The following is a 71,524-nucleotide window of genomic DNA, read 5'->3' as shown; positions in this document are numbered from 1 at the left end:
TTGATGCTAGTACAACCTATAACGACTCCATGAACTCCGAAAGCTTTACGTTGACGCCGTCTTTAAAATTTAGTATAGGATTGCGGTAGACATCTCCAATCTTGATTTCCGCCCACCTGTAAATAAGTAGACAGGAAAGAAGCTCATCAGACAACTGCCATGAGATCTCGGCCACATTTTCTTGCCAGAGAGAACCGATAGATTCTGCAAAGGATTGAGAATTTGTCTACCTAAACTTTGTGACCAACACATGAAGAAATGCACATAAGAAAGCTCGAGTGTATTCTGCACCAACACATTGTCTCATTCCTCCACCAAAAGGCATAAAGTTCTTTGATATCGTGCCCGAATCAAGATCCTGGTATGCAATGGACATCAAGTTATGCCAAGAACACGGAAAAGAATTCAGCCATGAAGACGTATTGAAGAGAAAGATCAGGAAACATCTGCTAGCTTAGTTTCACGTTGCGCACCTTCCAGCGCCAAGGGTTAAATTCAAGAGGGTTCTTAAACACATCATGATTCGTATGAAGAGCAGTCGTGACTACAATGATCGGCCACCCTTTTGGGATCATAAATCCTGCAAGTTCATAGTTTGTGAGATCATTTTGCTGACTAGTGTTTCAAAAGTGCGAACGTCCATCGAGACCACTCACCGTTCACTGGGATATCTCGCACTGCTCTTCGGAGTTGCCCTGGAGCAGCATTTGCCAGCCTGAGTGTTTCATTTACTACCTGAAGTTATTTTCCAAAGAGTACTTTTACATGTTGGAACATGATTCTTCTTTGAAGCATATAAGGCATAGATATGAGAACCCCTGTGAAGGGATTCGGCGTCACCTGCATCGTGAAAGTCATCGACTTGTATTCATCCCAACAAAGTGCAGTACTTTGCCCCTCTCTCCTTTCAAGGATCCGTGCGTGCTCGGCCTATAATGCAATCATTGCCATTATTGAACAATTTTTGAGATATTGTAAGTTCAAACATGTTAAGTAAACCTTCATACTCTTAATTCATCTAGGACGGCTGGGGTCTCAGAAAGTAACTTGATGATCATAGCCAGCATTGACGAAATAGACTCAGCGCTGGCAAAGATGGCTGCAAACATCATCTGAACTATGAAATCCTCTGTCAGGAACTCCTGATTGTGCATGCTGTCGATTGCCTGACTGAGAAAATCCACATTGCTTGTTTTCCTTGAATTGAGTCGCTTCCTCAGAATATCTTTGAGCATATCAATCAATTTCCTGTGGTCCTAGAGGGAAAGATGAATTGTCCAAAAGATCATGATCCATGTGTTTAGCTCAATTTTTTTTTTTTTTTTGTTTCCCAGGTTTGCCTTAAACTAATTTACCAATTCACAGTCCATGTTTTTCAACTCCCTGAAGCCTATTCTCTCATTTCTCTAAAGCTGAAGGAAAAACTCAAACATTCTATTTGAACCATTTAGCTTATAAAGTTGGCACTAAATGGACCTTCTAATTTCAGGAGAAAATGAAATGAGCGATTGAGATTTTCTTCTGACGAAAACATCTAAGAAAACAGAAGAGGTGTTGCAATTGTCAAGTACCTTCAGGCACCTACGGTATGCAGTACCCGGGACATCCAAAGGAAAGGCCATGAAACCTCTTGAGAACCTGGTGAACCTCTCATGGGTAGTGTCTGAAGTCTTGCCAGAATCATAACTGAAAAGTTGCTTCCCCACGAAATCGAACATCATCTGAAAGATGGTCACATAAACAAAATGCACTTTTAAGCTCAATGGGAAAATTTCAATGTTGTGAACTCTGAAGAAGACATATCCCAAATGGATAAACTAGAATTTTACAGCAGAAGCAGCTTGTTTCACTTCAATGCACGGTTGGCTCGACCACTTTCTTAAGCATCTCTCAACCATTTCCTCTATTTGCTGAAGCAGCTTTTCTCTAAGGATGTCGGAGCCAAAGTGATTCAGAAAGATCCTTCTTATGTACTTGTGAACAAGACCAACTCTGGTCATCCGTGATTCACCCTCCATTGCAAATAGCTTAGCAAAGATGTCAAAGTACCACATTTCAACTAGCCTTCCTTCTTGCTGAAGGATGTGGTTATTAAAGTCAGGGTCTACTGAAACAATGAGAGGCCGACCTGCTAAATGTGTTCGGAATATTGGCCCATACCTGAAAACAGAACACAGTGGTTATCCTATTAATTCTTTCACGAAGCGGGAGAATTGTTTCCTTTTTGGCAGTATGTAAATTTTTCATCAATGATCTAAAGGCTAAAGGTCAAACTCCCTTAAGCAAACATCGTTGAAAGAGTTTAAGAGTGGATACCTGCGCTTTTTCATCATTCAACCTTCCCAAAATCCATCTTTTTGTTTCCTTATATTCAACTTAAAATGATATCGAATGGTCGTTATGATTTTGGCCTCAACATGGAAAAATTTCTGTAGTTCATGAACCAAAGAATGTTACCAGTGGAAAACCTGACTGAACCTGACAGATCAAAAACATGGAGCACTCCGTTTCGCAAGTTTTTTATGTAGGTGAACAGATAATCGTTTACTGCAACACCATACCGTCACAACTCGACACCCGCATGATATGCAGAATGAGGTTGAATCCCGAGCCAAGCCAATCGGATTTTCAAGTGTCAACCCATACAAGACCAAATTAATAAGGACCATATTTCATCCATCCGTGTTTGAAATGCTACAAAACATTAACGAGGTTACCTCTGAGCTCTTTTTCTGATGAAAGGATGAAGATCAAGAGAGTAACTGGGAATCAAGAGCTCAAGAGTCTCCCCAATGAGAGGCAAACCCATCGAACCTGGAGGCAAAACTCCATTGTATTTGGGGTTCCTCCACTTGTAGACCCAGCGAACATAATACAATAAAGCCACTGTCGCAACACACAGAGAAAGAACCCACATTTTTTTTTCTCTTCAAGTTTGCGACTCTTCTAATCGTGCATAGAGACCATATTTATAGATGCCCAACATGTGCATGATCAATGAAACAGACCCCTACTCTTGAAGCGGATTCCTTGTCTTGACTATTTGAATTATTGCGCACCATCGTAAGTGTTCATTCATGTCTGAGGAAGATGTCATCCATACGTAATGGGTTTAGTAAAGTTCCCCCCAATGGAGTTCTCTTGGTTCAGCAGAAGTGATTCCTTGTACGCCTAACAACTTCCAATGAGCATGTGGACTTTCCTCTGTTCGCCCTTTTCACAATGAAATAATTTATTGATTCAGCAGAAGAAATGCCTTGTACGTCTAAAACTTCCAATGAGCATACAGACTTTTCTGTGTTCGCCATTTTCCTCACTGAAACAGCAAGATTTACACCAAAAAAAGAAAAATTTTGCATTTGATCATCGCCAGATGGGCATGAAATGTAGCACTGTACATTCGAGTCCTCTTTTTCTTACTTGCATTCCGGACCTTCCATGAACCAAGCCAAAAATAAAAACTAGTTTCGGTTTTTCTCCCCTGTTTCAAAGAGGGAATATCCTTGCAGCAGTATACTATGAACATATATTCGTAACAATTTTCCAAACTGAGGTTATGAAAATTCACGGTCGGACTCAAAATATAACGTGGAAACTTCCAAATTCGTGAATGAGTCATAGGCACAAGAAACATGCCTAGTCACACCTTGATTTCATTAAGTGTTCGATTCTGTCTCTGTCTTAATTCAACCACCACAACTAGCACTCGCTTAGTGAGACGGTTAAGTGCTTGTGCGATGGCCGACAAGACGCTCAGAGTGTTACACCCTTTTAGGAAGACATGTCTTTTGAAGGCAAACATTTGCCACATTCAGCGAATAATGAAGTTGTCAGATCATTTTGCTGTAGTGTTTCAAAAGTGCGAACGTCCATGGAGACCACTCACCGTTCACTGGGATATCTCGCACTGCTCTTCGGAGTAGCCCTGGAGCAGCATTTCCCAGCCTGAGTGTTTCATTTACTACCTGAAGTTATTTTCCAAAGTGTACTTTTACATGTTGGAACATGATTCTTCTTTGAAGCATAGAAGGCATAGATATGATAATTTTGGCTTCACACGCCATCAAAAACTTCCAATGAGCACGTAGACTTTTCTGTGTTCGCCATTTTCCTCACTGAAACAGCAAGATTTACACCAAAAAACAAACGAATTTTGCATTTGATCATCGCCAGATGGGCATGAAATGTAGCACTGTGCATTCGAATCCTCCTTTTCTTAGTTGCATTCCGGACCTTCCATGAACCAAGCCAAAAATAAAAACTAGTTTCAGTTTTTCTACCCTGTTTCAAAAGAGGGAATATCCTTGTAGCAGCATACTGTGAGCATACATTTATAACTATTTTCCAAACTGAGGTTATGAAAATTCAACGTCAGACTCGAAATAAGAGGTGGAAACTTCCAAATTCGTGAATGAGTCATAGGCACAAGAAACATGCCTAGTCTCACCTTGATTTCATTAAGTGTTCGATTCTGTTTCTGTCTTAATTCAACCACCACAACTGGCACTCGCTTAGTGAGACGGTTAAGTGCTTGTGCTATGGCCGACAAGTAAAACATGTCTTTTGGAGGCAAACATTTGACACATTCAACGGATAATGAAGGTGTAAATCCCCCTCAGGTGCCAAAACTGGAGAAACATGTAGAAACTGAGGTGAGCAGGAAAAAGGCAAAAGTATGTAATGACGCCAGGACCTTTTCCCTTATCAACCTGTTTATCATTTTCCTTAACCGTTTTTTTTTTCTTATTTTTTGCCAACCTTTATTTTTAACGGTGAGCGTATTTAACTAGCCGACATAACAACCTTTATATATAAACGCACATAACTTTATACATGCATCAATATATCTTACATCATTATATAGCCTCCCATTTACTTTTTATAAATGAAATACGAAGGCGATTAAATACTCGTTCTCATACTCCACCTCTCTCAGTTACTATCACCCATATCTTCAAGACTTCACATCGACAACATTGCTCGGGTAATATGCATATAAGTGGACTTGCTGAACAGAGGAGCTCAAGGTGGTTCCATCAATTTCCTGAAAAATAAAGGAATGAGCGAGCAACCCAAGAAATGAAATTACTAGGCCTAAAGCGGGAATGCCAGCTTTATACTCAACAAAGCTATCCTGTGATCTATTGCAAACATGAGCATGAACCCTCATTTGTAAATCATCAAATGCGTGGAATTCACCACATAACTTTTGTTCAAATGCCATGAACACATCAATCCATGAAAGTCACATCAAACAGTCATTTCTAGCTCGCCAATGTGTGCCTATTCGAACCATAAGTATTTGCCTATCTGGGCTATAATTAGTAAGACATATCCCGGGAACACTCACTTGTGGGTTCAACGTCACCAAATGGTAACAAGAACGACGGCTCAATATATCCACAATACGAACCCTTGAGACTTTAAGGGAACATTACCTATCCGAGCCATGGTAATTGCCTATCCGGGCCATACGTCGTTCCTCGAATGATCCGCACAAACACATTCTTGCAGGCGCATGCATCAAATCATTTTAATGCAAGAAAACATCCTCGTGGCTTGATGCAATAACACTCATGTCCCATACGAAATGCATACAATTCATGTCAATATAATGCAATACTTCATTTAAGTAACAAACAGACGTTACCACGTTAGATCTAGTAATCTTATTTACCTATACCTGGACTATTTTATTCTACGATGAATAAAACAAGACGGGAGGGAAGAGGCGGCGGCGTGAGGTAGTGCGGCGACAGCTTGAGGCTGCATTGGTGACGTGAGATGTGGGAAAGATAAAGAGACGGCGGTAAGGAGAGAAAAGGGAGAGAAAGAGGAGATGGTTGGAACTTTGAGAAGACCCCTCTCCTACTTATAGTAGTTTTCCGACTTATTCCCCAAGTTTCTATATTTTATTTTATTTTTAACTTTTTCCCCAAGTTTTGACTTTTTCAACTTGTTCTCCAAGTTTCGACTTTTTCTAACTTGTTCCCCAAGTTTCTAATGTGAACTACATTTACTACACCTAGATTTTTTAAATTCTACAGTGTGAATTCATTTGACTTTGTAATTGAAGGTGACATTAATCTTGCCCTAGCATTAATTACTTGAAAGTGACATCGATCCTTATCCGTTAGCGAACCGACTTGCAATTAACTTATATGTTCTTAATTGACTCATATATTACTTCAACAAATATTATCGTGTTATGTTTTCGAAATTTTCCTGGAAACTTCTTAAATAAATCAAGTAATAGTTTTCTCAAGAAGCTTCGAGATAGCTTCCTTGAGAAGTTACTGGATATCTTTCTCGAGAAGCTTTGAAATAGCTTCCCCGAGAAGTTACCGGATAGCTTCCTCGAGAAGCTTCAGAATTACTTTCTCGAGAAGCTACAAGATAGCTTCATTGGCAAGCCAAAAATTAGCTTCTTCAAGAAGTTTTTAAGATTCCTTCTTTATTAATAATTATTTAGCTTCCTCTAGAAGTTTATAAATATCTTAAGGAACAAATCAAGAGGTATTCTTACATTTTCTAATTTTTCTAACGTGGAAAAAATTCAGGATGTCACAACAGGAGTGCCAATATTTGTGTACGGCGCTCACTTGAGTGCCAATATTTTTTTTGGATCACTTAAGTGTCAATTTTTTTGAAAAACGGTTATTTCAATGTCAACTCTGGCGAGCTTCTTCGGAAATCCCACATGGCGTCCACCTAGCTCGCCGGAGCTTCCAAGTCAACAATAAAAAAAAAGCTTAAACATTAAAAAAAAGTTAAAAAAAAAAAAGAACAAGAAGTCCGGTGCCCCCACCATCGGCAAGGGCTAGGGATGGCCGAGGGGGGTCGCCGAGGCCGAGGCCTTGCCGGGGTTGGCGAGGCCCGGCCGTTGTCGGCCTCGTAAACCCACGGCAAGGCTGGCTGCAAGGGGTCACCATCGCCGGGCGAGGCTCGACCTCGCCGTGGGTTTGCGAGGCCAGCCATGACCTGATGCGGCCGAGCCTCACCGACCCCGACGAGGCCCGGGCGAGGGTTGCTAGGGCTCGGCGACCATCCTCGGCCATCCTCTACCCTCGCTGGCCATTGCTAGCGATGGCGGGGGCGGGGGCAACGAGGGTTCGCAGCCCTCGCCGCCGCAAACTTACGGTTCCCTTTTTTTTTTATTTTTTTTTGGGGCTATTTTTCTGTTTAATTTTAATTTTTTTAAAAATAACTATTTTTAAGTTGAACAATCCACGTGGACACCACGTGGGTTGATTTTTTTAAAAAAAATTGACACGTAACATTAAGAATTTAATAAAAAAAATGCCATGTGTATTGTTTGGCCGGAATTAGCACCTAAATAATCATTTTTTATCAGAATTGGCACTTCGGTGATTGTTTTATCTCCGATTTGGCACTTAAGTGATCAAAAAAAAAAAAAATATTGGCACTAAAGTGAGCGCTGTACACAAATATTGGCACTCCCGCTATATTTGTACTGCTGGAACAGTGATTTTAGACTAAGGGTACATTTGGTAACATTTTTATTTTCGAAAATAATTTTTGTTCAAAAATAGCTTCTTTTTTTTTTTTTTTTGTATTTCTATTCATTGGACGAGTTTCTAAGTAGAAGAACGCATTTGGTAACTGCATAAAATTTATATTTTTGGAAAAGAAAAAGAATAGAAATGCGTCTGGTATGACCCTAAAAATTTCTATTCTCAAATTTTTTTATTTAGTAAGAAAAAAGTCGGTAGCGATAGTGCGCACGGTAACACTTTTAGAAGTAGATTTCTACTCCATAAGTTTTTCTAGAGCAGAAATCTATTTGGTAATTTAACTTCTAAAACAGAAATTCATCCGGTAAAAATTTTATTTCAGAAAGAAATTTCTATTTCTAAAGTGAATTTTCACTTCTGGAGTTATTTTTTTCCCCAATTTGATAAGTTAAAAAAAGATTGTTTCTCAACTTTAGAAGTACTTCTGGCTTCACTATCTTCTCATTACATTTTTACCCTCTTTTCGACCACGCTCGCTTCCGTTGACTTCTATTGCTGCCCACCACCCGCTCCGCCACCCGCCTACCACCGTCGACCATCGCCCATCCTCCACCGGCCGCTGCCCGCAGCCACCGCAAACCATCGCCCGCCACCACCCACAATAGACCTCTGCCGGCCACCACCGCCACCTGTCTCCAACCACCGCCCATCGTTGGCCATCGCCCGCTACCACCACCAACCGTCGCCCACCACCGACCACCGCGACCGCCTCCCCTCGCCGTCATCCGCCAACCACCGAGCTGCGTGCCAACCTTCGCCAACCGCCGCTGCCAAGTCACCGTCTCTTGTCGCCGGAGTAAATAATAAATAATTATTAATTATTTTAAAAAGTAAATAAATTTTTTAAAAGTAAAAATTATTTTTTAAAGAAATTTTAAAAGTTTAAAAATGAAGTAGAAATTTTTCGCCACTTGATAATATCTTTTTATAGAAGATTTTGTGTTAATAATATTTCAGAAGTATAAATTTTCAACAATTACTAAATGAATTCTTCTTATCAGAAATCAACTTCCGGAGCAGAAGTAAAAAAATCAACTTCTCCTTCCGAGTAGAAGTAGAAAAATTAATTCTGACAAGAAGTTGATTTCCGAAGCAGAAATGTTACCATACGCACCCTTAAAATTCATGTTTGGATAAAATTGGATTTTTGTAGGGATTTAATCGATAAAGATATTCTAAGATGGCCTCAGAAAATCCAATGTATATTTAGAAGGGGTGTCAAAAATACCGTAGTTGTCCCTATCCGATCGGAAATTTCCAAGGTTTTTCGTTTTGAGTTGGGTCGGGTCCGGTATTGAGTGAATGATTTTGGGTAGTTTGACGGTTCGGGTCGGGTTTTGGATTTTTTTTTAGCACTTCTTCTTCTTCTTCTCTTCTCACCTGCATTCCCAAGAATTCTAAAAAACCACTATAATTAATCAAAAGATAATGTTTAAAGATTCAATCCAAAAATTGATAATATATGACTCCGCCCTCCTCGTGGACTCCCATCACACCTACCTCCAATAAACAAAAAATAGGATTTGATAAAACTCATATGTTAACACTATTCATATGTAAATATAAAGCATTCAAATACAAATTTAGATGTTCTTCCGTTGTTGTCAAGTCTTTCATGTTGCATACGAATTTTTTGTGTGTTTTCTATAAAATGTACCCGAGAGTGCTGAAAGAAAAATCTTAACGTAGAAATTAAAAAGGTCAAATCAACTGTTTGATTTATCTTGACATTATATTAATGACAAGTGTACTAAGGAAGCCAAAAGTATAAATGGTCTTCTGTAAAAAAAAAAAAACCCGACCTGAAACCGGCCCGGCCTGAGATTTAAGTATATGCAAGTTGGGTCGGGTTATGCTGAGCTTGTTTCCCTAAAATGCCCTTGGTTTTCTTTTTTGTTTCCGAGAAAAAAAGTAGATTTTTTTTACTTATTGATTCTATTCCAAATCTATTCATTGGCCACTGATCCGTTCCGGTGAATAGAAAAATGTATTGACATACACAAACATATGTCTATTCTTTTTCTATTTTGGGGAACAAAAGAAGAGAAAAACAGAAAAACAGAGAAATAGAAAAATTACCAAATAGGCCCGTATTTGAAAATTTCACAAAACAGAGATACCTGATTCCTCACTTGTTTATGCAGTTGGAAAAATTATTTGGAAATTTGTTAAGTTATAGTTCAGCGTTTCGATCTGAAATTAAGTTACTAATTTTTTTAAAATATACATGCCACATTGTCTCCGGTATGATAGGTATTGGAATTAGCTCGGAATCTCGGCTTCAGACTTTGTCATGCTAGAGTAAGACGGTTCGATTCACTTTCAACAACCAACAGATCGGAGTCATTCTTGTGTTGTAATACTGAACGACCCGAAAATTGTCATTGATAGAAATCATCGATTTTCCCTGAAGCTTACTTACAGAGAAGCAATTTTATGTGGATTTTATTTAACCTTTCTCATGTTTTGATCTCTTCGTACACCGCAAAATGGAAACAAAGAAAAGTTTAGATGTGCATAGGATCTGAAAGCCGGGAATCTTGAATTAAGATCGACACTCAAATCAAGTTGATGCTAGAACAACCTATGGCGGCTTCTTGTTCCATGACTCCGAAAGCTTAACGTTAACGCCGTCTTTAAAATTTAGTATAGGATTGCGGTAGACATCTCCAATCTTGATTTCCGCCCACCTGTAAATAAGTAGACAGGAAAGAAGCTCATCAGACAACTGCCATGAGATCTCGGCCACCTTTTCGTGCCAGAGACACCGGATAGATTCTGCAAAGGATTGAGAATTTGTCTACCTAAACTTTGTGACCAACACATGAAGAAATGCACATAAGAAAGTGTTGACGCCTAAATTTTGATTAATCTATTTTTTGCATAAAAATTATAAAAAAATCATCTCACATATTTATTTTTAGCGTACATTGCATTGGCATATAATGGGCAAGTAGAACACTTAATTTAGCATGCGTCTAGACTAGGCACGGGATGGAAAAATACAGAGAAGATTTGAAACTTCAAGGACTGTATGCAAATACTTAAAATTTCAGGGAATGCAAATACTTGGAACTCGGGATATTGCAAATACCAAAAGAAGATGAAGAAGGGAAGATGATGAAGGAAGATAATGAAAAGAAGATGAAGAAGGGAAGATGATGAAGGGAAGATAATGAAGGGAAGATGAAAATGGAAGGTGAAGAAATGAAGATGAAGAAGGAAGATGAAAATGGAAGGTGAAGAAATGAAGATGAAGAAGAGAAGATGAAGATGGAAGGTGAAGAAATGAAGGTGAAGAATGAAGGATGAAGAACTTTGCCTATAAAAGAGAGAGCTCTTGAGAAGAGTTTTAGAAGGGGAAGTGGAAGAGAATTGAGAGAGAGAGTAGAAGAGAATTGAGAGAGTTTTTTAGGAAGAGTGGAAGAGAATTGAGAGAGTTTTGAGAGAGTTTTTGAGAGGAATTTTTAGAGAGGAAAAAGAGAGTTCTTGAAAAAATCAGAAGAGAAAATTCGAGAGTGAAGAAAAGTGTTTTAGTCGAGCATCATCTTGACGAGTCCCGACACATATTTCGCCCTCGCAACCCAACAAGGCCATTGCTTGCCATTTTCGACGACAGCGCGTTCTTCCAGCTCCGAGATCTTGAAGGGAACTATAACGTGTATGTGAGTAAGATTTTGTGTAATAGAAGGTAATCCTTTCCATCTCGATCTACAAAAATGTAATCGTTTGGTTTGAATATTTGTTTGTTTATTTTAGACATGCCACGTGTTTCAAATTTTAGCATTATTACATGTTAATTTATTTTTATAAATACTGTATTGTGCATTTTCTTTCTTTCTAAATCACCCATGGTGTATATCGTACAAAGTTCAATGTTTTACATCCCCATAAAAAAGAAAAAAACCAAAAAATTGCATCTTTGAATTTCGAGTAAAATCCATCAAAATTGCCAAATCAAATATTTTTCATGAAAATGGTACCGAAAGGGCGTTAGAGAAATGCGTAACCAAATCCCAATTCAAAATCTCAGTTCGCGGAAATAAGATAGTTTTCTCCCGCTATTTTATTTAGGTTTCTAATCAACCTACCGAAAATGATTAGTGGCGACTCAAATTCAAATCACATTGCATGTTAATTATTTGAACCTTAAGTTGCGATTTGGTATGGACTTGGGAGAGTCCGAGTTAGGTTAGTTAATTAATTAACGATAATCCATTAGCCGAAATTTAACCCGTTTATTTTTTTTAGGTCGCGACAGCTTGGCGACTCACCGGGACTCAAAGAGGACTTAGGCCGGATAATTTCATGAAAAAGAAATCACTTGATTTGGTAAACTTTGGTTGAATTCTCATTCTTAGGTGTTAAATGTTTTGCATTGGGAGTTATAAGGGAGGAGTGATCGGCTAACCCTTTGTTTTACGAGGCTTGGTGAATTGGAATTGTGATTTAACTTTTGAATCATGGAAGCGGTGTTTGCCTTTAATTGTTGTGCATGATTTATCGTATTTGCACTACACTACACACAACCGTGACCGGACCCGGGTCACACTAATAGTTTTAAGATGGTATTTAGATGGTGCTTTAACCTTGGCGGTAAGGTTTCGCTAAAGGTTATCCCATCGGATCCAAAATTTTTCAAAAAATGGCTCAAGGGTCGTTCTCATACACGTGAGGCTACGATGCATGAGAATTGCCCTTGTCGACCGAACCAAGCCGAAGTGATTGGACCCGACTAGTCATGACTATTGTACGCGAGGTTGCGACTAGTCATGATGATTGCCGCGAGGCTGCGACATGTCATTTCGTTCATCATTTCACTTTGCAAAAGCCTTTTGGATAGATAGAATAAGATTTAAATTCACAATTCATGCGCATGTCTTTGTGATTGGCATTTTCTTCGTATGAGAGGTAATTTTTTGTCTCTTGTACCTGTTATCTCATTTTTATTTTGGGCCGGTCCATGGTTTAGGTTGATTGTTTAGAAGTTTCATTGTCTTATTTTCAATTTCGCACTTTGCTTCGTAGCTTTTACAATTTCATCAGTTGTCCTCAATTTTGATTTGGCTTATTCTGTTGTGCGATTTTTACTAAATTCTACGATCGAGCTTTGAGTAAGTGCCAAACACGAAAGTTGTAGACCTATGTTTCAACTAATATTTTGCAAAATTTCAGAATTAAATTCATAATTTAAGATGGCCCTTCGTTTTTCAACAACATGCGGTTATAACAGTTTTCTGAACGTGATTGTTTTGGAGAGACACATTAAACTGATTTGATCCGTGCATTTCTAATCTGATTGGCCAACATAAAAGTTGTTCATCACCTTCTCAACTATAAGCTCGTAAAATTTGGACATGTTTTGATCAACGTACGGATTAATACGAATTTTTCGTAAACGGACAAACTGAAAATTACATGTTTCAATCCTTTGGCCATAATCACTTTGTTCGTTTGAGTCTAGAGGGATGTCATGGGCCGGCTCGCTATTCTTGCTCCCTATACTCATTTTGGGTTTGTTACTGCGTACAGGTAATTTGTCACGGATCATCTACACATTACTCGATCGATCGCAAAGAGGATGTCCGACATCAACGCTATCGTCAGTCTTTGCCCTAGACGAGAAACTTGGCTCCTTGATCGAGCGCTTTGAAGGGATGATGTCCCGAAAGATGGAAGAAATTATGGCCACCTTCACCGCCAAACTTCAATCATCCGCCGCCATCCCGCCGCTTCGCTCTAGTTCCTCCTACGAGACAATTTCGGTAAAGCCCCGGAAGCTACTCCCTATCCGACAATGCCGGTAGAGGATGTGATCATCACGGGCGTGAGCTCGAGCACGCCGCCCGTAGTCCCAATCCCTCAAGCCAGCCCGTGGCCCCGGTTGAATGGTGATACGGCCAAGCTATTGGCCCAAATGGAACAGAGGATCCGAGAGGTCGAGGGACTCACAACATACCCGGTCGACTGTCTGTCTTTTCAAAGATCATTGTGCGAAAAGTTCAAGATGCCGACTTGAAAAGTATGATGGAACTTCCAACCCGGTTCAACATGTCCGGAGTTGTCACAAATGTCGATTCATGGTGACAAGATTAATGTCTCTCGAACGAGTTGCATCGATTATCGAACCATGGCCGTTTTCTATGTGGGACATTGATGTTATCAGCCCTATCAATCCTAAAGCATCCAATGGGCATCGATTCATCTTGGTAGCAATTGACTATTTCTCTAAATGAATCGAAGCCGCATCTTATTTAGCGGTCACAAACGAAATATCGTGAAATTTATCCGTCGAGATATCATCGCTCGATATGGTTCACTGAAGCCATAATCACGACAATGGCTCAAATTTGAACAACAAGCTAATGGACGAATTGTTCAAGGAATTCAAGATCAAGCATCCGAACTCTTCCCCATATCGTCCTCGGATGAATGGAGCGAAAAAAGCCGCCAATAAGAATATTAAGAAAATCTTAGCGAAGACGGTGAGAATTATCGCGATTGGCATGAGAGGTTGCCATTTGCACTTATGGCGTATCGGACCTCGATCCGGACATCTACGGGGGCAACCCCGTATTCTCTTGTATATGGAATGGAGGCTGTTCTACCAGTTGAAGTGGAAATTCCTTCCTTACGTATACTTGTCTCAAGCTATGGAACTGAATGGATCCAGAGAGGGCAAGCCAATTGAATCGATCGATGAAAAGAGAATTAAGGCTATATGTCATGGCCGATGTTATCACAGAAGGTTGCTAATTCATTTAACAAAAAAGTTCGGCCTCGATATTTTCAGATCAATGACCTGGTCTTGCGAAAATTGTTGCCAATAGTCCCACTCCCGGAAGGGAAGTTTGCTCCAAACTATGATAGTCCATATATAGTAAAGAAGGTGCTCCCTAGTGGTACTTTGATTCGCCGAGATGGATGGTCGTGTATTTACCAACCCAGTGAATTCGACTACGTAAAGAAATATTATACTTGATTTACTACGATGTTTTCATAATCGAGTTATAATATTAATACTGATTCACAAGTTGTTCACATTTGGGCATTCGTTTGTTTCATCGCTACCAATTTTTTTGAGAGATCGTTTCGAATGGGGGTCTCTCTGGCCCAATTGAATCAGCCATCGATAGCGTGAGATTTACATATTCACAGAGTAAAAGGGGTTATCTTGCGAAAAAATATGACGACCAAGATGAAATCGGTAAAAACTTGCATTCGTTTCATCCATCAGAAAGCCTTACAAATAGATCATCGGGGTGGGAACGTAAAGCCAAACCGAGCCCTAATGAGCATCACAAAGGAGCTTAACTGGTCCTCCATACAATTGATGCTCCGCCTACACCGATCGCTTCGAGAATCAAGATCCGCCAGCTTAAAGAGGAGGAGCTCACATTTCTCTTTAAGCTCGGCTACCTTGTCCTCGTGATACTCGACAGCAAATTCCAAGTCATGGATCAGCATTCTCCCGCGGGCTATATCCAGGGTCAGATCGTCCATCCTTTCTTCCAGCCATGTGCATTGGAATTTCAAAACAATATTGAGCGGATCACGCTCAAAGATGGTCCGAGACATGGCCAAACGTTCCACCAAGTTCCCCCTCTCACGAATCAGCAGTGAGACTTGATCATTACCGTAGTCAAGGGCCTTCTTATAATTGTCGGCTACAAGATCGGCCAACATCAAGTTATCCGACCGATCCCGATAGCGTGCCCTCACAAGATAGGCCAAAGTAACATCTTGATAAGCATGATTGTAAGCCTCCGGGGAAGTTAGTGAAGAGGGTAGGGAAGATCCTATATTCCTCTTCTAACTTGGTACCTTGAATAGAAACAGTGTCCATATCCGTAAACATGAGACGGATTTCGGTTTCGACCTCCGGATGGTTGGCTATATAAGAGTAGCCCTGGCCTAAGAGATTATAAAGTTTCTCCCATTTGGCCAAAACTTCAGCCGAGAAGATGCGTGCGGGGAGGGAGGCCATTGTTGCTGAAGTTGCTGAAAAAGAGTGGATGCGAAAGAGTGCTTAGAAGGTTGGAGATGAGGATATGGAAGCGATAATCGTCTCGGCGTTAAATCCTAATTTAAAGGGCAGAAAAAGTCATAGCAATAATTATTGTGGGGGCCGAGTTAATTATCCGGGTAAAACTACGGACGTTTCGTCCGTGAATCACGGATCTACCATCTCGAGGCTCACGAAATTCGAAAAGTTGCGAAATGACTTAAAGGTTCCGCCATATTAAAAGAGGGACAAGCATACCGCAGAAAAGATTTGAGGGTCCCACCATGTTAGAAGGAAATGAAGAAGACAGAGCGGGAAACACGAAATCTTGGGAGAAGCAATCGGCTTAGTGGTTTTCATCCAAGTTAAAAGGGAGGCTCGGAACATGCATGTTTACTCGAGAAGAATTTGGAGAGAGTAAGCATACAACGGAGAGTAGAGTGAACAAAAGCAGTAAGAAGTATTTCAATCCAACATGTTTGGAGGCTACCAAGACTTACCGGAGGCAACCAACCTAGACATCCCCGAGAATGAACTGCTGAATTTCGAGGCCGGATCCAGCCGCGAAGCCGTAAAACCCAACTCCCTTGGCGGTGAAGTTCAAGATCTCGATAACAGCAACAACAATAGCAGCAGCAGCAGCCGTAGTCAACCCCAGAAAAGAAAACATCAAATCAAAGAGCTCGAAGCTGCCTTTAAGGAGTGCCCTTACGTGAACGGGAAACGAAAAAATGAGTTGAGCCGGAAGCTAGGAATGGAGCCCTTGAAGGTCAGGTTTTGGTTTCAAAACAAGCGAGCCCGAGTGAAGGTTCGAAGTGAAAGTCATGAACTTGCGTCTCTAAAGGAAGAAAATGAAGAGCTTCGAGCAGAGATCAAGAGGTATAGGGATGCTCTTAACATCGCTATTTGCCATGTCGCAGCAACCCCATCACCTTTGGTGGCATGTTCCTTGATGAGCCACATCCGAGCATTGAAAATGCTCATTTATCGATTCATCCTCCCGAGCAAGTTCTCGCACAATCGGATTTCGTTGGGGATACATCCCGAATGTCGGCCTTACGGAGGCGAGAACCGATGCCCTTCGAGGAAGTAACATGCATCACTACAATTGGAGTTTCCACGATGTCACAGATCGGCCAATTCAACACCGATGAAACTCCGAATCAGTAGCCTACATGAAGCTTGAGTTTTTATTATGGGCTTTCAAAATATCACTCTTTTGAGCATTACTAGCTAGCCCTTATGAATTCTCAAGAGAAGTAGAGACATGCGTGAATGAATGTACTTGTTTGTTACAAAGTCCCCATGTGAGACATTCTTCCTTTTACGCCTAGAGATAATCAAGGGGCAAAGAACAAGACTATCCGCAAATATCGTCATGCTTAAATGCGTGAATTCTTTGTCGATTTGACTGAAGCCGAAAGAAAAAGCATTAAAAGCCTTCACATAGGTAGATGCAAAAAGATTTGAGGAGGGAAATAACTGCCTCGCTCGTAGGAGGGAGCGAAAAGATTTGAGGAGGGAAGTAATCGCCTCGTTTGTAGAGAAAGTGAAAAGATTTGAGGGCTCCTCCATATCGGAAAAGGAAGAAGATGATAGATGGAGTGAGAGATGAGAGTTATTACGAAACGGATCCAAGGCACTAAGACCGAAAAGGAGAGAAAAAGCTGTCCTCTTTCGTAGAGAAAGTGAAAACACTGTCGCAAGACTAATAAAAAAAAGAGAGAGGAAGTTTATAAAGAACTTGAAGTCTCCATACACCTAGCGACCTTCGAAATCCGTCACGAAAGGCCATCATCGCTTTTGTGATTTTCGGGCAATTTGTTTTTGCAAGTCCAAGAACATCTAAAGCTCATTCTCTAGTCGAAACAGCCATTTTCGGTCTACATATGGAAGGTTTTAAAAGAAAAATACGTTCATTCCAAGCGGAAGTATGGGAACCTTCCTATCCCGAGGATCTGCGAGTCATGGCCATTGATGGCAACCCCGTTTCCCTCTCAATCCTCGTTGCTATCTTGAGAAGTTGCATGTACAGGGTTTTTGCTTATGCGAAGGCAACGGATGCCTTAGAAGTGCTGAGGCAGTACAAAGAAGAGTTTGACATCATCGTCACAGCCGTGGTAGGGATCAATATGGACGGTTTCGATCTCTTAAAGATCATTGATTCTGAGTTAGACATACAGGTCATCGTAGTATCAGCAAGTAATGATCAGCAGTTCATAACGAGGGCCACATTGCATGGTGCTCGAGGCGTCCTCGAAGCCGGGCCGCGTTCGAATGCTCCAAAACATTTGGCAGCATGCTGTAAGGAAGCAATTACTCGAACAAAAAACTACGACCAAGCCGATGACGACGATTTTGTCCAAAAGAAAAGGCCCCTTTGGTCCGCAAGCTTCATTCTATATTCATTGAGGCGGTTCGACAGCTAGGAATCAATTCAGACGACCAATGGCTGCACACGAATAATGAATATAGACGGACTCACCATGCAAAGTGTCACGAATCACCTTCAAAGGGTTAGAGATAAGCGAGGAAGCACGATGCGAGGTTGGGACCAACACGACAAGACCAAAGTTGATTGGAAGATCAATACCGGGAAAATCTACCGAGCAAAAGGTACTCGGCCACTTCCCAATCAAGAATACATGTCATACCAACCTTCCGCTGGTGGTTCTAGCAAAGACCGAATCATCCCTACAAGTTTCCGAGCAACGGCGGAAGTTCAAGCTCAAGGGGTCGATCGCTCACGGTGAAAACAAAGTGGGAAATCCGTCGCTAGTGTTAGCAAGTAACACTACCCAATTCGAGTATCAATCAGAAGATTACTTTGATGATGAGCTCACCACATTGATCGCCCGGTTGGAGTGAAGGACCTCGAGTTGTGATCCGAAGCAAGTGATTATGGATCCTTGAACAACGATCGTTGGTGTATAATCCAAGACAAAATCGACGATCATTGGAATGGCCAACAAGAGAGGTGGAACCAATCTCGCATGAATACTTCTTTGATTCCATGTATAGTTCCCCTGCGTGGGATATTTTTTTACTTTCTAGTGTCTAGAATTTGCCTAGAGTTAAAGGGCGAATTTTCTCATCCCTTATCAAATGCGTGAGTTCCTTGTTAAGCTAGGCCTGTAGCAAATCAATTTGTGGACGACGCCCGAACGCCGTAAAGAGAGATTCCGAATAGCCTTACTTGGGAGAATACGAGTAAAAGGCCAAGCGGGCTCAAAGATGGGTAACTCCGTATCGTCCCAATTGGCTCTCGATCATTTCAAACTCTAAATTATGCTTTTTTTATTCTCGACAGGGATTGCCAACCTGTTTTGAGAACAATATAGCAAAAAGCGAACCAACCGTGGAGCCGACATCACCACAGCCTAGTGGTTGGGGGAATGACAATGGTCAGGCGTCCCGGGTTCGATCCCGGGATTTGGCATCAATGTACAAAGACTAATAAAAACCTTTTTGCTTCGCAGTTCAATGCCGATTGAAGCTCAGCCCAGATGGTTACAAAACCGGAGGGATAACATCCCAGACATGCAATCCGATCCAGATGAGTTGATCTTTTCAATTCAAAGTTCACAAGAAATTCGTACAAGGGTAAAGCGGTATCGTTTCAACTCGTTTAGAACATGAGAACGTACATTGACGCTTTCCCTTTTGATTTTTACAGGGTCACCGCCTTTCCAGATAGGGAAGTATCCATTCTCCTGAAAAATTAATGAAATAAGAAATTCCCGGAGCCTTTGACAATCTCATGTCTCGAACCAGATAATGAAGTTTTGCAACTCATTTGCATGAGCAGGGGCAACTCCCAATCCATGCCCCTAAGAAGTTTCTTATGTGCTTGCGAATTCTGTCCACCAAGATAAAAAGTTGCTGCATTTTATATGCTCAAAAACACTCATACATTGCATAGTTTGCGCATGATTGTTCCTCATGTTTAATTTACCAACTCGAATAAGGAACATGAACTACATAAGATACATCGAATGTACGGAATGGGGCGCGGAAGATGATGAAAGGCAATTTTTTCCCAAACACGTCCCATTTTTTTCGGGAGAGTTGAACGGTGGCTAAGTTCCGCATTTCACAAGGTAAAAGGTTTTCTGCAAAAGGTACGATAGCCGAAATGACAGAGGCATTCAGTTCTTTATCCCAAACACTACAAGTGATCCATTGATTACCCCTTTTGAGCGGTGATTTCATTTCTTTACCCCTGTCAAGAACCACCCCACATCGGGGTCCGGAAGAGTTAATTCCAGCAACAACACGAGGTAAATGGTTAGAAATTTTCTTGCTCGGACTAACATTAATCTTCGGGTGTTTCTTTGCATTTATACTCGAATTTTAATTCAAGTGCCTTAGGATGATGAAGAGCATTCATTTCTCTATCCTATACACTTCATTCTTTGCATAGCCCACTTGGGCCTGCAAATTCATTTCTTAAACCCCATTGGTGATCATTTGCTCATTCCAAAGACGAAGATAGCATTTTCCCAAGGATTAGAATTGGAGATGGTCGGGTCAACGAGAGAATTCCCGAATAGACTCATTTCTTGTATGCTAGATTTTTATGTTTACATAATTTTTCTTTGTAAATGTTTATGTTTGTTGTAATTCCTGGTTCAAAATCATGGAATTGTAAAAAAAAAAAAGAGGCAAACTCAGCTTAAAGGAAAAGGGCCCGCTCTCAAAAAAAAAAAAAAAAAAGCAAAATAAAGAGATGTCGAAGAACTCTCAAAGAAAAAGGAAAAGAAATCTCTTCTCGAAAAAAAGAAGAAAAAAGAAAAATGAGAGTCGGGAGTAAGAAAAGCAAAGGCCGATCTCATATGAAAATTTCAAGCATAGGAAAAGCAAAGTGCACGCTAAAAGTAAGGCCAATGCACATTCATTTGTAAAGTACTTCTGAATTTTGAATGTACATTTTTGCATGTTAAGTTGTAAATTCCATGTACATGTTTGCATTGTGTCTCTTGCAAATCCTTGACGGACACTTGTTGTGAAGAAGACTCCCAATAAATCAGTTTGCAAAGTGCAATTTTCAGTAGAAAACTACCATCCCTCATTCAATGATGGTATTCTTTACAAGACATTTCCAAAGACCAAGATCGGTGACTAGTCGACGATGATCACCAACGTCAAGCCCCTTCTCATTTAATTTCTGAGCCAAAACGAGCCTTTTCGTTCCTCGGTCCCCAATCCTAGCCTACGTTATAACCCTCCAAAGTCTCTTCGATTAGGGCACTTGAGTTAACGTAGAGTTAAATGATTTTAAGCATCACTCGAAGAAGTTCGAGCAAGATTATTTCTCTCTCATTTTTGCAGGATTCTTGACTTGTAAATCCGGAGCAAATGATGAAGAAATTCATTTCAAAGACTTTGACTCAACTAGAGTCCCCTTTGTAAACCTTTGACCTAGCCCTCATTACGGTCCTAATCAAGACCTCCGGATCGGCTCGGTCGTATCAATTGCGAGATTACTTGGATCCTTATCGAATGCGATGATGGAAAGATTGAGTGATTTCTCTTGAATCCCGAGACAGGATAAATAGCTTTTCTCGAGAGTGAGAGAAAGCCCTTTGATCGAAGTCCCCCATTCAGCTCACATTCGAGGTATTCGTAATGTGAGAACCTCCCTGGACAAAATTGGTAATGCAAACTTGACAGAATGGTTATGCATGAACCATAGTATGAGTGATTGCATTATACTCATTGTTGAATATGTTTGTGTGTGTTACCTCTAACATTCTATGATAGGTAATACATTCCCGATGTTCGAGTTCCCTCCCAAGGTCTCGAAATTCATCCAAGGATTATTGAATGAGCAAGTTTTGTTGGCAAATGCCTACCGTGCAGATACGAACAATCTGTTTCGTTCCTTGATTAATCGTTTGGAGAACCCGGGTAAGTTTTACGAACCCCTTTTCAAATTAACAACTCTTCTCATGATAGTTGTTATGATTCAATTCGAGCAATATGCCCCTTTTGTACTTATCGATTCCATTCGATGGTGCTCCTATCAAATATTGTTCAATTCAGGCAATATGCCTCTTACATCAAGTCGTGTAGACATATGCATGGCGATCTTGACATCTTATCAAATCATAACGACGTAGCTCTTATGGTTTCAATCTCGGGACGTGAAGACATATGCACTTGGCGATCTTGACATCTTATCAAATCATAACGACGTAGCTCTTATGGTTTCAATCTCGGGACGTGAAGACATATGCATCGGCGATCTTGACATCTTATCAAATCATAACGACGTAGCTCTTATGGTTTCAATCTCCGTGAAGACATATGCACGGCGATCTTGACATCTCTTCAAATCATAACGACGTAGCTCTTATGATTTCTAAATCACGAAGACGTATGCACTGGTGATCTTGACCTTTAGTCGGCTCATAATGACATAGCTCTTATGATTTTCGGCTCCTTTATCAAATCATGAAGACATAAGCCAAACCATAACGACGTAGCTCTTATGATTTTGGTTCCCCTTTATCGAATCGTGAAGACATATGCACTGGCGATTTCGACATTTAATCAACTCACAACGACGTAGCTCTTGTGAACTTGATCCCACTTCTTTCGACTCACAACGACGTAGCTCTTGTGATCTCAAACGACAACATATCTTGTGTCTTGCATTAGGGAGAAGTCTCTGATAACAGATAGGCCAAATACCTTAAAATCCTTGCATCTGCAAAAAGAAACTTGGAAATTAAGAGAACCATTAGCTTACGAGAAATTTGGTAAAACAGGTATTCTTGTATGCGATCCATGTGCAGGTTTCTCTAACATGAAAAAGGGAAATTATGACACATGTTATTTACACTTGCATATCATGCATCACTTCATTACATTAAAAAAATGGGATTAAAACTCCCGCCAAAAAGTTCATCCATAATTTGCACTATCAAAATTTAGGATTCAATTTTGTCTTTGAGCGGAACCTCTACGAGCCTCCACTCAAAGAGGGGCAGTGTTGACGCCTAAATTTTGATTAATCTATTTTTTGCATAAAAATTATAAAAAATCATCTCACATATTTATTTTTAGCGTACATTGCATTGGCATATAATCGGGCAAGTAGAACACTTAATTTAGCATGCGTCTAGACTAGGCACGGGATGGAAAAATACACGAGAAGATTTGAAACTTCAAGGACTGTATTGCAAATACTTAAAATTTCAGACCGTATTGCAAATACTTGGAACTAGGGACTGTATTGCAAATACCAAAAGAAGATGAAGAAGGGAAGATGATGAAGGGAAGATAATGAAAAGAAGATGAAGAAGGGAAGATGATGAAGGGAAGATAATGAAGGGAAGATGAAAATGGAAGGTGAAGAAATGAAGATGAAGAAGGGAAGATGAAAATGGAAGGTGAAGAAATGAAGATGAAGAAGAGAAGATGAAGATGGAAGGTGAAGAAATGAAGGTGAAGAATGAAGGATGAAGAACTTTGCCTATAAAAGAGAGAGCTCTTGAGAAGAGTTTTAGAAGGGGAAGTGGAAGAGAATTGAGAGAGAGAGTAGAAGAGAATTGAGAGAGTTTTTTAGGAAGAGTGGAAGAGAATTGAGAGAGTTTTGAGAGAGTTTTTGAGAGGAATTTTTAGAGAGGAAAAAGAGAGTTCTTGAGAAAAATCAGAAGAGAAAATTCGAGAATGAAGAAAAAATGTTTTAGTCGAGCATCATCTTCGACAGTCCCGACACATATTTCGCCCCTCGCAACCCAACAAGGCCATTGCTTGCCATTTTCGACGACAGCCGCGTTCTTCCGGAGAGATCTTGAAAACTATAACGTGTATGTGAGTAAGATTTTGTGTAATAGAAGGTAATCCTTTCCATCTCGATCTACAAAAATGTAATCGTTTGGTTTGAATATTTGTTTGTTTATTTTAGACATGCCACGTGTTTCAAATTTTAGCATTATTACATGTTAATTTATTTTTATAAATACTCGTGATTAGCTGCATTTTCTTTCTTTCTAAATCACCCATGGTGTATATCGTACAAAGTTCAATGTTTTACATCCCCATAAAAAAGAAGAAAAAACCAAAAAATTGCATCTTTGAATTTCGAGTAAAATCCATCAAAATTGCCAAATCAAATATTTTTCATGAAAATGGTACCGAAAGGGCGTTAGAGAAATCACGTAACCAAATCCCCAATTCAAAATCTCGGTTCACGGAAATAAGATAGTTTTCTCCCGCTATTTTATTTAGGTTTCTAATCAACCTACCGAAAATGATTAGTGGCGACTCCAAATTCAAATCACATTGCATGTTAATTATTTGAACCTTAAGTTGCGATTTGGTATGGACTTGGGAGAGTCCGAGTTAGGTTAGTTAATTAATTAACCTGATAATCCATTAGCCCGAAATTTAACCCGTTTATTTTTTTTAGGTCGCGACAGAAAGCTCGAGCGTATTCTGCACCAACACATTGTCTCACTCCTCCACCAAAAGGCATAAAGTTCTTCGATATCTTGCCCGAATCAAGATCCTGGTATGCAATGGACATCAAGTTATGCCAAGAAGACGGAAAAGAATTCAGTCATGAAGACGTATTGAAGAGAAAGATCAAGAAATATCTGCTAGCTAATAGTTTCATGTCGCGCACCTTCCAGCGCCAAGGGTTAAATTCAAGAGGATTCTCAAACACATCGTGATTTGTATGAAGAGCAGTCGTGACTACCATGATTGGCCACCCTTTTGGGATCATAAATCCTACAAGTGCATTTTTTGTGAGATTATTTTGCTGACTCGTCTTTCGAAAGTGCGAACGTCCATCGAGACCACTCACCATTTACTGGGATATCTCGCACTGCTCTTCGGAGTTGCCCTGGCGCAGCATTGCCCAGCCTGAGTGTTTCATTTACTACCTGAAGTTATTTTCCAAAGAGTACTTTTACATGTTGGAACACGATTCTTCGTTGAAGCATGGAAGGCATAGATATGAAAACCCCTGTGAAGGGGTTCGGCGTCACCTGCATCGTGAAAGTCATCGACTTGTATTCATCCCAACAAAGTGCAGTAATTTGCCCCTCTCTCCTTTCAAGGATCCGTGAGTGCTCGGCCTACAGTATAATCATTGCCATTATTGAGCAATTTTTGAGATATTGTAAGCTCATACATGTTGAGTACATCCTCATACCCTTAATTCCTCTAGGACTGCTGGGTTCTCAGAAAGTAACTTGAAGATCATAGCCAGCATTGACGAAATAGACTCAGAGCTTGCAAAGATGCCAGCAAACATCATATGAACTATGAAATCCTCTGTCAGGAACTCCTGGTTGTCCATGCTGTCAATTGCCTGATCGAGAAAATCCACGCTGCTTGTTTTCCTTGAATTGAGTCTCTTCCTCAGAATATCTTTGAGCATATCAATCAATTTCCTGTGTTCCTAGAGGGAAAGATGAATTGTCAAAAAGATCATGATCCGCATGTTTAGCTCAAAAGTTTTTCTGTTTCCAAGGTTTGCCTTAAACTAGTTTACCAATTCATAATCCATGTTTTTCAACTCCCTGAAACCTATTCTGTCATTCCTCCATAGCTGAAGGAAAAACATTCTATTTTCTTAACCATTTAGCTTGTAAAGTTGGCACTAAATGCACTTTCTAATTTCAGGAGAAAATGAAATGAGAGATCGAGATTTTCTTCTAACGAAAACATCTAAGAAAACAGAAGAGGTGTCGCAATTGTCAAGTACCTTTAGGCACCTACGGTATGCAGTACCCGGGACATTCAAAGGAAAGGCCATGAAACCTCTTAAGAACCTGGTGAACCTCTCATCGGTAGTGTCTGCTGAAGTCTTGTCAGAATCATAACTAAAAAGTTGCTTCCCCGCGAAATCGAACATCATCTGAAAGATGGTCACGTAAACAAAATAACCTTGTAAGCTCAGGGAGAAAATTTCAATGGTGTAAACTCTAAAGAAGACATAGCCCAAATGGACAAACTAGAATTTTACAGCAGAAGCGGCTAGTTTCACTTCGATGCACGGTTGGTTCGACCACATTCTTAAGCTTCTCTCAACCACTTCCTCTATTTGCTGAAGCAGCTTTTCTCTGAGGATGTCGGAGCCAAAGTGACTCAGAAAGATCCTTCTTATGTACTTGTGAACAAGACCAACTCTGGTCATCCGGGATTCACCCTCCATTGAAAATAGCTTGGCAAAGGTGTCAAAGTACCACATTTCAACTAGCCTTCCTTCTTGCTGAAGGATGTGGTTATTAAATTCAGGGTCTACCGAAACAATGAGAGGCCGACCTGCTAAATTGGTTCGGAATATTGGCCCATACCTGAAAACAGAATACATTGATTATCCTATCAATTCTTCAGGAATCGGGAGAATCGTTACCTTTGTGGCAGCATGTAATTTTCCATCGTTGATCTAAAGCCTAAAGACCAAACTCCCTTAAGCATACATCGTCGAAAGAGTTTAAGAATGGATACGTGCGCTTTTTCACCGTTCAATTTCCTAAAAATCCATTTCTTTTTTCTTATATTCAGCATGGAAAAGTTTTCTGCACTTCATAAAGTAGGAAACCAACCTGAACCTGACAGATCGAAAACATGGAGTACTCGATTCGTAAGTTGTTTATGTAGTTGAACAGATAATCGTTTAGTGCGACACGATACCATCTCAACTTGACACCCGCATGACATGCACAACGAGGTCGAATCCCAAGCCAAGCCAATCGAATTTTCAAGTGTTAAACCCATGCAAGACCAAATTAGTAAGGACCATCTTTGATCAACCCACGCTTGAAATGCTACAAAAGATTGGAGGAACGATGTTACCTCTGAACTCTCTTTCTGATGAAAGGATGGAGGTCGAGAGAGTAACTGGGAATCAAGAGCTCGAGAGTCTCCCCGATGAGAGGCAAACCCATCAAACCGGGAGGCAAAACTCCATTGCATTTGGGGTTCCTCCACTTGTAGACCCAGAGAACATAATACAGTAGAGTCGCTGCCGCAACACACAATGGAAGAACCCACATGTTTCTCTTCAGGTTTGTGACTCTTCCAATGTTGCACAGAGACCATATTTATAGATGCCCAGCATGTGCATGATCAACGATACAAAAGACTACTATTTCTTGTTTTGACTGTTTGAATTATTGCGCATCATCTTAAGTGTTCATTCATGTCTAAGGAAGATGTCATCAATAGGGGTCCGGTCCTTGAGGGGGGCAGTCTAATCCTTGATTCCATGGTAGATAAGACCAGACCATATATATATATATAGACAATTAGAAATTTTTGAAAAACTAGTTAACCTAATTTTCCCATCTTCTGCTCGAAACTCACTTCTCTCCTCTCTCTCGACGTTCACGTCTCGCCTTCGCAACGTAGCCTTTGATCGAGTTTGTCGATATGCAGTCTCCAATCGTGCTTTGTCTTGACTCAATCTTTGTTTTACGTTGACTATATTATGCGAGCCCATTGTTTTGTTCGCACTTGAATTCAGTGAAGTAGAAGTGTAATCCCACTTTGAGCTTGATTCTTTTCAACTCGAGGAGAATAATGCATGAGCATAATTTTGTTTCAATTTTTTAAGTCTTTTTCTTCCTAATTTAGTCTTTTCTCATTATTTTAGCATCATAAATACTCATGTGATAATTGTACGATGGTCATGTGTATATTTTATTAGGTTGGATGGTTGAGATCATAAGTTCTTAGTTTAGATCAAAGGGTTAGATTTCTATAAGTAGCTGATGTTTGCGGTCTCACTAGGACCGAACCAGACTGAATTGCCGATTGCGGAACGATTCTATCTCGAACCACTAGTCCCGAGCCGGTCTTGTCTCGGTCCGGCCCCCAATCTCGAAAATTTGGGGACCGAGACTACCGATCCAGTCCTTGGTTCCATATCGGGACTCGACCATGCACACCCCTAGTCATCAATACACAGAGGGCTTAGTCAGTTGAATTTTCCTGGTTCCGCAAGAGTGGTTCCTTGTACGACTAAAACTATAAAAGAGCATTAGACTTTTCGCGTTACCTTTTCTGACTGAAATCAAGTTCTGCTCCGCAAAGAATCTGCACTTAATCATCGCAGAAGTTTTTGACCAAAAAAGAAATCCTTGAAGAAATTTCAACAGGATATTTAGACGAGCATAAAGTGTAGCACGGCAGTGCATTTTTTTCATATATATATATATATATATATATATATATATATATGTGTGTGTGTGTGTGTGTGTGTGTGTGTGTGTGTGTGTGTGTGATTGATTTATATCTATAACTATGCGTGTTAAACTACAGCAGTAACTCAAGTAATTTGTTCATATTCTTAAATTGAAGTACCAAATGAAGTTACCGTCATTTCCAAAATATGTTGCAGAACATTTGGGACGAATTTGCCCGGCCATTTTTGCGAGTATTTGCACGTGAGTCGCATGCCCGAAAGTTGGCCAGCCTATGACTTGGGATGATTTGAGACTAAATTGCTCATTTCAGAACTTATTTGAGACATGATTCATTCTAGAGATTCTATTGAAAAAATGGCCTCACTCCAGTAATTCTTCAAACTTTATCCGAAACATAGAGTAGACTGTCCCTAACTTGCTTACATAATTGAACAGATTATCTTTCCGTTTAACACCATACTATTGCAATCTGACAAAGAAGTCATATACACAATGAAGTTGAAACCCAAGCCGAGCTAATTGGGTTTTCTAGTGTCAATTCTAGGGGTGAGCAAACTGAATCGGATCAGTCTGGACACTCACTTCTCTCCTCTCACTAGACGTTCATGTCTCGCCTTCTCAACGCAACCTCCGATCATGTTTGTCGATATACAATCTCCGATTGTGTTTTGTGTTGACTCAATCTGTGTTTTATCTTGACTATATTATGCAAACCCATTGTCTTGTTCGCACTTGGATTGAGTGAAGTACAAGTGTAATCCCACTTTAAGCTTGATTTTTTTCAACTCAAGGAGAATAACGCATGAGCATAATCCTATTTCGGTTGTTTTTTCTTCCTAATTTAGTCTTTTCTCATTATTTTAGCATTATAAGTACGCATGTGATGGTTGCGCGATGGTCATGTTTTATTAGGTTGGATGATTGAGATTGGAAGTTGTTAGTTTAGATTAAAAAGTTTGATTTCTATAAGCAGCTGGTATTAGCGGTCCCATCGGGACAGGATTGGACCGCCGGTCCCAAGCCGATCATGTCTCAGTCCGGTCCCCGATCCCGAAAATTTGGAGACTGGGATTACCGGTCCGGTCCCCAGTTCCATATTGGGACCGGATCATGCACACCCCTAGCCAATTCGCTTTGGTTTGTTTTGCTTCCCCCACACAAGACCTCATACTGACTATATTCCATCAACTCACATTTAGAAGTGGCATATCCCTACAATCACTAGAAACCTAGGAGGAAAGATCTCATCTCGGAACTCTCTTGCCGATGAACGAATGAAGGTCAAGGGAGTAACTCGGAGTGATGAGCTCAAGAGTCTCTCCAATGAGGGGCAAACCCACGGAATCTGGAGGCAGAACTCCATGGCAATTTGGGGTTCCTCCACTGGTTGATCCCTTGAACATAATACTATAAAGTCACTGCCACAACACATAATGAAACAACCTACATTTTTTTCTTCAGTTTTGTGACTCCTTATCTTGCAAAATAGACCATATTTATGTGCCCAACATGTGCATGAACAATGAAACAAACAACCATTCTTAAAAGTGTTGTAAAGTTAACGCAAAAACTGACAGGATTTTACAATTAAATCAACGCGGATAACCAGAGAAATCAATTAGAAACGATAAAGAGCCCCAAGGATTTACATGGTTCAGTCCGAGTGTCAGTATCTACTCCACGGGAAGAGCTAGCAGAAAATAATCAACTATAAACGGAGAATCAAAATTACAATTGCTCACACGCTTGAGTGTTTCCTAAACTTAAATTATACTTAAGCTCAAAAATATTTGCAAATAAATAATTCAATTCGGATATAAACCTCACCCCACAAATCCACCATGTTCACGTCCGTGAGTCAAAAAAAAAAAAACTGCTTTGTTCGTCACTTTTTATTCTTCACGTCAGGGCACTCAATTCACGAGCTTTTCTCTTGTCTGACTTGTGGAGTCCAACCATGATAAGCAAACCCACAAAGTCAATATTAAATGTATTAAGAAAGTGAGCCCCAAATCGACCTTTGTCAAAGAAGGTTTGACCGGCAAATAACGACCTAAAATGCCCTCATTTTCTGTTTCTCTAGATACTTGGTTTGACCGGCTGCAGTAGAAAAGCTAACTCCCATTATTCTCATGCACCCAATGAAAGGCAATCATCCAAAGTCTTCAAATCAACATCGGATGGAGATTTGTTCACGGGCTCCAACTCGAGAGATAAATTTGACGTAAAGCATGTTTCTGTTTTGACCGCTCAAATTATTGCACATCATTCGAAGTGGTCGTTCATTTTTTAGGAAGATGTCATCAATTTGCAGTGAGCTTCTTCAAGTTCCCCGATTGAATTTTGTCCGTTCAACAAAAGTGACCCTTTTCAATGCAAAACTTTAAATGAGCACTAGACTTTTCTTGTTCCCCAGTTTTTGACTGAAAATAGAAAGATTTCCACCAAAAAAGGAAATTTGCATTTAATCGTCCCAGAAGTTTCACTATGGTATTTAGATGAGCATAAAATGTAGCTCTTTAGTGCATTTCTTCCAAACGCTACCCATGTTGGAAGTAATAATATTATTAAAAATTATGTACGTCAGCATCATCGATGCCACATAGGACGTCCGGCATCCACACATGGATTTTTGTCTAAAACTGACCAGATTGACTCGTTTGGCCAAAGATGAAAAGGCTTTTAGGACTGAATTAACAAAATTAAAAGATTTATAATTAAATTGGCAAAAGTATAGTAGGTTTAGAAATTTTCGGACAGTTTTCCCTAGTCACTCAAGAGCTTATTTAGAAAAGATTCACTTTGGGTATGCCTTCGAAAAAATGGCCCCACTTTCGAGGTCCTATTTGAAATTTCCCCAAAACATACGTACCCAATTCCTCAGTTGTTTATGTGGATAAGTGGATTATCTTTAGACCAGAACATTACAATTACACACACAGACACACACACCCCATATGTCCAACGAGGTTGAAACCCAAACCAAGCTAATTGAGTTTCAAGTGCCAATTTTCTTTGGTGTGCTTTACTTCCCCATAGACCAAATTAATATGGACTACATTTCGTCAACTCATATTTAAATCTGTCTACCCTTCAAGCTACGAAAAAAAAAAAATGGTAATAACTGTTACCTTTGAACTCTCTTATTTCAAATGGATGAAAGACAAAAGAGTAACTTGGAGTGACGAGCTCAAGAGTTTCTCCAGTGAGAGGGAAACTCATTGAACCTGAACTCCATTGCATTATTGAAGTGGAGTTGTTTACTCAAAAAACTCCAAAGCAGACCTCATCGCAAATAAGCCCTTGAAGTAGGTTACTTATGCTCTATTTGTCCCACGAAAAAATCCTTTTAGGAAAATATTTTCCGGATTTTCCAGCATTTGGTTTACAGAAAATGAACTAGTGAAGAAAAACATTTTCCACCAATGAAAAAAAAAACCTTCAAAAGTGAGGAAAATAATTTTCTTTTTTTCAAAGGAAACCATTTTCCCTTATCTTTTTTCCCTACACTCCTTCACATTATTTTTATTTTTAATTATTTGTATTTTTCTTTTATTTTTTTATCTTTTCTTTCTTTTTATTTTTTCTTGAATTTCTAATAATATCTTTTCATTTTATTTCATTTATTTTTTTTCCTTTGCCGGTTGTCGGCAACCGGCCATAGAGCGAGGTTGAGCTCTCGGCCTCACTTGAGCTCGCCGAATCTAGGAAGGTGGTGCCTCACTCGAGGCCGGTGATTGGCCAAAGGGAGGGAGGAAAAAAAAATTCAAAAGAAATTATTTAAAAAATTATTTTTTAATAAAAAATTATAAAATTTATTCACGTTAGCGATGGATGTACCATGTAGGACGGACGGGTCTATATCATCAATTTTTTACCAAATGACAACATAGTAAATCAAATGAGATTTTCTTTACCAAATGACGGAAAATATTTTCATTTTCGGATATCAGCCATACACCGGAAAATATAATTATTTTCTAAGGAAATAATTTTTTGAAAAGCATATTTCAAAGATGTCGCATTTTTTGCGAAACAAACGGAATGTTGATCTCAAATCACCTCAGCTGGCTGGACCGTTAAATCCTCACCGACCAGCAAGCATGTTTGATTCACGCGTGAATACCTGTCTCAATGTGCGGGGCAATTCCTCCCAATGTTCTGACTCGCATGGGACTTTCTTTTGAGAATAAGTTGTCCACTTCCGGGAGTTATTTGTGACTAAGGGCACGCATGGCAACACTTCTGCTTTAGAAATTAGCTTTTTACTTCTGCTTCTAAGCATAAGTTGATTTTTCTATTTCTAGATAGAAGTAATTTTTTTTTACTTCTTCAAGTAACTCTTAAACTACATCTGAAGCAAAAAAAAAAAGGCTACATAAGTAGAAAAATGAATTTGTGTAACTAAACAGATTTCTACTCTAAAAGTTATGTTATCAAACAGATTTTTGGAACAGAAATTCTACTAAAAAAAGTGTTGTAATACGTGTCCTAAATTGCCCACTTCTAAAGTTTACTTCAGATTGGGTTCACTATGAATGGATGAAGGTCAAGAGAGTAACTGGGAATGATGAGCTCAAGTGTCTCTCCAGCGAGAGGCAAACCCATTGAACTTGGAGGCAAAAGTCCGCCGCGTTCCTCCACTTGTAGACCCGGTGAAGATAATACAACAAAGTTGCCGCGGCAACACACAATTGAAACAACCCACATTTTCCTCTTCAAAACTTTTGTGACTCTTCTAATCTTGCAAGGAGACCATATTTATAGATGCCTTAAATGCGCATGAACGATGAAATAAACACCTACTCTTGAAGCGGATTTCTCGTCTTGACTGTTTGAAAATTGCACACCATCTTAATTGTTCATTATGGAAGATGTCATCAATACGTAGTGGGCTTAGTCAGTTTTCCCCAGTTGGAATTTTCTTGGTTCAGCAGAAGTGGAGCCTTGTACGCGTAAAACTTATAATGAGCATGCAGACTTTATTTTCGCCATTTTCACACTGAAATAATTTCTTGGTTCAGCAGAAGAAATGCCTTGTACGTCTAAAACTTCCAATGAGCTTGTAGACTTTTCATTGTTGGCCATTTTCTCACTGAAGTAGCAAGATTTACACCCAAAAAAACAAATTTTGCGTTTGATTATCGCCGGAAGTTTCAATATGGTTTTTAGATGGGCATATCGTCCGCAGTCCGTCTGTTGGAAAGGGAAAAATTTAGCATCTTAAACCCATTTTGTCTTTTGAAGGCAAACATTTTGCCGCTCGGTAATGAAGTTGTAAACCCTCCATAGGTACCAAAACCGGAGAAACATGTAAAAACTTGCAGAGTTTGGGCGAACACTACTTGCATTGATGAAGTAATTTACAATATATACATAGGGTTTGGGACTAAAACAATACAATGACAATTATGCCCTTTAGTATAAATCTAATCTACCAATACTCCCCCTCAAGTTGGTGAATGTGAACATGTCAACAATTTGTTCTTTAAATTACAAAATAAATCACGTGTGACCGGTTTCGTGAACAAGTCTGCGAGTTGGGAGTGATCGGGAACATGAAGATTACGCAAAGTGCCATCTTGAATTTTTTCACGAACCAAGAGATAATCAATCTCGATGTGTTTGGTGCGTTCGTGGAGGACAGCATTAGTGGCGATGTGGATAGTCGCTGTATTATCAAAAAAAGATTTAGCAATGATAGTGTTGACGTGGAGATCCGAGAAAAGCATGTGAAGCCATGTGATTTCCTATGCAGCAGACACCATAGCATGGTATTCAGCTTCTGCTGATGAACGGGAAACAGTGGTTTGTTTCTTAGAACACCATGAGATGGGACAAGAACCAAGAAACATGCAATAGCGAGAAATAGATCGTCGGGATGTAGAACAAGATGCCCAATAAGAATCTGTATAACCATTAAGTTGGAGAGTAGAATCAGATGGGAAGAACAAACCAGTGTCGGGATCATACTTAAGATACTGCACAATGCGAAGGGTAACATTCCAATGGTCTTCATTACGAGAGTGCATAAATTGACTAAGATGTTGCACCGCAAAGAGTAAATTTGAACGAATAACCGTAAGTATAATAATCTAACAATAAGTCATCGATATGAACCTGGATCCTTAAGAGCGGGGAGGATTTTGAAAATTGTATATTGGGTTCCTTCGAAGTATCAACAGGACGTCCACCAAGTAGATCAACGTCAGACAAAATATCAAAAGCATATTTCCTTTGTGACAAAAAAATCCCAAACTCGGAACGAGAAACTTCAATGCCCAAGAAGTATTTGAGAGTACCCAAGTCCTTAATGCAAAATTATGTGTCAAGAAATCGCTTGAGAAGTTGAATCATAACTTCATCATCACCCGAGATTACCAAATCATCAACATAAACAAGAACAATGGTCAAGAGAGAGCTACGGACCAATGTAAAAGGTGAATAATCCGCCTTGGACTCTTGAAAACTAACATCAAGCAGTGTAGAAGAGAATTTAGCAAGCCATTGCCTTGAAACATGTTTAAGGCCATAGAGTGATTTCTTAAGATGACAAACTAAGTTCTCCCTCTTAGTATGAAAACCTGGTGGAAACCTCATGTAGACCTCTTCGTCAAGATCACCATGCAGAAAAGCATTATTCATATCTAATTGGTATAGAGGCCAATGATGAATCGAAGCAAGAGTCAATAAAATGCCAACGTATACCATTTTAGTAATGGGCACAAAGATCTCATGGTAATCAATGCCCTCTGTTTGACTATAACCCTTTGCAAAGAGCCTAGCCTTGTAGTGCTCAAAGGTGCCATCAGAATTATATTTGATTCGGTAAAACCATTTACATTCGATGGGTTATTTGTTAGGAGGAAGAGAAATAATTTCGCGAGTGTCATTCTGTTCAAGGGCCCGTATCTCGGAAGACATCGCCTCCCGTCACTTGGGAGATTGAAACGCATCATCATAAGTTTCGGGTTCCCGCTTAGAGGATATGGAGGCTAAAAAAGCACAGTGAGTGAGTGAAAATCGTGAGTATGATAAACTGTTGAATAAGGGGTAAAGAGTACCTACTTCAATTACCTTAGAGTTCGAAGAGGATTGATTGGAGGCTACAACAGTGCAGTGGTAGTCCCGAAGATATCCGGGTGGATGGCATTGCCAAGATAGCCGAGGCACGGCTTCGAGTTCAATGGGTGAAGGTGCGGCTGTGGGTGCAGGAGGCCGAGAAGGTGAGGTCAATGCAAGTACCGGAGTGGATGTTTCACCAAGGTTGGGTATGGGTATTGGAATTACCGGAGTCCGTTCGATTGTGGTATGTTCGATGGTTTGACGGAAAGGAAAATCTTTTTCATAGAAAACGTCGTCACGACTAATAAAAATTGTTTGGGCTTGGAGGTCATAGAGACGGTAACCTTTGTGGTTTGTGGGATAACCAATTAGTACACATCGGCAAGATCGAGGACCAAAATTTATTGGAGTGAAGATGACCGGTAGAATCGTAGCATAATGAACCAAAGACACGAAGATGAGAATAGGAAGGTGGTTTGTCATAGAGAAGGTCATACGAGAGTTTATTGTGTGGGAGAGGACTCAGTAGTCTATTAATGAGATAAGTAGCGCTTAAGACACAATCCCCCAAAAAATGAAGAGGCATAACAGAGTGAAAACGCAATGCACGAGCAACATTGAGCAAGTGACAATGCTCACGCTCAACAATTCCATTTTGTTTAGGAGTGTGAGGGCAACTACGCTGGTAGTGAATACCGTGGGCGCAAAAAACTCTTGTAAACGAGAGGAAAGGAATTTAGTCCCGTTATCAAATTGAACATTTTGGACTTTTGTTTGAAATTGAGTTTCAACAAAAGCAAAGAAGCGAATCGGAGAATCAATTGCATCAGACTTAAAAGTAACCAAAAAAAAAAAAACCAAGTATGGCGCTAATAGTCATCAACAATAGATAAAAAAAAAAATAACGACATGTATTATGTGTAAAATGAGAATAAGGTTCCCAAGTGTCAATATGGATAAGCTCAAAAGGATGTAAAGAAGTAATAGTGCTAGATATAAAAGATAGACGTGTTTGCTTGATAAATGACAAACATCACATGGATTTAATTGTTTTACTGGACTAAAACATAAATTTTGTTGCAAAGTAGATAAAACTAACTCAAATGGATGTCCTAAGCGGGCGTGCCAAAGATGAGGTGAAGATGTTTCAAGAGAAAGAACGGCAGATCCGGTAGGAATTTCCAAGTAATAAAAACTACCACGTTCATGGCCTTAACCAATGATCTTCTTTGTCAAAAAGTCTTGAAAAAACACTGGTTAGGAAAAAAATAACTGAGCAGTTTAAAGTTTGAGTGAGCTTGGAGATTGATAATAAGTTGTATTTGAAAGAGGGAGCGTAAAGTACATTATTAAGGGAGATAATTGGGGTAAGAAGGGCCGAACCATGTGATGTTGCGGGGACACCAACACCATTTGGAATTTCAACAGTGGGATGTGGAGAGGGATAGTGTGTCAGCCTTATAAGGTGACGAGGTTCAAATGTGATGTGGTTGATGGCGCCAGTGTCAATAACCCAAGTATCATAATTAAATGAATTCGAAGATAAGTCAAGAACATTACCCGACAAGTTGGCTTTCGGGATGTTTACCTCTTATAGCAAGCGCATCGCTTGCTTATATTGATCATTTGTGAATGGAGGAGATGCCGAATCGGAAGTATGGCTAGAATTATTAATCGCGGGTCGAGAAGAGGTAGATGGCTGTCCACGGCACCGCTTTGATTGGGAGGGAAGCCATGAAGTCGATAACACACATCTCGTGTATATCTCAGGATGCCACAATGGGCGCATCTTTCTTGACCACGGGACGTGTTCATCCATTTAGCTAGGTTGGTGAACCAAGCGGGAGCGCCAAGAGAGCTGGGTGGTCCATGGGATGAGGAATTCGTGTATGGCCGTGGAACATGGTTGCCGTAAGTACTAAGCAAAGTACTGGTTTGATCGGACAATGGGTGGTCGATATGGCGGTGCGACTCATCTTGAAGAACTAGTGCATATGCACGTGCAACACTAGGAAACGGATTCATTGATAAAATCCGACTAATAACATTAACGTACCTCAGATTGAGACCCATGAGAAATTGAAACAAGCGTCGATTCTCTTGTTGTGTGGTGATGGTAGAATGAGCTGAATAAGAGCATTGTGGTAATGGATCCAAATTATTCAATTCATCCCAACAGCTTCACAAGTTGTTGTAGTACTTGGTCGTGGCATCGTCACGTTGAGCAAGGGTACAAATTGTTTGCTCAAGATGAAAATTCCTAGGACCATTCGATGGCGAAATGTCATGACCCGACTCGCGAGTACGCGGCATCCCTACCAAAACGCCTCCGGTCATAAAAGATAACGCCCCGTGTACGTTATTGACCGTCCATACTATAGCGCACATGCGGAAACGCGAATTCTCCCAAATCAAGAATAACAGCGAGGATAGAAATAAAGTCAACAACATCAGTCATATATCAGAACAACTGTCAATACAGTACTAAAAGCAGATGATCATTAACCCTATAGAGCTATAGTCACATATATAACCCCATTCTTCGGGGCGGCTCTCTAAGACCAACAAAAAGGTATAAGGGTCGTGTACGGTTAAATTCTCATCTACTTCCAAAATCCACATCAGTACCTATCCAAAAGCCTACGAACCCTTGAAGTCATGGTGAAGGGACGCCGCATCACCGAGGACCCGAAATGGTTAGCACGGGGTGAGATAAAATCTCCGTGAGTCAACGCCTAAGCCCGGCTAAGGCGTTGATTCGTCCGTAGAGTCCTAACAATCAATCACATATAATATATGTTTATTCCAATCACATGCAGCTCACCAGCTTGAAATCATGCATTATACAATATTTGACATAATATACCACACATAACAAACCATGATTGTCACGTCAATCACACACGCACACACCACACGTGGTCCGATTATTAACGGCCATATGGCCCAATTGCACACGACCGGTGTGACTTTACACTACGACTAGCGGTGTCTACCGGCGAGACCAGGCTTCGTCCCTTACTTCCGGCGACGGCATCCAATAGTCCGTGTGATTCGTATAACCGGCACGACACGGCACTATCGGGAATCTCCAGAGGGGCTTCGGTCCGTCACAAGCTGCGACCGGCATCCGTCAATCCGTGTGATCCGTACGACCGGCACGGCACGAATTGACGTGCATCCGACAAGTCGTATGGTTCCGTACGACGGGCACGGCATTTAACTTGACAGGAATAATCCATCGTGTGACCACTCAAGCATATTCAGCAAATAGCCGGTTTATAATCCGCATTTAGTCAAATGCTCATACGATATGCTCACACAGCAAAACTCTTGAGTAATCACGCAAATGCATATGTTGTCCATGCGACCTCGCATCCACAAATCAAGTGATCAAACTCCAACCAATCAATCAATTTAATTAGCCATCCGTCGAGGCATTTCAACAATTAATCCACATAAATTATAATGGAGCGTAGATTGATAATTCAATGACAAACATTCAATCCAATCGTACGTAATTAAATCCAAATCGTCAATCAATCATACGCTCATCATTGACCTATTGTTCACTCGCGATCAAGCAAGGCCAATCCATCAACCAATTATTCCGTCCAAACTAGCCTCAACCAAATTAATCCAATTGATTATGGCCATTTAACCTAAACCGAGTCTCTAGCCTAAATCGGCCCTAATTAATCTATCAAAACACCCTAATAATCTAATTAAACTAATCCAAACGTAATTAACGACTTAACCAAGGATTAGAGGTCGACTCACCGTTAATTGCGCGAGTTTGGGCCAACGGCGATCCTCGGAAAAATTCCTCGGCATGAACTTTGGGGCTCGAACGGATCGCGAACTAAAATCCTCGAACTATGGGCCCAACTTCTGATTTAATGAGTCCACGGGCCTAATATAAAGCCCAAATTTGTCTCCAAATTAATTGGGCCTCAGCCCAGTTCGCGGGCCCACAGATTTGGGCTCAACAGACCCGGCCCAGTCCAAAAACAGGGTATTCTCTTGCAGAACAGAGCAGAGCACGGCTGGGAGGGGCTGTTCCGGGGAGTCTAAGGGCTGTGGGTGGCTTCGGGATAGGTGGTGGAGGTGCACGGTGGTTGGAGGGCGATGTTGGTGGCCGGTGGTGGCTCAAGGTGGCCGGAGGTGGCGCCGGCAGCAGCAAACAGCAGCTGCAGCAACAGAATACAGCAGGGAGAACTGAAACAGGGGAGGAGGTCGGGGTCTGTTTCGGGGCTCCGGTGGCGACAGCACGTCGCGGGGCTGATGGAAAAAGTTTGAGGGGGTTTTAGGGAGTGTTTTGTGGCCGGAGGTGGGCGGAGAAGGGCGGCGTGGCGGCGGATAGGGGCTACGAACAGAACCGGGTGTAACAGAAGTCAAAACAGGGCAGCAGAGGAGTCCGGCGGTTCTGGGGCTTTGCCGGGCTGTCCGGCGGTGGCTGGGCAAGCTGGGGTGGCTGAGTGACGTCTAGAGGTGTCTAATGGTGGTCGGAGGTGGTGGCAGTAGCTGGATTTGGACAAAACAGAAGCGAAGAAGCAGCTACAGCACAGACCCGACGAAAACAGAGCAGTCCGTGAAGCCCTTTTGCAGCGGGCTTTCCGGCGTCTCCGGCGGTGCGGCGGCGGTCCGATCAGGTCGAGGAGGTTCTGGGGATGTTGTAGTATGGTGGGGTGGTCGTTTTCTGTGAGGGTTATTGCTGAGAAAGAAGAAATGAAGGGAGGAAGAAGGGTTGGAGTAAGTCGGTTAAATAAAAAGGTGGGGTTATACGTGTGCAGCAAAAGAGAGGGGGAGAGTGTTCTGGAAAAATTTACTGAGGCTGAGCTGGTCAAGTGGGGCCCACTGAGTTAATTACCTTATCCCTTAGCTCATAAAACCCTAGGGACATTTTTGTAATTTCACACTTTGGCCGAGGGTATTTTCGTAATTTCGCACCCTAGGTAATTCGGGCGTCCGGAAACCCGACGGTGGGTTATTTAATCCAAACTTGAGTCAAATTAGCCCGAACGAGGATTAATATGAAATTTTCTAATTCTAAGATGCAATTACTCATTTAATCGGAATTTATTCCAATTCGAGTAACGGTCCCGGAAATTTCCGATTTCCGATTTCTAATTTCTTAACATCCAAACTTTGAGCATCAAATTAAAATTTTCTAGTCGTTCCATAGACTAGATTTCACTATTTTCATTGCCCAAAATGTAGGGTGTTACACGAAAAACATTCACGGAGATTAGCACGTACATCAAGAATCGACTCTGTGTAGAAAACCATTGGCACCAAATCTAGATGGATGGAATTAAAAGTCCAGGATAAAATCATATTGTTCACACGAATCCATGACGCATTGGCAGGATTGGTTGCAACCTATTTTTTTATTTCTCTAGTAACAAACATCATCTTGTTCTTGGCGAAAAGGACAATCTCCATGACACAAGACCGATTGTTGTAATTGTTACCCGTAAGGAGCATGCCGACGAGATTAGATCCAAGGTTATCAGAATGATGCATAAAATAAGGGATGTCCGACCTCTCATGTGCGGGAACGGTGGCTAAAGAGTTTGGAGTCTTAGTTGCCATGGTGACTTGCGGATCCGGAGCAAGCTTCGCGGATCTAGAGGATTTGGGGGCCAGCAGATAAAAGAAACCCTTGCGCTCGATCGGAGCCACTCCGACATAGGTAGGCATCAATGTCGCAGCCTCTTCCTTATACCAGAATGAGTAGATGATAATGAGCCAGAAGGCCAAAGAGAGAGAGAGGATGTGAGAGACAGCCTCCAAGGATCACTACTCTGATACTATGTAGAGTTTGGGCGAATATTACTTGCATTGATAAAGTAATTTACAATATATACATAGATTTTAGGACTAAAACAACACAATGACAATTATGCCCTTCAGCATAAACCTAAGCTACCGATAAAACTAACTCACAAAATCAACCAAAGGTGAGTTAAAACATTGGGGACGAAATTGCCCCCATCATTGCCACGTAAATTTGCACATACTCGCCGGCAGGCAAAGAGGTGAGCTATATGAGTGATTTTGAGGGGAGAATTATAAACAAAAAGCCTTAAACATATTGCAATTGTGCAAATTCAATTCTAAACTTTTGTTTTTGCTAATTGAGTCCTAAACCTCTTGCATTTATGTCAATTCGGTCCATTTAGCCAATTTTATCCTGAAACCACTAACATAGACACCAGCCATTTAACATGGTGCAACCTATGGTGCCGTGGATAATTTTTAATAATATTTTAATATTTTTTCAAAATTTGTATTTTTATTTTTTCTTATATTACTATGTTTTTTCGACGGCCAGGTGGAGGAAGGAAAATTAAAAAAAAAGAAAAATAAACAAATAAATAAACAAATAAAGAAAAAAAATATTTAAATATTATTAAAAAAGTTCACGTCGGTGCTGACCGCGTCACGGAAATGACCAACATTCATGTCAACGACTTTCGACTAAAATTGGCCAAATGGACTAAATTGGCACAAATGCAAATGATTTAGAACTCAATTGGCAAAAAAAGAAAAGGTTCTGTCTAAATCGGTACAATGGTAATAGGTTTAGGATTTTTTTTTGTAATTTTTCCCATAATTTGAGATGAAATTATCCACTTCATGAGCTTAATTGAGGCAAGGTCCATTTTGAGTATTCTTTTGTGAAAGTAGCCCCATTTTAGGGGCCTATTTGAAATTTTCCCAAAAAATAGATACCCGATTCCTCACTTGTTTATGTAGCTGGAAAAAAAATTATTTTTGCACCATACTATTACAATTTGACACACGCGGCATACGCACAATGGATATGAAACCCAAGCCAAGCTAAATGTGTTTCAAGTGTCAATTCACTTTGCTTTGCTTTCCTTCACTGTACAAGACCGAATTAGTATAGACGATGGTTCATCAAATCATATTAAAAATAGTCTACCCTATAATCTACAAAAAAAAAAGGGGGTTGGGGAAATGTTACCTCTTAACTCTCTTACTAATAGAATGGACGAAAATCAAGAGGATAACCGGGAGGGATCAGCTGAGTCTTTGAGAGGCAAACCCATCGAACTTGGAGGCAAAACCCCATTGCATTTGGGGTTCTTCCACTTGTTGACCTAGTTGACAAAAACTCATAAGTTATTGAAATGGGGTTTTCCACTCGAAATAATTTCCGGAGTGGATCTTATCTCAAATAAGATCTTGAAGTGGGTAATCGGAAGTCATGGGCTCCAACAGTCTCTCCAATGAGAGGCAAAACCATTGAATCTGGAGGCAAAACTCCATTGCGTTAGGGGGTTACTCCACTTGTTGATCAAGCGAACATTATACCATTACAGTCACCGTTGCAACACATGGGGAAACAACCTGTCGATTTATTTTTCTTCGAGTTTGGGATTCTTCTTATCTTGCAAAGCGACCATATCTACATATGCTCACGACCAATGGAACAAAACACCCACTCTTTAAGCGTATTTGAGTTTTGACTGTTCGAGTTATTGCACACCATCTGAAATTTTTCGTGTATATTTAAGGAAGATGTCATCAATGTTTAATGGGCTTCCTCAACTTCCCCCACTTGAGTTTTCTTGGTCCAGCGCGAGTGACGCCTTGTTCGGCTAAAAATTCAACTTCTAATGAGCATTAGACATGTCTTGTTCCCAAATTCTTGACTGAAATAGCAAGTTTTACACCAGAAATGAAATTTGCATTTTACCATTGCAGATCCTTTTTTAATATGGTGTTTACATGAGCATAAAATTTAGCACTGTAGGTAGTGCATTTTCGTATGTTGGGACTACAAAATATTGTCTAACAAGTAAATTCCAATGCACAACTTTTTTTAATTGATGTCTGTCAGAAATTATCTTTTGAAACAAACTACGTTTGAGATTATATCAAATTGATTTTATATTTATAACTTCATGCATTGAAGCAGATTCTTAAATTGAAGTACCAAATGGAGTTATCGGCATTTCCGAAATGTCTTGTAGAATTTCAATTTTCATTCCTATCCCGTGATATATACAATAACAAATAGAGTTTGCCCCAAAAACAAACAAGATAGATTTGAGTCCTCGTTTATTCGCATTCCAGACCTTCCATGAGCCAAGCCTAAAATCCAAAGCAGACAAATAATTTTGTTTTTCCCCCTGTTTCAAAGAGGGAGTTCCTTTGACAGCCGCCGAAAATCTTCAGCATATTCACAACAACTTCCCAACTGCGATTATGAGAATTCAAGGTCAGACTCAAAATTCAATGATAGAATGGCCCTCGTGGAAAATTCCAAATTCGCGAATCAGTCGCAGGTACGACGATCATGCCTAGCCACCCCTTGATGTCAAAAGTGTCTTATTCACCGTCTTGATTCAAACCCCAACCGACTAGTGAGATGGCTAAGTGCTCATGCGATGGCCGCCAACATGTTCACAGTGTTGAAGGGAGCATCCTCATAATTGTGTGTAATTGGAAAGGGGAAATTTGCATGTTAAACCCATTAAGTTAGAAATGTCTTTCGAAGGCAGACAGTTGCCACTTTCCACGGATGATGAAGTTGTAAACCCTCCTCAAGTACTAAAACTGGAGAAACAGGTAAAGATCGCAAACCACAAAAGGTGTTCGATAAGCGCAAATCAGGTGAGTACCTAAGGGAAAGCAGATGTTCTCTTCTTTCAACAATAAATGCCTGCATATTGAGTAAAACAAGCTACACAGAGAAAATGATATACAAGTATCTTGAGCATAAAGAGGCAGAACTCTAGGATTGCTCAAGAAGTTACTGTGTGCCCACCCACTATTTCCTGGACAAGTTTCATGCTGAAGACAAACCTTAAATCTGTTCGTCCAATCGCCAGTCTTTCATATGCATTTTTCTGCCTTTGATTCTGCCATCATAGTCATCAGACATCTATGCTCTATCCAGGGAGATCCGCCATCCAGATGTTGACACTGCCATAGAGCAACACCTGGAAACATATAGGAGAAAAATGTCTGAGTAAAACTGCCAGGAGAAAGTGCATTTCGCTTTTCCAATTCAACACAAAGGGATTAGTAAGAAAGTCAGATGATCGTTCACAGAACCGATTGAGATAAAACATTGACTGATCTGTCCTCAAAATTTCGGTGGAACCACAAACCCGTTAGGTAAAGGAGGAATTGCAACTGCATTTCAAGTAAAGTAGTCAACAAAAATTGGATCCTATATTGCTTAAAACAGGCATAGACGGACGATATTCCAGCATCTTGTTATAGTGATGGCAGTCATCTTAGAATGACACCCTTACTTTTTGGGAAAACATATGTTAACCATGTGTTTGTCAAACAATATCATGTCTAAAAGAAAGAACCAGGTAGCCACACTCCTTCCCCCAATCTGTCATCTTGCACAACACCACAAATACCCCAAAATCCAGCCTCCCCCACCCCTAGGTGCTAAGAATGGAAGCACATTGAGTTCGGGTTCAAATCCTCGCTGAATCCTCCTATAGGATTATAATGGCATTTTGGCAAGAGAAAAACCAATGGGCTTTCCTTTGGGCCGAGTTTGGAATCTGGGTGGTTGGTATCCCAAAAAACAGAACCAAACTACCCATATATTAAACAAAACATTAACATCTAGAAATTCACCAGTTATTTAGGCAATTATTCTATCGATTTTGTTATTAATATGTCTTTTATTTGAATACTTAAAAGAATAACATGAACTGAGTTTCAGATTCCCAATTACTTCTTTGGGCCAGCTTTAGCCCTCCATCTCAAAAAGCAAAATAGTAAGCAACAACGTCATACACCCCAAACCCCGCTACTGCCATCCCTCTCTTCCCCCATGTAAGCTCATTTGAATGATAAAAGTCTCATGCAAGCAATTGACACCCAAATGACGAATGGATGACTGATATGGAGAAACAGCAGGCTGGTAGGGAATCGCTTATCTATGAACCTTTGCTTGTATTACAATTCTTTTTAAAAAGGTATGGTTGTAAGAACTAGCGCAGCTGGTGGTACATGGCTCAACTGGTCTATATGGTTAGGCTGGTCAAACTGTCCAATTTAAGCTAAAAATGCGTTCTGGAGTAAGGAGCTGACATATAGAAAGTAATGCACTTTTGTTTTTATCACAAATCTGCACATAGCTACATTGGTGATGTGCACCTTTTATTATTAGTAGGGTTGTTGGTTCGAGTCTCCATTATCACATATTGTCCTTCATTTTATAAAAAGTCATTTAGATGCTTTGCTATCAGAGGATGAAAAGAGTTGGTTCAAATAAATAAAAAAATGTGTGAAAATTCTCAGAGGCAAGTGATAGAATCCTACCACCATCAAGGAGGATTTCCTTTTAAGAAATCTGCAGATTGATTCGACCAGCTGAACTGGGTCAACTCCATTCTTTTACTGGTTCCAAGTCCAAACAGCGTAGAGTGCTGAAGCAGACTAGTAGTTCAAGTCTTCTTCTTTTTTCTTTTATTTTTTTTATTGAAATCAGCCAACACCATCCGGTTTTAGAAACACGAAAGTACCTCGTTGGCTTTTAGAGATGAAAGATCGGAGTGACATACAAGTATTTTCAATTTTTTAGGACCACAATTAAAAAGTGGGATTTGGGAATTTATTGGACTAGTGCCTCTACAATGTTCAAGCAACCACAACCAAATCGCTTTTTTAATTACTCTGGTGACTAGTTTGAGGGACTTGAGAATTACTTGCATACATGACAGAACAATCTTAGGCTAGAGCTGCATGCATGTATAGTTGACAGTGTATTACTATTACAAAGCTACATGTTTTTGTCTTTGATTTGGTGAGAGAGAGAGAGAGAGAGAGAGAGAGAGGAGGAGGGCGGAACTAGATTGCCATCACAATTTCATACTTCCCTAAATTGCAGGTTATATGGGCTTCTAGAATATGAAAGCTTGGGGCAGGTCTGCAAGCTGATCCAGATCAAGATTCCATTTTTCCCCTGCTCCAAATTTGTATCCTCCATAGTATATCACTGATTTTGCGCCTTTATAGCTATTAACTAGATACAGGAAGAACAGCCAGATTCCTAACTGACACAACGAGGTCAGTTGCAGCTCAAGATAACTAGCTGGTCTTTGCTCGTTTAGTCTAAACAATCACATGGTTAATGCATGTTATAGACAAAACATCATTTATCTCTTGGGCTATAATTGGGTAAAAGCCCCAGGCCAGTATGGCTTTTGGTTCTCAGGCTTTTTATAAACACCACTATCAGGCGTTGACAAAGTAATTCAGGAAAACTCAAAGGAAAGTGGCGAATTGTCATCAAACCACACCCTGCCCAACCCCAACCCCCCAAAAAACAAATAAAGGAAGAAGGAAACGGGTAATGACCAAACCTGTATTAATGGGATACGGAAGGAGCACCCACACTGCCCAATCCCATCTTCTCTCCTAAAACCGTAAGTTGCTCAACAAATTCCACTCCAGTGAGAATCTCTGTTGTTCCATAAATTACATGCTTGACAGGTTGCTGGCTTTTTGCAAGTTCTTGCAAGCTTCCATACTCCACATAGTTGCCACCACCAACCATGAAAACAATAGCCTCCTTAAATGGACCTTTCAGATGGCTGCTACTTGTTCCAGCACCAGATTTAGGAGCACGAGGATCAAGCAAAAGGTAAGAATCAATTTCTGGATCTGGTTTGCCCTCCATCAAGGCCTCCACAGTTCTTGTCATCACCAGCTGCCGGTCACTAGACAACAGGTTCTTCACTCCTGCAGTAACTGCACTTATAGACTGCCCATAGAGTTTCTCAGCCCAATCAACAATGTTGCTTCTGCTGGCAGAATTCGCTGATGCCAGGGAAACATTCAGTGATTTGATCTTCTTTACATATTGAAATGCAGTAGTATCGACCTCTGATTCCCTAAGTGCTGCTTCGACTGATTCCACTTCCGACTGATTAATAGTTTCTGAGGAAATAAGATAGATGATTGCAAATCGCAGCTTATCCACCTTTGTTCCTTTCCCTTTGAGCACCGCCAGCAGTTCAGCCCGATCAATTCCCCCTCTGACCATCATGTCATTCTCTTTTTTGGCATAAGAATCCAGTGATCTCTCCTTGATCTCACCCAGCAACACTGTTGCAATGTTTGTGTGCTTATCAATCACCTGCTTTCTCTCTGTTAGTTCAGGCAGGGAATTAACAGCATTCATCAAATGTTTCGTGTTTCCGATCAAATCAGTTCCATCGGATTCAGCACCTGCACTTCCACCAGTTCTTTTATTTACCTCATCCACATCCTTCTTATACTTGTTCAACTGGTTCTCAATTTCAACTGCAACTTCAGGAAATTCCAGTGAACCATTGGTCACCCAAAAAGGATCTGAACTGTCCAACTCAAATGACTTCATCCCACCCTTTTCACCTTGAACATTCAATCTGTTCAGCCTCAACCCGAGAACATCATGAACAAGTGGCCTGTACCTAAAATCATGCTGTATTCCTACTGACAATTCGAAGTTCCTATCAAATAAACACAAAATTGGACGCTGAAATGAGCTATGAACTCCACCCTCGGTAAATAAATTGTTCTTCGACAACAAATGATCCCTCAACCTCTGATCAAGTGCCATGGCAACCATCTCAGCAGGTCCACCACGAGGGCACCTAATTGTGGGAACCACTGCAAGTGTGGCCAGAACACAGAATAGCCCACTAACAATCCTCTCTACAATCTCTTCAATCTCCCGATCCCCTGCTGATGGGTCATTCAACTGAACGTAACATGACTTCTGGGCCAAAGAAAACAAGTCATCCTCCAATGTCACAAACTCCAAGTACTGATCATGAACCTTTGAGATCCGATCTAACGAATTCGAATTCAACGTCCCAGAAGCCAAATCCTCCAAAAGCGGACGTGGTATTGAAGACGAGAAATTGAGGTGGAAACTATCATATAGAGAGCGAGAAGCATCGGCAACGATTCTCTGGATATTGACTTGACTCGCTTGGACAAAATACACAGCAGGTACGTCATGGACCGGCTTCCGATCCTTATCAATGAGGAAATAGAGGGTCACGCCATGCTTCCTAAGATCCTTCACGTGGATCAATGGGGAAAGTATGTTTTGGCAAAACTTGTCATAGATCAAGATCTTATACACTTCCTCGTTCGCAGTCCCCGATGGATTCACGGGTTGGTTCAGGTTTAACAATCGAATTATGCATTCTGTGTGCAAAAAAAGATACGAATCAGATTTGCCCCAAATGCAAACCAACAAGAGACCAAATTATAAGCATTATATTCCCTGATATCTCCATTTGACAGTATTAAGAAGTAGACTCCTCAATTCCTACCCCAGAATCTATCCGCAGATCAAACCAAAACATATGAACAAAAACGAAAATTTCTCCTAATTACAAACATCGATGACCTTCACTTTACAAACGAGAACAGGCAAGTACGCGCAGCAGAACTTGGTGAATCCGAATTCGGCCAGTGAGTGCAACATTACACCGATCTACTGCTGAAGAATTCCCTAATCCATCAATTTTCGTTAATCTCGCTCAGAGCATAATTTTTTTGCCGCCAAAGCAACAGATCGAGCACAAAGGCGCAAAAAATCGGTCGCGAGCACGGAAGGACGGGGGGCGTACCTGTTTGCTTCCGGCGGAGGTTGAGAGCCATGACTGCGAAGCTGTGTGAGCCCGAGCTTACGCTATGACAAGCCCGTCGGCGGTGGAGATGGAGAAGAGAGAGTGGAGATTCTCGCAAAAAACCATTCGCGGTCCGACGTCGCCTCTCTGAGCTGCGGCCTCGATCACGATCTGGACAGTACAGAGCTGATGAGAGGACGCTGACGAGATGACGGACCGACTTGGCATCGTTACTTCTTGTCTGGGCTCAATCAGTTCGGTCTGTTTTGGGCCGAGTGATTCGTCCGGCCCATTTTTCGGCCCAAGTGAGAGTTTTGGTCCGTTGAGTATTGATTACCCTCGACAAGGCGATATTACAGTGCCGCGTTTGGTACACCGGATAAGGCATCTCCGGATGGTTTGGTGACATGACATCTCCGGATGGAACGAACCCGGATAAGTCCGGATGAAATTCCCGATAACTTCACCGAGCCTTAAGTTTATTAGGATTATAAATGATTATATAATTGTTTTGTTTAATGTTTTTTCGAACACAAAGTAGGACATTGCAATTCGAGTTTATCCTATCCTACCCTAACATGACATGATTCGTTACAACGATTCAAGTCAAGAACGAAATTAGCACATTTCTTCCAAAATGCCAAAATAGGAACCATGGCACGAAATTTCCTGTATTTGGAAGCTAACTATTGTGTACCAAATGTCACGAGTTTCTTTTTTTTTTTTTTCCCTTTTCGGTGTGATAATTCGTGTAACTTAGGAAGCACGAACACTTTTCGAAAGGTCCGTGTCGGTGTCAAACTTCCGACATATGGTCAACTCTACCGGACATGCAGCGACATGCGGGTCGGCAATCCCGACACGCAATTTCGACGGGCAGGGTCAATTTTGAAAATTTTCAATAAAAATTTTTAGGAGTAAAATTGGAAATCTATCAATACCCAAAAGCCAAATGTTTCTTATTTCACAAATAATCTTTAGCAAGGATTGTTTCTTTTTGTTGAACTTGTTGTTAAATGTAAAATTTTGATGGTGGAATGTGGATCGATTTTTTTTCTCCAAGTTTTATGGATTATTAGAATGGAATGTAGTTGAATTTGTCAATTCAAAAAAATAAATGATACTAACAAATGGTCAATTAATTTTTTTGTGTAAATTCATTATTTTTTTGTGTAAATTCATTCTAAACTTTTTTTTAGTACTTATTCATTTATGGATTTGAATCAAATTCACTTGATTGAAATAATCATAAAATAGTAATTTATCATGTATACATAAAAGTATTCATTCAATATACATCGTGTCGGAGTTCTCTATTTTTTAGAAACAATATGACGTGTCGTGGCATGACTTGTCGAATCGTGTATCGGTTTCAATGCTACTTAGTTTGTAACGCAATGACTAATTGAGATATATGGTATCATTATTTTCGTTGAGCAACAAACGAAAATCACTCTCCAAGGTATAAGAAGCCCTTAAGAAATGAGGTAAATTGATTTGACGTAACTTACCCTTGAAATTAGGGTCTCATTGTCGACAATAAATTGTGTTTAAATATTTTCGTGAACACTAAAGCTGTTAGTGGTTCATTCATTTTCGTAAGAGATTCAACCAATCGTTTTCTGGAAAATATTTTACAAATCATTCGTTACAAGCCGGCCTGCTCCACTTGTTAGTTTTTTTTTTTTTTTATCAAACCTATTAGTCTAGTTTACTCATAGCTAATGGCTTCAGAATACATCTACCCTATACAAGATGTTCATAAAATCTTAGCATAAGAATACCTCAAGTACCAATATTTTATACGCAGCTCACTTTGGTGCCAATATATTTTTTTTGGATCATTTAAGTACCAAATCGGAGAAAAAACGATTAGTTTATTGCCAATGATAAGAAATTTCGGCGACATTACCAGAGTTGGCACTTAAATAATCGTTTTTCAAAAAAATTGGCACTTAAGTAATCCAAAAAAAATATATTTATATCAAAGTGAGCGTTATATATAAATATTGACATTTAAAATGTCTTTATGCCTAAAATCTTTGCAGGCAAATATAACATCCAATTTTTCATGCCGTGGTTTTTTTATCACCATAAGAGCATGATGTGGCACATTGGCGAATGGTACCGTACGAGTTCCATACACGCTACGGAATGTCAAATCTGAGCCATCTATGAGGACGAGCCTATCACTGTAATCCTGTTAATGATGTGCGCAAGGGAGAGCCGAAGGCCTATAGTTATTAGTCCAACTGAGCTTTTTTATTTTCAGTGGGGGTCAATTAAAGCTACTAAATGCACTAACTCATACTTCCAAGTTCTGATAAATCGAACCGAACCAAACCAAACCGAACCGATTCAGATTAGATTAATAATTTGGTCAAGGGGTCTACCATCCTCGGGTTTTGTTGGGATAATTTCAGTCAATTGACACCAAACTAGATGAAAGCTAACAAAATTTTAATTTTAATAATTAAAAAAAGCGACATTATTGATAAGTTGCAATTCCTTGAGTTGAGATGTTGATACCACTTTCATATGGGTGGCTCTAGTCAACTGTTTACCAAAAACACAGGTCTCTGCAAAGTCGTAAGACCATCTATTTAGCTAATAAACCTGTGGACATTGAGGTTCCGCAAACACGCCCTTGGGGCTTTCTATTTGATTGTGTCGTGAGAAACATTATGAAACTGCGCAAAGAGATGAGCAAACTTTACGACGTTAGAAAGAACTTCAAGACGTTATAGCTATCCTTGGGTTGGACGAATTATTCGAAGAGGATAGCTTAGCCCTTGCAAGGCTATACCTATCAAAGTTGACGAATGTTTCCGTAATCTTAGACTCCTTATAGGATATTATTTTTCTAGTATAATTGGGAAATGTTAAGCACAAGCAAAATACGCAGTGACCCATTTAGAAGTATTTGAATGTATCTCACAACCCGAAAGAATTCGCGGGAGGGGTCATTTCATTTTTGGATATGGACCAAATAGGTTCAAGAGATGAGAGAATTAAGGATACCCACTAGAAAGACTAATCCAATCCATAATGATGTACTAGAAAATACAACATTTTTGTTACTCGATCAACCGTCAAGGAGAAGCAAATACAACAGGTACACTAATCAGTAAGATTAATGAAGTAGCAATTAATGCAAAAACAGCCAATTGGAAAGCAATAGTCAGTGGAATCTTCCTAAGATGTAGGAATAATAAGACCTAGCCTATCTTTTCCTTGTCTTTATCTTTAGAAAAGGTATGAAAATATGACAAATAGAATTTCAAGATAAATCGTTATCTATCACATACTTTTATTTCTCTTTTGATCTAATTTTTATTGTCTATGGAAGTATTTATTTGAGAAAAGTGCACTAGAAGTCCTAAAACTTGATACGAAAGTGCAATTCAGCCCTAAAACTTTTAAAAAGTGCAACTAAGTCCTAAAATTTGTCAAATTGGTACAATCAAATCTTAATGTTAACTCAGTGAAACTTGATTAACGGAAAATGCTTACTTTTTTTTTTATTATTTTCTTAATCCCACGAGGAAATGGTATAGCTAAAATGATGTTGTTTTGTTTCAAATATGATTTTTAATATATAAAATTTTAAGTGATGGTTAGAAATAAGTAAAACTAAAAAAGAATACAAAAAAGGGCGATGGCGCAAACCCTTGCCTGCTTTTTTTTCTTTTTTAAAGTTTGCCTATTTTTAATATAATTTTAATAAAATTTGTGTTAAGAAATCAGATTTTGACCAAAATAGTGTCATTGTGGCCTTATTCATCATGTTTTAGCACGTTATCATCCCGTAGGAGATAGAAAATGGTAGCAATTAAAAAAACCACGTCAACATTTTTCATTAACCAAATTGGACGAAATTAACAGAAAGACTAAATTGCAATAAGTTTTAGGATTTAATTGTACTTTTTGAAAGTTTTAGGAATTTAATTGCACTTTTGTAATAAATTTTATGATTTCCAGCATACTTATTCTTATGCATTCCTATTCAAGTTGGTCGTTGATTTTTTAATCTTGAAGAAGGCTCGTGAAAATAACTTAACGTGTTCTTCTATATTCCTTGCGTACTCATACGTTATGCCACCCTTTCTGGTATTGTTATGAGAAGAAAAGTGATTTCTTTGGTTGGTTCTCTTTATGACGATGGTGCCAACCTAACCCATGAGACCATAGCCTATAAAGGATTAAACCTTTTGCTGCCGTTCTTTGTGGTTGATCGAGTGGTTCAATAGTCGATTTGCGACCAAAAGATCGCCGACTGGATTTTTCATTCTGTCTTGGCAAAGCTCTATGGATCGACTCAAGTCTAAGTTTTTCCAATGTGCTAAAGCTTCGTTGGTTTCACAGAAAATAAATGATTTGAAAAGTAATTTTTCACAAAATGATCGATGTATTATTAGAATGTGGTTCATAATCGATATGAAGGCAGATAAGTCCTACTCTACGTTAAACGGGCGGGAGTTTGGGGGAGCCACCCCGGCGGAGATCTCGAGGGCAACGCCTCCGAGCTGCCATAGGGCTTTTATAGTTTGAATGCATATTTTTTTTCATTGGTACTTTGGGTTTAGACTTATAAATAGCTACTGCTATATATGCTCTTTTTTACCTATAATTGAGCGATATAACGAGAGGTGCAATGTACTAATTATAGTGGAAACATCTGCTAGACATAACTCTAGTTTAAGGGTGAACCAGGATAAACTTTGTTCGATTTCTCTTTCTCATTTGTCACGAGTGCCGATAGGAATTGGGGTCAATACCATAATTATCCATGTTTTCAATCTATACTTATGTGTACGACGGTTCTTATCTTATCTCTAAAATGATGTCATTAACAAATTTAAGGAATTCAATTTACAATACCCTCTTCAAAGTAATTGGACCCGCGTAGCACGTGCACGAAAACTAGTTCACAATGCAAGCAAAGGGAAGGCCAATTCAGCCTGGCTAAGATCCCTTTAATGAAATTACTTGAGCCTATTCAAGTAAAAAAGGGAACTTATGACGGGGAATTCAATCCCAAGTTCAGAATCGAGTTTTATCGACACCATTTGAGCTCGTAAATCCAACATGCTCAAATCAAAGAACTCAAAATGACCTATCGCCCCATGTAAAATGGGTTAACGTAGGTAAGCAATGCACACACACACACACACACAAAAAAGGAACTCCGCATTAAAACCCTAGTAGACTTTATGAGTCGTTACTATTCGTCCCTTTCAATTTCTCCTTTCATGAGGCTTCTTAAGCAATGATAGTCATATATACTATAAATAACTAGGTATACGGGAGAACTAATTTATTAATAAAGCTGACCACTAGGCGATCTGCCTTTGATTTGTTCATCATCATCTTTACTAGTTCCTAAAAGAGATTTATTAATAAAGTTGATCACTAGGCGATCTGACTTTGATTCATTCATAATCGTCTTTACTAGTTGCTAACTTGGGCGCAACTTATTTTGTCACATAAAAGAAATAATTTATTTGGTAAAAAGTCGCAGCTCTAAAACTTTTATAATTCCAAAAAAAGGAGAAGAAGAGTCTTCTAATTTTGACTCATACATTATATCATCCATGATATTTGCAGGGTGATTTTATAAGAAAAATGATTCACAGTAATTTAATTTAAATGTCATATATTAATAAGTTATCATAATCACACGATTTCTAAACAATGATGTCTTTTCAAATAATTTTCAAAGTTAGTGATAACCTAAATTTTATTTTCGTGAGGGAAACTTTTTACTTCTAGTGAAGAATCGAATTTTCTTCTTGTTTCCCACTTTATTTCGAGGTGGATTACATTATAGAGGTTTAAAACGTCTTTTTCCAATTTGATTATTTCTCTCTATTGAGAGGTGGGTCCCACTATAAATTGCACATGGGTGCCACTCTCTTTTTGCATTTTTCCCCATCTCCCCCTCCTTCGGAGCCCCATCTCTAATCATGCACTATTTGGGTCTGATCTAGTGGCCCATGACCTAAGTAGCATCGACCTCAACATGGGACATGCGACACGACACGACATGTTGATAGGCATTTATAAACAAATAGATAATTTCAACACGTTGAGACACATTGTATTTATCATGTGCTTATAAAAATATCGTGGATAAGTTTTTTCTTATTCTTCTTATGGGTTATGTTTTTTTAGTCCGGCTGAATATATTAATATTGGGGAGGCTAGATATATGACTTAAATATGTATATTTTTTATAAATTTACATTTTGACCTCTAATTTAATGAAAATATTTGAAATTGACCCCATAGGTGTCAAAATGGCGTGTTGAGATGTTGGACTCGTGTGTTGCTTGCGTGTCTTGAGCGCCGACCACATGTCGATCCTATATCGGAGAGTGTCGGAATGTCGGACATGATACGGAGATCTCCCGAAGAGTGTCGGTTCTTCTTAGCCCATGACACAATATTACGCGAAATTGATTTGACTTGTCTAGTGATTCGAAGCCAAGGAGGCGCAAAATTTACCAAATAGAAAGAAGATGATGCACCAATTTTACTCGTTTCGCTTCGTAAAGTCTTTGTAATTATGATGTGGAACAACCGGCGTGTGATTTCTTGGAAAAACGTGATTGCTAGAAATCGGGTAGATTTCACTGATTTGGGATTGACGAGCTCGGATTATACTCAAATTCGGTCGGCTGAAGCGAAACGGCCTTCTGATCAATCATCACGAGTTTGCTGTGATATACGATGGATTTTCGCGTTTCGGAGTCGTTTAGATAGGTTTTCGAGTAGTTTTCTATTTTAGGCAACTTTACGATATATCCAATCGTGATATTTGATTTGAATTCTATTGATTTAATTTGATTCTTATTTGATTATGATTAGATTTGATTCGTATTTAATTTTTTAAGGGGTCCTATCTATATAAAAGACGTCCGCCCTATGTAATCGGCATCATTATTCAATCAATTTCAGTATATCTTTTGGAAAGAATTTCCTGTTATTATTCTTCTGTGTCGGATTAGCCGTTGGTTCCTCACCACAACGTACTTGAATGGGTAGTTGGTATATAGCTTAGTGTACTGGTTGTTGAGCTTCCTCCAAACTCGGATATGGATCGTTACATTTATCTTGGTATCGCCTTAATTGGCTAGTCTCACCTCCAAATTTCGCAAATAGCTTATCCCCACAGGTTGTGTGCACCATTGGCTTCTTACGATTGGGGAGGCCCTTGATTTTGGATGTCTTCCAAACAGTGGGCGTAGGTCCCCGCAAAGTTTGCACGGAATTCATTCAGGATTTGCCAATCGTCGATGTTGAGGATAGGGTTTCGCCGAAGAAAGGACTGTCGGCATCGCATTAGAGAGGGGTGGCAGCCCATTGTTGCCATTCCAAATCCACATGGTCATTTAGTTGTTGGGTACTGTCGTTGTCGCCATTGTGGAATTCTTGTTATTGCTCGGTGAAGCGGCCGCTTAAGTAATTCCCTATGTCGTCGAGGCTGTGAAGGAATGGCACAGCCACTCCCTGCCCAGAGGCAATGGCTCGCCATTTAGGAAGCGGGTACCTTTACGGTTGTGGTCCTTTGCAATACCTAAATAACTAAGGTATCGTGTATTTAAAGTAGAAATTTGTTACAAAGTTAAATTTTCTTTTAAGGATTTTATGAGAGTCGAGGTTTGTTTTAGATGAATGAAGGTGGAAATGGAAGGAAAAGACCATTATGCTATGTTTGGTAGTCGGGATAAAATTCAAGATAGGTTATTAACTATCCTATTTCCAGTGCATGCTCAAGACAAGATAAAAAGGGAAAAATTCCAAATAAGGACTCAAAATGCTCACATTTTCTCAAATAAGGGCATGAAATGCCCATGACCATTTCAAATAAGGGCCTCACAACGTCGGTCGCCTAAAAATTACCGCCGATCATGGGTATTTTTGTTAAAATACACTTTTAAATTAATTTTTAGTTAAATTAAATTAAAATTTTAAAAAAATTGGAAAAAAAAAGGCGGGAGGGAGCTGCCCTCTCGCCTATGGTCGCCGCCCCAACACCAGTGGGACGGAAGCTTTGGCCGGTGGGGTTGTCGGCTCCTAGGCGAGGGTCGTCAACCCTCATCCAAGTCCGAGGGACGGCCGTGGCCCTTAGCGTATATAGGGCAATGGTCGGCAGAAGGTCGGCCACCGTCATCCCGGACCGGGCGAGAGCCTCGATCGTCCCCCGGACCTAACCGACCAGAGTTGCTGCCCCACCAATGTTGGGGCGGTAGCTACAGGTGGGAGGGGCCGCCCTCCCGTTTGTGTTTTTATCTTCTTCTTTTTTTCAATTTTAGTTTTTCTTTAATTTATGAAAAACTCAAAAAAGGAAAAACAATAAATAATAAAATAGTAAAAACTTATTAAATGACTAAAATGCCCCTACTAACTAGTGATTCGGGCTCTTTTTTTAGACTAATAATGTCACTTCAGGCCCTTATTTGAAACAATATCTACTTCATGCCCTTATTTGAGATAACAAGGGCATTTTATGCCCTTATTTAAAACAAAGACCATTTCAAACCCTTATTAAGAAAAGGGAAAAAATCACCAAAAATCTTGAACTATGCCAACTGTGACACATTTACCCTAAACTTTTTTTTATGACACCAAAAATCTCAAACTTTTACTCATGACATATTTACCCCAAACTTTTTTTTTGTGACATTGAAAATCCTAAACTTATACCCGTGTGACATATTTACCCTAAAATATTTTTTTGTGACATAAAAAATCATAAACTTATATTCGTGTGACACATTTACCTCAAAATTTTGAGGTAAATGTGTCACACGAATATAAGTTTGAAGTTTTTAGTGTCACAATAAAAAGTTTGGGGTAAATGTGTCACACGAGCACAAGTTTGAGGTAAATGGTTTTTTGTGTCACAAAAAAAAGTTTGGGGTAAATGTGTTACAGTGGACATAGTTTAGGATTTTTGGTGGCTTTTTCCCTTAAGAAAATGAAGACACTTAGAGCCATTTTTTGAAATTTTCTTGATAAAAATGATATAAGAGAAATATAGCCCGGAAAAAGTTATCCCATGAAGGAGGTATGATAAAAGTGGATAGGATTTATAATATCCATAGTATAAATTTTATTTTTCTCGAATAACGAACTTCTCAATTTAAATATAAAAAAGAATTTGAATTCTAATACAAAGAAATTTAAATTAATGAAAAACAACAAAAAATTAGTTTTTATTTATTCCTATTGGATTCATATATTCAAATTTCTTTCTATCTATATATTTTGTATTTATATTTAATACAAAATTTTAGTATTTTAGGTATATTAGTATAGTGTAACTATATAATAAATTTTATTAGGGAATGATGGAAGTGGGAAAAAGAAATAAAAAATAAAGAATTAGAAAAAGAGACAAGATAATAATAAGAAACAAGTAAAAAAAAATGAAGTAGGGAAGAGTGTTGTGAAAGATTCCTACTCTCTCGGTTTTGCACAATTTTTAGGTTCATTTATACTATATGGCTTTATTGATACAGCAAAATCTCTAAATTTTATATCCTATCATATCTAATTTTATCACGACGATAAATCCAGATGGTCAAACTTGGCCTTAATTCATAAGAAAAGTTTGAATTTTTTGTAATTGTGGCCGAGGCGAAGACTACATGAATATTCTACCATAGTAGGTATTCAAACCGGTGACCGGTAGAGCCGGAGTATTTAAAGTCCTAAATTATTTTATACTTTCAAACAAACTGCCTTGTGAGCAAAGGGGTCATGCGGGACATGTGTTGGCTAACTTTAATCCACGCGCACGAACATATAAGCACGCACCCACATGCGGGAGTTACCAAAAATTCTACTTTTAAGATCCGTTTATATCGCAAAAAATGAATTATTTAAAAATATTTTTCTAAAAATATTCGCTTATGCCATTTTAAATTATTAGTCAATGAAAAATGTTTTCGTTGTCAAGAAAAATTTAAGTGCAAATATTTTTATGGACGATTAAATTCTTCTATCTATTTATTTTGTAAGCGATCTAAATGATTATTTTCACAAAAAAAATTTAAAATTATTAATTTATTGCAAAATAAATGCAACCTAACGGCTTTGGATATTCATTCCGAGCAAATTCCAATCTCTAGCATTTTTCGACCAAAAAAATCTCTAGCATTCTTTTTTAGGAAATGAATCTCTAGCATTTTATTGGTAAGAAAATTTAATAGAAATGTAAATAACAAATAAAAAAGGATTGTGCTTTTTCCACTCCTCTTTTGACTAAAACACTCATTTTCCTTGTGTTCTAACCACATTATCCCTTGTGTGGCCCACTACTCTAAAAAGTGATCCTTTTTTTGTTTGGTCTAACTCTTTTTATTTTATTTCTTCTTTTATTTTTTCCTTGCAAATCTCACTTTCTTTTTTTCCTTTCTTTCCACCTATTGATGTAGGCATTGTCCTTGGTTTCTTGGGAGCTTTTTGACGAGCAATCTCCCAAGTATAAGGAGAGTGTGTTGCCTTACTACTAGATCAACTATAGTTAGTATCGAAGCTGGAACGGCTTTTGGTTGGGAGAAGATCGTTGGAAGCAAAGCTAAGGCTATTGGAATTTGGCATTACAGTAGAGGTGGTCATTACTGCAGCCAAGTAAGTGTCTTAGTCTAAGTAGTAGTCTATTTATCTTTATTTTTTCTTGGGATTTGGGTTTTGGAGCCAAGCTTAAATGCAATAGCCGCCCTTAGCAAGGTCTCTTATGGTATTTTTTTTTGGTTTTTTGGGTAAGGTAAGAAGTATATTAACTTTCCACATCGCAACTTACAGTGAGGTAGCCGAACACAAAAACCTCGTACCCGTTACAACACTTGGAAGTGTCATAGCGGGTGCAAAGGTGTTATGGCTAAGCAAAAGCAGAGTGAGGCCGAATCACATATACACGGCAACTAAGAACAAAAGGGCAAAACATACAGCCCAACAAGTAAGGACCGCTACAAACAGGTGCAAGAACTCCCTAATCAAAGATAGAAACCGAGATCCCCCATTTAATGTCTCTTATGTTTTAATAAAAGAGAACTATGAAGTTTTTGGCCGCTTGAATTTTCTCAATACAGCAAAACATATAATTTAGAATGGAGTAGATTAAGTAACATTGCAATTCCGAAAACACTTGGAGCTTCTTGTTTTTTTTTTTTTTTTGGTTATATTTGTATCAACTGGTGGTTGAATCACATGAAGCATATTTATCTTTCATTTTCATCCTCTTTGCAGGAGTTAAATGATTTAAAGTTTGTTTTTCGATTTTTGATCTTAAAAGAGAATTATTTGTGTTTTCCCAAAAAATAAGAATTCTTTCGAGAGAGGAGAGAGAGTAAATAAGAGAGTTGCATTTCTCTCTCTCCTCTAGTCATAAAGGGCGTCACTGTTAGGGATGTGTACAAAGAAGAGAATGGCTTACAAGAGAGAAAATCGAGAAACATTTGCAAGAGCTTAGGACTAAGACGTCGAAGGCTTGCAAAGAAAGAAGAAGAAGAAGTAAGAGGGACTCGTAAGAACAAAAAAAAAAAAAAAAAAGAGATTTTTTTTGGTAGTTATTTTTTTTGGTGAGAAAAATAAGAAGAGTTTTTTGGTCGGAGAGTTAACTAAATAAAAAAGATTAATTTTGTAGAGTGGGGAGTGACATAAGGAATATTAGAGTCAAACACACACAAAAAAAAAAAATGAATTGTTTTTGCCAATAGAGTAGTGAAAAAATCACCACCCATAAAAAAAAAAAAAAAATGAAAGGAAGAAAGAAAACATCGCCAATCTCCATCCCGTCTTTTCTTCTCCTGCAAGCAGCTCTCCCTCCGCATTGGACAGACGCATCATCAACGCACCTCTCTCTCTCTCTCTCTCCACGCGAATTCTACTTACAACTTATATATACATTTCCTCCAACGGGCGCCCAATCGTAATCGCCTCCTTGATTCGTCGATCCGAGCTCCGATCGCCGCCTTGTCGGGTCTAGGGTTTCCCGGTCGGATCGCAGCGGACATGGGCTCAGACGGAGATCCCAGCGACGCCCGATCGTCCGGCGGGGAGGGCGGGGTCGCGATCAACGTCCGGTGCTCCAACGGCGCCAAAATCGCTGTCAGGGCGAGCTTGGAGTCCACGATCGGGGCCTTCAAGTCGGCCCTGGCGCGGGATTGCGAAGTCCCGGCTGATCAGCAGCGGCTGATTTACAAAGGCCGGATTTTGAAGGACGACCAGACCTTGGCCAGCTACGGTACGTTTTCCTCGTCTTTCCGTTGGAATTTCGTGGGTTCTGTGCTTCGTCAGGTTATTGTGATCGATTTTGTGAGGCTTCTGTGGGTATACGGTGGTTATTTAGGCGCGTTTAGCTGTCTGGCTAAGCTTTTTTGAAGGTTGGTTGCTGTTGGTTCTACTAGTTATGCAATGCCAAGTTACTGAATGTTGAAGTTTGGGGTTTGAGTCTTAATGATGGGCAATATTCTTATTCTAAAGCCCTCCACATTACTGGATTTGGTCAGTGTTTGATTATTAGAGTTCAAAGGGTTCCTCGTTCACTATCATTTTACTCATTTTTAATTTTGCGATAGTGAAGAACCAGCTGCATTCCGTAGATCTTTGATAGTTTTGAGTGGCAAAAGTGTTAGAATCTGGAGGATGGCCTCCTAATAAATTGCGTCTTGATGATGCCTTTTGTTTTCGCCTCCTGACTGCATAGACCATTGAAGAAAGTGGTTTCCTGACTTTCCTGCTCTAATCTTCAAATAATGCACGATGAGTGAGTTCTTTGGCGCTGCGATATATAAGAACTGCGTCTTTGTGCGTACTTTTTCCTTCTTTTTGTTCGACTGCAGGTATTATGCAAATAGTTAATTACATCCCTTCTACCCAGCTAAATAATCTAACGAGTTAAAAGAGAACGAAAGTACTTTTCAGTAAATGGAGTAATATCTTCTATTGGAAGACGCCAACTTTAGAATCCTTTGTCCAATGATATAGGCAAGATGAAAGCGATCTCTGGCAATTGCTCTCAATTGTTTTAGTTGAGTTCAAATTATCAGTTGAGAATGATCTGGAACAGTTAATAGATCACGTTCTAAGCAAATATTAAGGGTGGAAAAAAGGGAGAATGATACATCAAAACTGACTAAACCAAGGAAGTTCAGTTTGTTGTTTTGTTGGAATGGTTTTTTTTTTCTCATCAATTTTTCGGCTCATCAACGTATGAAGCCAATGAAATCAAGCATTTTAAGAAATAAGTTAATGCTTTTAGTTAGTAGCAAATTGCAGTATGAACTATCCTGTATCTAGGATGTCTTTGAACTATCTAATGAGAGGTTACATTTATCAAGTTGGTTGTTCGTTATGGATCTTGAATATTGTTATAGTCCATGACGTAGTCTAGTTGGTAGTTTTATGTTTTTATATACACTAATTGAATTTTTTCTGAAGTTATGGATTATTATGTGGATTTGATGGCGATTAACTATTGATATTTTACTGTATGGAGAAAAATGCATTTTCTTTTGTTGATTTCCCAACAATAATGAAAGTACATAATCCAAAATAAGTTCATGCTTCTTATTTGTTTCAGCTTTGTGTCATCGGTTTGAAAATCAAATGGATACCATGCTGTAGGTATCAGTTTGGTTGTTTGGTTTGGGTTGAGAATACTGCAACTGAACAAAACTGAATCATGAACACCCCGGTGAATGTTGTTTGCCTTCCATATTTTTCAAGTTTTTTGGTCTATCAGGACAAGCAAAACCCTTGCTCTTCTAAAATAACGTGTTGATGAAGACAAAGATGCATTGCACTTGGCGAAAATGACCGAAGATATTAAGATCAATTCACTACTAGACCCGCAAATTGAATGTGGAGATGTAGAAACATATGTGATTCAGAGAAATGACTATAGTATTGCAATACTCCACACATCTAGAGATAATGTGAAATGTATATATTTGAATTCAATTGTTCAAATAAACTGATTGAAAAATCTAGTTAATTAGTCCTTGGGAAAATTAGTTGAGTAGGACAAACAAACATGTATCTGGTGATCCAAAAAAGCGAAGATGAGAGGTGTTTGGTCACAATGGTCTCAAAGAAAATGGTAAAGGTAGGATGTCAACATGAAATCAACTTTGAAGTTTCGACTCTGTGAATTATACATTTTTATACTCCATATCTGGAGAGTCATCCTGATATTGATGTTGATAACTGGAGAGTCATCCTATTTCATACTTAAATAGTGACGGCTCAAACTGATGGGAGCTAGTTGATGATATATGCATTAATTCATTTACAGAGTTGAAGGAGTTAGGTGATGTCGTGGTATAAATAATCTGAAATAGTGCCCTTCGCTCTAGTGAGGATCAAGATATGATGGATACTGACAGAACGGTTGGCTTTTATTGAGACTGGACAAATGATGAGTTAGATGAGCTTCAGAAGGGTTTGCATTTAGTTGAGGACCAGCTAAACAAATTACTCGCTCCTCTTCTATGGGAGCCTAGAATTAAGTTATGGGAAGTTCCTTCACCAGAAACAAATATCTTATGTTCATCTTGTTAACACAATGATATAAGCTATGGACATAAGAATGTCTTTGGGTCATGTGATATGGATCATTGAAGCTGCTTTGATTGGAGGTGCAGAGTTTCTAGTTCTTGTTCGTGTCAGTTTCTGTTCATGTCTGAACGTAAATCAGCTGTTGATTTTGTGTCAGCCTTCTGCCTTTCATGGTGCATGTGGATGTATGCTAGTGTATGATGCCATTAGTGGGCGACTTGTTTTCTCTAATGTTTATGTGCTTGCGACTTTTTTTTCCCTTATTTATGGGATCCTATGTCTAACTAAAATCTAGTCAGGTGGCTAGCTATATCCTTCTAACAAATACTTCACTTTTGAATAGTTTTGTGATTTGATGGAATTTTTTGGTTTGCCGTTTGAAGGTCTGCAGGCTGATCATACTGTCCATATGGTTCGAGGTTCTCCCCTATCGGCAGGCACGCCTCCTTCTGCCGCTCCTGGTGCTGGAAGCATTGACTCTGCATCAGGTATTACAAGCGATGTTGCTTCAGATGAAGGTGCGGGTGCTGGTATTGCGGCGACTTTGTTTGGAGCTGGTTTTCCTGAGATTGAACAAGTTCATCAGCAGCTTACTCAAAATCCCAATATGATGAGAGAGATCATGAACATGCCTTCCATGCAAAACCTTATGGATAATCCTGATTTAATGCGCAGCTTGATAGTGGGCAACCCTCAAACGCGTGAGATCATTGACCGGAATCCAGAGCTAGCACATATTCTTAATGATCCAGGCATTCTTCGTCAGACTTTAGAAGTTGCAAGGAACCCTGAACTTATGCGTGAAATGATGCGAAACACAGACAGAGCTATGAGCAACATTGAAGCCTCTCCTGAGGGATTTAACATGCTGAGACGCATGTATGAAAATGTTCAGGAGCCCTTACTGAATGCCACAACCATGGGAGGGAACAATGGAAATGACTCAAGTTCAAACCCATTTACCGCTCTTTTGAGAAGCCAAGGCAGTTCACAAGCTAGAGATGGGACTAATCCTCCTTCAAGCGTATCTTCTGAAGCAACTGCAGGACTTGCTCCTAATACAAGCCCATTGCCTAATCCTTGGGGCAATACTGGTGGTAAGAAGCTTCTTCTTCCTTTTTACTTTTTATAATATTTTTGCTTGGCATGGTAAGTTGTCTTTCCCTTGTTTTAGATCTCTTTCTCTTGGTTCAAGCTTGAATCCCTTTTTCTCTTTAGAGGATGGTGCTATTGAAAGAAAAGGTTCATCAAAGAATAAGGAGTGTTACACTTATTACAGGCCTATATGTGGAACTAGGATGTGTTTTTAGTTTGCAGCCTCCATTGACCATTTATTCAATATGTAATTGTCTGCTTTTTCCTCTGCTGTACTGATCCACCCTATTATGAAGTATGTTGGACAATATTGGTTAGGAAGAGCTGATATATGAAGTTGAAAGATGGTTTTCCAGCTGCAGTTATGGGCAGGAATGTATCAGGAAACTGTTTTATAGGACAATTTTCCTTTGATGTCTTTAGACGTTCACGTGTATATGGACATGCACTTTAGTTTGGGGAATTGTTTTATAGGACTTTTAACATAAATTTGCTTGTGTTGCATACATCAGGAGGGACCCAGACGAACAATACCACTAGGTCAAATGCTGCGACCAATACTCAACCACTTAGCAATGCTGGATTAGGAAATCTTAATTTTCCACAGATGGATGAGATGTTTCCCAGTTCAGCAGATGCTGCTTCATTGAATCAGTTAATGCAAAATCCTGCCCTATCGCAGATGATGCAGTCTGTATTTTCGAATCCCCAGTATATCAATCAGGTAATGATGGTTTTGTGAGAAATTACACAAAAGTGCTGAAGAGATTTTAGCTGGATCAACTACTGAAAAAGTTCTCTTAATTTAGATTATCAGTCTCAACCCCCAGCTGCGCAGCATGGTTGATTCGAACCCTCCTGTAAGAGAAATGTTGCAAAATCCAGAACTCCTTCGCCAGCTTACTTCCCCTGAAACAATGCAGGTATGGTACTGATCTAATGTATGAACACCTTTCTCCACGTGTCCTGCCGCTCCTCAAAACCGACCCAAATCTCTCTCTTTCTCACTCACTCTCTCGAAACCATGCCTTTGGTGAATAGGTAAAACAGAGACAAAGCCTTTGGCATGCTTTGCACATACATCCCTTGCACAGAATCAATATTGCAACAATGTACCTTTTCATGCATCCCAATGCATCAAGGCAATATTTTTCAACATCCGGAGACTTGCTACTAATTCTGTCTGTCTTTTAGCATGGAGGAAAATTTTCGTTCTTGGGCCAATAAATTTACAGCATCCAGAACATGCCTATGTGTGGTTTCATTACATTCTTGGTTCCTGCAAAGCATTCTCCCATCCCTTCTCTTGGTTCTGCAACGACCGTTGATTGGCATAATATAGGACAGTGCATGCATCAATCGAGCATTTTTGGGTTTGCATGAGTTTCTGCATGGTTTAGATAATACTTTTGCATTAGCACCATTTCTTTGTCTAGTCATATCAGAGTTGATTCTATTGTGTCCTAGTCAAGCTCGATAACAGGATGAAGTCTGGCTGGCCTCTGTATGTTGTCTTTGGCATTAGAAAACTATACCTTGATGCCCATGTTAAGAGGTTAATTTGAGCAAGCGTGATGACTACTATAATGTAGTGTTCCAATTTATGAGTTACTAGTAGCTGAATTTTCTCGCAGCAAATGCTAGCTCTCCAACAATCAGTTCAATCAATCAGTCGGCCACTGTCAAACCAGTAAGTGGAAATGCACGAGTCTTTTCCTCAATTTTAGACTAGCTCATTGAACAAACAGTGAGATCTCTTGATCTCCTGATCTACTAGTACCTTCTACAATTTACCTATCCAGTGCTGGACCAATGCTCTTTGTTGCTAATATTTCGCACCTCCTTGCAGGGGGCAGAGTCAGACCGGTGAAACTGCAGGTAACTTGATAAGTTGTTATATTCCATAATTCTGAACCTCTTTACGAATCTCAGTTTCAGTAGTGCATTCATCCTGGTTTTCTGGCCTTCGTGAAAATGCTTGCATACAGCAGGTACTCCAACAAATGCTGGAATTGAGCAGCTGATAAACTTGTTTGGTGGCCTTGGAGCTGGTACTTTAACCCCAAGCATGCCTGATGGTTGGGTCTTTTTTTCCTGACTTGTCATTTATCCCCTGTTCATCATCACTGTTTATCATAAGCTGCTTAGGGATTAATTTCTGATGATTGATTTCTTTGACCTACGTTTCGTAGTACCGCCAGAAGAACTTTATGCAACTCAGCTGTCGCAGCTTCAAGAAATGGGCTTCTTTGACACCCAGGAGAACATTAGGGCCCTGCGTGCAACGTCTGGAAATGTCCATGCTGCTGTTGACCGTCTTTTGATGAATCTAGGTCAATAATGTTGTGGGGCTCTTTACTTTTATCTTTACAACAGAGAATTTCATGATGACATTAAATTAATCAACCGGGATGTGCTAAAAGATGGGACATTGTGTCCTTGGCGTATAGACAAGCATGCAAATTGGTAGAGCTCTAAGCCTTGGGGTCGGCTTGCACAACAAGCTATGTTCGCACTTCCTTTTCCTCACAAGTCTGTACATACATATGCACATGGATATGTATTATATCTTGAAGTCTCGTCTGCTCATTCAAAGTAAGATTCTTCTTCTTGTGGAGGATGGAAGCAGTGCGTTTGCCATGATTTGAGTTGCTTGCCACTTTAACTCTGTGCTTCTTTTCCTCCTTTCTTAAAACGCTTGGTCCATCCTTAATCATGTTGTCTGTGCAGTTTGTGTTGGATATGTTGGAAGTAGATCAAATCTACTTGAACTTTTTCTTCCTTTCAATTCCTGCAAGCTATAATTGAATTGACGGGCGTAGAGCTGGCTGTAACGGGCCGCCACCAGTGCAACTTTTACGAAGGGAGAGAAATTTCCTGTTTTAACACCATATCGGTCGCTCCTTTTGGCAACTTCTACTCATAGTCGTCGTCTTATCCAAGTTAGGGTCAGAACACCAGGAGACTCGAGCTCTGTAGCTGTTCATCAAATTTCAGGTTGGTCGGGACCGTGGTTGACACAACAGGCATGGCCTGAATTCGGTTCAATTTGGTTCAGTTTAGTCATCACTACTTAACAGCTTGATGGTCATTGCCACTTCTAATTCTAAAGAAGGTCGCAACAGAAATTGGATGGACGTAAGATCATTAGTACTTATACTTCAATGTCAGTAAACATCATTTCCACCAACACAAGTGGATTGATCTACAGCAACTTGTCATGAAACCGCTTGTGACCGGTGAGCGCGGTAGATGAATGAAGCAATCTCTCATTGATTTCATTTCACTTGTGTTTTGTTTTACACAATTGGAACGTCGAATGAAGTGACAAATGTCGACGAATTTTTAGTGGCCATCGAACATCACTCGCTTGTTTAGAGTGTGCATAGTAACACTTCTGGAAGTGAATTTCTACTCTAAAATTTTGGAATAGAAATCTGTTTAGTAATATAACTTATAAAACAAACATCCGTTTGATAAAAAATATTTATTTCTAAAAGAAATTTCTATTTCTGAAGTGAAATTTTTATTTATGAATTTGTTTTTCCCCTAATTTGAGAAGTTACAAAAAATTGCCTATTAACTCAAGAAGTACTTCTCACCTCTTCTCTTTCACTGCGCCCTTCCCCTTTTTTCCACCATGCTCGCCTCCGCCGACCTCCACCACCTCCCACCGCTTCCCACCACTAACCACTACCCCCCGCCACCAACAACCGACCCCCACCGGTCGCCGCCCATTGCCGCTTGCGACTACCGCCAATTGATGACCATCGCCCACCGCCTTGAACCGTTGCCGCTTGCCAACCCTTCCGCCGCCAACCACCATCCACCGCCGACCTTCGTCGGCCGCCGCTCATCACCGCCTACAACCACCGCCATCCACTGCCAACCTCCGCCGGCCACCACTAACCAACGACCACTGCCGCCATCAACCACAACCCCCCATTGACCATCGCCGCCGCCGACCATCGCCTAACGTTGGCCGTTGCCAACCACAAACCACGACCGTAGTCTACCGTCGCCGCTAAGTCGCCGTCTCCGGTAGCATGAGTAAAATATAAATAATATTTTTTTATATGAAAGAGTACATAATATTTTTTAATGTTAAACATTTTTTTTTAGACAAATTGAAAAAGTTCAAAAATGAAGTAGAAATTTTTCAGCCATTGACAATACTATTGCATAGAATATTTTGTGTTAATAATGTTTTAGAAGTAGAAATTTCAACTGTTATAAAATGAATTTCTCTGATTAAAAAATCAACTTATGGAACAGAAGTAGAGGAAGTAAAAAAATCAACTTCCGGCAAGAAGTTAATTTTTGAAGCATAAGTGTTGCCATGCGCGCCCTTAAACTACCTTGTACCCTGCCGATATTCATTTAACGTACAACTTTGCAGACCAATTGCAATACTGGACGTCGCTGTCATGGTTCCATTTGGGGATGTGAATCGGTGTTGTCCAACTCGGGAACCAAACCAAACCGACGAAACCAGTCGGTTCTGAGTGGTTCTTGAACCCAATTTTGAAACTCTGAAAAATTGGCCTAGCTTCTAGGATCCACATAAGGAACCAGACCAACCGTATAAGACCGACGGACCTGCACATATTACTTAATTAAATTGCATTTCAATTTTCACTTAAGTATAGTGATGACTTCTATATAGGGATAGTGACACAAATAGTCCCCGAATTTTGACCCAAAGTGCAATGTGATCCCTGAATTTTTAATTTGACCAATATGGCCCTTGAAATTTTGGAACATATTCAACTTAGACCCCGAACTAAAGGAAGATGTTCAATGTAGTTCTTCCATTAATTAAAGTTCAAGGACGACATTGGACATTTTATTATAATTTAGGGACTAAGTTGAACATGTTTCAAAAGTGTGGGGGTCATATTAAACAAATTGAAAGTTCAGGGAGCACATTACACATATTGGGCTAAAGTTCATGGATCATATCGGTCAAATTAAAAGTTCAAAGACTATATTACACATTGAACCAAAGTTTATGGACTATTTATGTCATTTTCCGTTTCCGCTTCCATATATATAGAAGGAAGCCCTACGCATTCCTCTATAATTTTTTCTGTCCTATTGCTCTTCAGACCTGCCATAGGACCTGAGGTTGGGCTTTGAAGATTATTCTCTTGATCCTTATGTTTCTCCATCTGTGCTGCTTAAAATTTTTGGACTAGTCGATAGTCTAATTTCGAGACGTCACTGAAACAGGGTCATGGTTGGAGGCTGTGTAATGACATGAAGTTTCCCTTTTGTGATGAACTTTGTTCCGATTAAACCATCCTACTATGCTTATAGAAGTGTTAGAACTCATTCAGTCGTTTCATTGTGTGTCAATTCTGTGCTAATTTATCAAATTTAGTATGTATTGAGACAGTTTAAGCACACAGCCAAAATGCAAATTTTCCTTGTAAGATGTGTTAAACACTCAGTTGCGGAGGGAAAAAGCCATAAATAGAAAGGTTTACTGATCAGAAACATCGCCAGGCGATGAAAGGCAAAATTCCTCTAAACCTATTTCATTTGTATAAAGGAAAAAAAACGTCGACAAGCAGAATGGGAAGATGGTTTAAATGCTGCATCAGCTTTGTCTCTTTACTTGCTGAACCGAAGGAATTAGGCACTCATCGAATGGTGTTGTCCTAAAACTTGCCAGTCAAGTAAGTTGCTGAAAGATTTTGTTCTGGACTGTCTCTCAATCTCAATAAAGCTTCTTCAATGAGAGACATGGGAGTTTCTTTCCTTGAGTAATCCTTGTGTACATCCATGTAGTATAGGTCCTAAAAGTCAAACTTTGGTCTGAGATCCGTGAACTCAAGTTCTTCCATGATAAGTTCAACAAAAAAAAAAAAAAAAAACCTCCATTGGTTCGAGGTTTTCCTCTCCAACATCCGACAAAGTTCGGGTATTCTTATCCTTTTATCGACTAGATAAGCTCCACGATAGCATCCTCCGGATTCAGACAGGGATACCACATGATGCCTGAGAAGCATTACTGAGCTTTGACTCTGGAAATTGCCAATGGGGGACAAGAGATGCATGTACTTAGAAACAGACACAGGTGTCGGGTCAAATGACCAGGTTCCGTATTAAAGCCACGAATTTCCGGCGGGCCATTGTTATTTCTTCAACATAGGCAACTCAGAAAGTTCAATGATCACTCGGTTTCATTGGTCCTTGGATCTGAAACGGATAATATTTCTCCGTGCTTAAGGATGCAAGGCCGTACGATCTCCTGACTGCGCAAAATGTGTAGGTTCCATCAAAATTTGCAGCTACCACCATCTCACTAACACGCGTGCGTACTGCTCTTTTTTTTTTTTTTACTGCTTATTCAGCTCATCTGAAGATAACATCGAGGGCAAGGATCGATTTCCTCCGACTTGAATCCCGGTTAGCTATCTTTTAATTGGTACCGGTCAACTCCTTTCAACTTCTTCCAAAAAAAGGCATTATTGGACCCTCCATGTTTAGTACAGGACACCTAGAATCTTTCTACTTCGATCTGTGCAAAGGTTGAGTCTTTCTTGCTATTACAAAAATGAGTTTGTAGACACCCGTCACGAATCCAGTTGGTATCTGCATTCGATTCTATTGGCTCGTGTGTTGAGTGACGTAGAATATTACCAGAACCAGAATAATCCACTAAATAATAGATCTTTGACTTTCTTTGTTAAGGCATTGGACATTCGTCCCTTGTGCTATTGTTTGTGGGGTTTGTATGGCTACAATGACTAGCGAAAAGTGGCTTGACAAAGTCGGATTCTGTTTTTCTGGTTAATGTGGAATTCTACTGATAAGAGTTCAGCCATTCCTTCATATTGTTGTATTTAGGATAGATTAATCGATGAGTGAAAAGTGGCTTAAGAAAGTTGGATTGTGTTCTCCTGGTCAATGTGGAATTCTACTGGTAAGAGTTCAGCGATTCCTTCATATTCTCATATCTAGGACAAATTTGTTAATGCTAATGAATAATCACTCATTGGGAAGTCATGAAATGGATCCTCAGATATTTGAAGGGGACATCAGACGTTGGTATAGTATACTGGAGGGACAGTAATGGCAGTGAGACCACCGGTTTTGTGGATTCTGATCATGCAGGTGACTTGGATGAGTACAGGTTTTTAGCCGGGTACGTATTTATGCTTGCAGGTGGTGCAGTTAGTTGGAAGGCGTCCTTACAGGACCACGTAGCCTTGTCGTCGACCGAGGCGGAGTACATGGCACCGACCTTTGTAGCGAAAGAGGCGATATGGTTGCAAGGTTTGCTCATGGACTTTGGGTTAGAACAGAAAATTGTTGACATACACCGTGATAACCAAGGTGCGATTTATCCGGCATATAATCCGGTTTATCACGAGCGAACGAAGCATATCAATATCAGGTACCACTTCATCCGAGATGTCTTAGCGAAGGGTAAGGTTG

The 71,524-nt window shown here is 39.8% G+C and overlaps 4 protein-coding genes and 1 long non-coding RNA gene across 11 annotated transcripts in view; 1 reads left to right on the top strand and 4 right to left on the bottom strand.

Annotated features, from left to right (window-relative positions):
• Window positions 1–2,917, bottom strand: part of LOC115726946 (cucurbitadienol 11-hydroxylase-like) — a 9,341-nt gene extending 6,424 nt beyond the window's left edge. Inside the window, exons 1-10 of the mRNA XM_048279631.1 lie at window positions 2,718–2,917; window positions 1,830–2,160; window positions 1,572–1,721; window positions 1,356–1,406; window positions 1,008–1,256; window positions 841–930; window positions 657–735; window positions 474–580; window positions 231–358; window positions 24–116 (exon numbers count right to left, since the gene is read on the bottom strand). Of these exons, the coding sequence (XP_048135588.1) occupies window positions 24–116; window positions 231–358; window positions 474–580; window positions 657–735; window positions 841–930; window positions 1,008–1,256; window positions 1,356–1,406; window positions 1,572–1,721; window positions 1,830–2,160; window positions 2,718–2,917 (1,478 nt within the window). The remainder of the gene's footprint in view (window positions 1–23; window positions 117–230; window positions 359–473; window positions 581–656; window positions 736–840; window positions 931–1,007; window positions 1,257–1,355; window positions 1,407–1,571; window positions 1,722–1,829; window positions 2,161–2,717) is intronic.
• Window positions 2,918–23,972: 21,055 nt separating this feature from the next.
• Window positions 23,973–24,436, bottom strand: LOC125315092. The gene is made up of 3 exons (XR_007198455.1): window positions 24,359–24,436; window positions 24,176–24,282; window positions 23,973–24,058 (listed from the first exon to the last, which is right to left on the bottom strand). It is a non-coding gene; the product is annotated as an uncharacterized LOC125315092 (long non-coding RNA).
• A 7-nt stretch (window positions 24,437–24,443) lies between these two features.
• LOC115726952 (cucurbitadienol 11-hydroxylase-like) lies at window positions 24,444–26,723 on the bottom strand. Its single transcript, XM_030657055.2, has 5 exons — window positions 26,359–26,723; window positions 25,526–25,856; window positions 25,265–25,417; window positions 24,710–24,958; window positions 24,444–24,632 (listed from the first exon to the last, which is right to left on the bottom strand). Exons 1-5 carry the CDS (start codon window positions 26,556–26,558, stop codon window positions 24,444–24,446), a joined length of 1,122 nt encoding a protein of 373 aa, XP_030512915.2. The 5' UTR covers window positions 26,559–26,723.
• Window positions 26,724–43,336: 16,613 nt separating this feature from the next.
• LOC115726951 (SEC1 family transport protein SLY1) lies at window positions 43,337–48,611 on the bottom strand. The gene is made up of 3 exons (XM_030657053.2): window positions 48,413–48,611; window positions 46,148–47,984; window positions 43,337–43,753 (listed from the first exon to the last, which is right to left on the bottom strand). Exons 1-2 carry the CDS (start codon window positions 48,441–48,443, stop codon window positions 46,153–46,155), a joined length of 1,863 nt encoding a protein of 620 aa, XP_030512913.2. The 5' UTR covers window positions 48,444–48,611; the 3' UTR covers window positions 43,337–43,753; window positions 46,148–46,152.
• An 11,602-nt stretch (window positions 48,612–60,213) lies between these two features.
• LOC115726949 (ubiquitin domain-containing protein DSK2b-like) lies at window positions 60,214–66,740 on the top strand. Of its 7 annotated transcripts, XM_030657049.2 has the most exons (9): window positions 60,214–60,302; window positions 60,375–60,668; window positions 63,367–64,080; window positions 64,591–64,802; window positions 64,888–65,001; window positions 65,713–65,768; window positions 65,928–65,956; window positions 66,067–66,156; window positions 66,271–66,740. In XM_030657049.2, exons 2-9 carry the CDS (start codon window positions 60,437–60,439, stop codon window positions 66,417–66,419), a joined length of 1,596 nt encoding a protein of 531 aa, XP_030512909.1. In that variant the 5' UTR covers window positions 60,214–60,302; window positions 60,375–60,436; the 3' UTR covers window positions 66,420–66,740. The 7 variants fall into 7 exon arrangements, 5 of the variants coding, with proteins under 5 accessions (XP_030512909.1, XP_030512911.1, XP_030512910.1 ...); XR_007198518.1 differs by lacking the exon at window positions 60,214–60,302 and having other exon boundaries at window positions 60,309–60,668; window positions 65,881–65,956; window positions 66,070–66,156; window positions 66,271–66,494; XR_007198517.1 differs by lacking the exon at window positions 60,214–60,302 and having other exon boundaries at window positions 60,309–60,668; window positions 65,881–65,956; window positions 66,271–66,494.
• The last annotated feature ends 4,784 nt before the right edge of the window (window positions 66,741–71,524 follow it).

Source organism: Rhodamnia argentea, chromosome 5 (genome assembly GCF_020921035.1).
Source record: "Rhodamnia argentea isolate NSW1041297 chromosome 5, ASM2092103v1, whole genome shotgun sequence".
Taxonomy (NCBI): Eukaryota; Viridiplantae; Streptophyta; class Magnoliopsida; order Myrtales; family Myrtaceae; genus Rhodamnia; species Rhodamnia argentea.
Note: the sequence above shows the minus strand (reverse complement) of the source record. Positions and strands in the feature narration are given on the sequence as shown.

Bases quoted from the DNA above. Each gene is read 5' to 3' on its own strand.
- LOC115726952 (XM_030657055.2), bottom strand. From the start codon at position 26,558: ATGTGGGTTCTTCCATTGTGTGTTGCGGCAGCGACTCTACTGTATTAT. The intron at 25,418-25,525 runs GTAAAATTCTAG...ACCATCTTTCAG, and splicing joins TGAAACTAGCCGCTTCTGCT to ATGATGTTCGATTTCGCGGG. The intron at 24,633-24,709 runs GTATGAGGATGT...ATTATACTGTAG, and splicing joins CAGTCCTAGAGGAATTAAGG to GCCGAGCACTCACGGATCCT.
- LOC115726951 (XM_030657053.2), bottom strand. From the start codon at position 48,443: ATGGCTCTCAACCTCCGCCGGAAGCAAACAG. The intron at 47,985-48,412 runs GTACGCCCCCCG...TTTTGCACACAG, and splicing joins CCTCCGCCGGAAGCAAACAG to AATGCATAATTCGATTGTTA.
- LOC115726949 (XM_030657049.2), top strand. From the start codon at position 60,437: ATGGGCTCAGACGGAGATCCCAGCGACGCCCGATCGTCCGGCGGGGAG. The intron at 64,081-64,590 runs GTAAGAAGCTTC...TGCATACATCAG, and splicing joins TCCTTGGGGCAATACTGGTG to GAGGGACCCAGACGAACAAT. The intron at 65,957-66,066 runs GTAACTTGATAA...GCTTGCATACAG, and splicing joins TCAGACCGGTGAAACTGCAG to CAGGTACTCCAACAAATGCT.